The 72,089-nt window shown below is 44.7% G+C and overlaps 3 protein-coding genes across 5 annotated transcripts in view; all 3 read left to right on the forward strand.

Annotated features, from left to right (window-relative positions):
• The first annotated feature begins 7,196 nt into the window (after positions 1 to 7,196).
• LOC115110451 (paralemmin-1-like) lies at positions 7,197 to 37,181 on the forward strand. Of its 2 annotated transcripts, XM_029636121.2 has the most exons (8): positions 7,197 to 7,696; positions 27,634 to 27,685; positions 30,366 to 30,446; positions 32,070 to 32,149; positions 32,394 to 32,472; positions 35,201 to 35,228; positions 35,493 to 35,576; positions 36,199 to 37,181. In XM_029636121.2, exons 2-8 carry the CDS (start codon positions 27,641 to 27,643, stop codon positions 37,152 to 37,154), a joined length of 1,353 nt encoding a protein of 450 aa, XP_029491981.2. In that variant the 5' UTR covers positions 7,197 to 7,696; positions 27,634 to 27,640; the 3' UTR covers positions 37,155 to 37,181. The 2 variants fall into 2 exon arrangements, with proteins under 2 accessions (XP_029491981.2, XP_064866262.1); XM_065010190.1 differs by lacking the exon at positions 27,634 to 27,685.
• Positions 37,182 to 38,403: 1,222 nt separating this feature from the next.
• On the forward strand, positions 38,404 to 44,841 carry LOC115109888 (histone-lysine N-methyltransferase, H3 lysine-79 specific-like). Of its 2 annotated transcripts, XM_065010191.1 has the most exons (4): positions 38,404 to 38,438; positions 40,147 to 42,920; positions 43,819 to 43,907; positions 44,241 to 44,841. In XM_065010191.1, the coding sequence occupies exons 2-4, from the start codon at positions 40,238 to 40,240 to the stop codon at positions 44,337 to 44,339; spliced, it is 2,871 nt and encodes a 956-aa protein (XP_064866263.1). In that variant the 5' UTR covers positions 38,404 to 38,438; positions 40,147 to 40,237; the 3' UTR covers positions 44,340 to 44,841. The 2 variants fall into 2 exon arrangements, with proteins under 2 accessions (XP_064866263.1, XP_029490996.2); XM_029635136.2 differs by lacking the exon at positions 38,404 to 38,438 and having other exon boundaries at positions 40,075 to 42,920.
• A 24,779-nt stretch (positions 44,842 to 69,620) lies between these two features.
• The window catches only part of LOC115110450 (uncharacterized), a 2,780-nt gene continuing 311 nt past the window's right edge, over positions 69,621 to 72,089 (forward strand). The window contains exons 1-2 of the mRNA XM_029636120.2: positions 69,621 to 69,823; positions 71,046 to 72,089. The exon at positions 71,046 to 72,089 is cut by the window's right edge and continues 311 nt beyond it. Of these exons, the coding sequence (XP_029491980.1) occupies positions 71,141 to 72,089 (949 nt within the window). The 5' untranslated portion in view covers positions 69,621 to 69,823; positions 71,046 to 71,140. The remainder of the gene's footprint in view (positions 69,824 to 71,045) is intronic.

Genomic DNA, 72,089 nt, shown 5'->3' on the forward strand with positions numbered 1-72,089 from the left:
ACCACCTAACTGAGGAACTCAATTTAACCTTGCGCAATACCCTAGATGCAGTTGTACCCCTAAAAACTAAAAACATTTCTCATAAGAAACTAGCTCCCTGGTACACAGAAAATACCCGAGTTCTGAAGCAAGCTTCCAGAAAATTGGAACGGAAATGGCGCCACACCAAACTGGAAGTCTTCCGACTAGCTTGGAAAGACAGTACCGTGCAGTACCGAAGAGCCCTTACTGCTGCTCGATCATCCTATTTTTCTAACTTAATTGAGGAAAATAAGAACAATCCGAAATTCCTTTTTGATACTGTCGCAAAGCTGACTAAAAAGCAGCATTCCCCAAGAGAGGATGGCTTTCACTTTAGCAGTGATAAATTCATGAACTTCTTTGAGGAAAAGATCATGATTATTAGAAAGCAAATTACGGACTCCTCTTTAAATCTGCGTATTCCTTCAAAGCTCAGTTGTCCTGAGTCTGCACAACTCTGCCAGGACCTAGGATCAAGAGAGATGCTCAAGTATTTTAGTACTATATCTCTTGACACAATGATGAAAATAATCATGGCCTCTAAACCTTCAAGCTGCATACTGGACCCTATTCCAACTAAACTACTGAAAGAGCTGCTTCCTGTGCTTCCTGTGCTTGGCCCTCCTATGTTGAACATAATAAACGGCTCTCTATCCACGGACTCCTCTTTAAATCTGTGTATTCCTTCAAAGCTCAGTTGTCCTGAGTCTGCACAACTCTGCCAGGACCTAGGATCAAGAGAGATGCTCAAGTATTTTAGTACTATATCTCTTGACACAATGATGAAAATAATCATGGCCTCTAAACCTTCAAGCTGCATACTGGACCCTATTCCAACTAAACTACTGAAAGAGCTGCTTCCTGTGCTTGGCCCTCCTATGTTGAACATAATAAACGGCTCTCTATCCACCGGATGTGTAACAAACTCACTAAAAGTGGCAGTAATAAAGCCTCTCTTGAAAAAGCCAAATCTTGACCCAGAAAATATAAAAAACTATTGGCCTATATCGAATCTTCCATTTCTCTCATAAATTTTAGGAAAGGCTGTTGCGCAGCAACTCACTGCCTTCCTGAAGACAAACAATGTATACGAAATGCTTCAGTCTGGTTTTAGACCCCATCATAGCACTGAGACTGCACTTGTGAAGGTGGTAAATTACCTTTTAATGGCATCAGACCGAGGCTCTGCATCTGTCCTCGTGCTCCTAGACCTTAGTGCTGCTTTTGATACCATCGATCACCACATTCTTTTGGAGAGATTGGAAACCCAAATTGGTCCATACGGACAAGTTCTGGCCTGGTTTAGATCTTATCTGTCGGAAAAATATCAGTTTGTCTCTGTGAATGGTTTGTCCTCTGACAAATCAACTGTAAGTTTCGGTGTTCAATGAAACATGGTGAATCCCCAAAATTGCCCTCGCTAGAAGCATGTGTTTCAGACATAAGGAAGTGGATGGCTGCAAACTTTCTACTTTTAAACTCGGACAAAACAGAGATGCTTGTTCTAGGTCCCAAGAAACAAAGAGATCTTCTGTTGAATTTGATAATTAAACTTAATGGTTGTACAGTCGTCTCAAATAAAACTGTGAAGGACCTCTGCGTTACTCTGAACCCTGATCTCTCTTTTGAAGAACATATCAAGACCATTTCAAGGACAGCTTTTTTCTATCTACGTAACATTGCAAAAACCAGAAACTTTCTGTCCAAAATTGATGCAGAAAAATTAATCCATGCTTTTGTCACTTCTAGGTGTGACGACCCTCCCACTCTGTCTGCCGTATTCTGTCTTTGTTCTTGTTTCCTTATTAGGATGCCGGTGGGCGGAGTTGAGAGGGTCGTCAGCTACATGGGAAACACCTGAGCCAGGTGTCTCCCAGGATAAATAGACCTCTTCCACATTCATGGGGGAGACTCTCTCCATGCAGACACCTTTGTAGATTGTGTTGTGGTTCTTGGTGGCCTTTTGTTTGTTTGCTTTGGCACCTTTCAACACCCTGCATTATCACATTCATGCATGCAAAACACTCACTTACACTACTGATTACTGATTACACACACCATTGTATATTATATTTATTTGCTTTAGTTAATAAATATATATTTTGCTACTCCTTATCTCCACGTTGTCTCCCTTTGTTACGGGCTTTGAGCCGGTTCGTGACATAGGTTAGACTACTGCAATGCTCTACTATCCGGCTACCCGGATAAAGCACTAAATAAACTTCAGTTAGTGCTAAATACGGCTGCTAGAATCCTGACTAGAACCAAAACATTTGATCATATTACTCCAGTGCTAGCCTCCCTACACTGGCTTCCTGTCAAGGCAAGGGCTGATTTCAAGGTTTTACTGCTAACCTACAAAGCATTACATGGGATTGCTCCTATCTATCTCTCTGATATCCCTCTAGTGGTGTGGGGGCTGTGCTTTGGCAAAGTGGGTGGGGTTATATCCTTCCTGTTTGGCCCTGTCTGGGGGTGTCCTCGGATGGGGCCACAGTGTCTCCTGACCCCTCTTGTCTCAGCCTCCAGTATTTATGCTGCAGTAGTTTATGTGTCGGGGGGCTAGGGTCAGTTTGTTATATCTGGAGTACTTCTCCTGTCCTATTCGGTGTCCTGTGTGAATTTAAGTGTGCTCTCTCTAATTCTCTCTTTCTTTCTCTCTCTCGGAGGACCTGAGCCCTAGGACCATGCCTCAGGACTACCTGACATGATGACACCTTGCTGTCACCAGTCCACCTGGCCGTGCTGCTGCTCCAGTTTCAACTGTTCTGCCTTATTATTATTGGACCATGCTGGTCATTTATGAACATTTGAACATCTTGGCCATGTTCTGTTATAATCTCCACCCGGCACAGCCAGAAGAGGACTGGCCACCCCACATAGCCCGGTTCCTCTCTAGGTTTCTTCCTAGGTTTTGGCCTTTCTAGGGAGTTTTTCCTAGCCATCGTGCTTCTACACCTGCATTGCTTGCTGTTTGGGGTTTTAGGCTGGGTTTCTGTACAGCACTTTGAGATATCAGGCTATATAAATACATTTGATTTGATTTGATTTAGTGAGGTGCATTTTTGATTGAACCTTTATTTAACTAGGCAAGTCAGTTAAGAACTAATTCTTATTTACAAATGCAGCCTACCCAAGGCCAAACAGCGCTGGGCCAATTGTGCATTGCCCTATGGAACTCCCAATCATGGCCTGTTGTGATACAGCCTGGAATTGAACCAGGGTCTGTAATGACGCCTCTGGCACTGAGATGCAGTGCCTTAGACCACCGCGCCACTCAGGAGCAGAGGACCTCTAAGTGCTCCCCATTCCACCCTGAGGTGTTAAATGAATCAGCAGGTCAACCACGGGTAACTCCACAATGACTCACTCACCTTCATTAATATAGCATTACCACTGGGAGGCTGATAGGCATTAGCCACATTAGCTAACACACAGTGCTCTCTGTATAGTATCTGACCAATACACATACAGTATATAAATATATACCTACAGCATAAATCAACACAGCCACTGGGTAACCCCTCTAGGCAAGCATAGGGGACTATTATGTGGAGGCTAGGGGTGTACTGCCCTAGCACTAGCACCAGAGGCAGGCCCAGCTCTCCCCTCACTAGCACTTAGGCGCTGAGCATGCATTGCTGTTCTGATTCGGTGGGATTGTCAGAGTGGGGATGAGATATGGCTACGGCATTGTGGAAATGAGGAATCTGCCCATTATTAGGCCGTTATGGTTACAGCAGATTGGATGTCTGTCCCATGGGTCTCCTCCGTACCCCTCCCCCCCCCCCCTCCCCTCCCCTCCCCTCCCCTGCCCTGCCCGGTGAGAACATAACTGAGCTGCCTTACTGACTGATCAATACAGACAGAGGAGGAATGGGGAGAAGAGGAGGGAGGGATAGAGGGCGGCAGAGAGAGCGAGGTGGAGGGGGCCGGGTATTCTCACTGTGGGAGATGTGGATGTGTGGTTACCATGGTAACCATGTCTCTACACTGCACACCGAGACACAAAAAGACAAACCCAACATGGGTGGACTTTATGGGATGTACACATACATTTACACATGCATGCACCTTGCACAAAGATTCACCAAACACCAAATAGAATATTCTTATGTGAATACGTAAGCACCTCCGGTACCTCTGGTTGTACTGCCTAAAACACCTGCATACTGACCAGTTTGAATTATTTAGGTGATTGATTTTGTGAGAGTCTTACATGTGATGGGCATCCATGCAATATAAAGAATGTGATGATCCTGCAGTATTGGGCTGTCAGTCTGATGGGCGGTCAGAGAACTGAACAAATAGCAGTACAAATCCAGAGGTTTGGATTTAATTGCAGAAATGACTGCATATTTCCTTTAACAATGTGATGGCATAACACATGTCCTACATGGACACCCTCCACTAAGGCAGATCAGTCTGCAGAAAGACTGGAAAATAGGACACATGTGCATGCCTACGCATACACACATATGTGCACACACACAATGCCAAGCCAAGGCTCCAGCTGTGGTGCATAGGGGCAACTCATTAATTAGACACACAACAATAGACAACAGATGTAGGATCTTAATGTGATCAGTCTTTTGTTGCTGAGAATCTTCCTGACCGCAGGAAATGCAGATAAGCTTTGTGATTTATATAAATTCACTGAAAACACACAATACACAATATACAATATACAGTATATTAACAGTAATGCACTTTTCATGTAGCCTACTTTTGGCCAGTTAATAGCTTAACCACAGCTCCAGCTACATGATGGACTAAACGTTAAAATCCTGTTGCTGCATGATTATTTTGCTGTGACAATATAGGTCAAATGAAAATCCTACATCTGTACATTCCTCTGCTTGGTCTGCTGTCTATACAGCTTCATACTGTTGGCCTTGGTCTGCCTTGCTCGGCACACTGAGAAACAAAACAATGATCAGTTAGAGTTAACCCTAACCCTAACCAAATGATCAGTTAGAGTTAACCCTAACCCTAACCAAATGATCAGCTAGAGTTAACACTAACCCTAACCAAATGATCAGCTAGAGTTAACCCTAACCCTAACCAAATGATCAGTTAGAGTTAACCCTAACCCTAACCAAATGATCAGCTAGAGTTAACCCTAACCCTAACCAAATGATCAGCTAGAGTTAATCCTAACCCTAACCAAATGATCAGCTAGAGTTAACCCTAACCAAATGATCAGTTAGAGTTAACCCTAACCCTAACCAAATGATTAGTTAGAGTTAACCCTAACCCTAACCAAATGATTAGTTAGAGTTAACCCTAACCCTAACCAAATGATCAGTTAGAGTTAACCCTAACCAATTGATCAGTTAGAGTTAACCCTAACCCTAACCCTAACCCAATGATCAGTTAGAGTTAACCCTAACCCAATGATCAGTTAGAGTTAACCCTAACCAAATCATCAGTTAGAGTTAACTCTAACCAGATGATCAGCTAGAGTTAACCCTAACCCTAACCAGATGATCAGCTAGAGTTAACCCTAACCCTAACCAGATGATCAGCTAGAGTTAACCCTAACCCAATGATCAGTTAGAGTTAACCCTAACCAAATGATCAGTTAGAGTTAACCCTAACCCAATGATCAGTTAGAGTTAACCCTAACCCAATGATCAGTTAGAGTTAACCCTAACCAAATGATCAGCTAGAGTTAACCCTAACCCATTGATCAGCTAGAGTTAACCCTAACCCAATGATCAGTTAGAGTTAACCCGAACCCAACGATCAGTTAGAGTTAACCCTAACCCAATGATCAGTTAGAGTTAACCCTAACCCTAACCAAATGATCAGTTAGAGTTAACCCTAACCCTAACCAGATGATCAGCTAGAGTTAACCCTAACCCAATGATCAGTTAGAGTTAACCCTAACCCTAACCAGATGATCAGCTAGAGTTAACCCTAACCCTAACCAGATGATCAGCTAGAGTTAACCATAACCCATTGATCAGCTAGAGTTAACCCTAACCCAATGATCAGTTAGAGTTAACCCTAACCCAATGATCAGTTAGAGTTAACCCTAACCCTAACCCAATGATCAGCTAGAGTTAACCCTAACCCAATGATCAGTTAGAGTTAACCCTAACCCTAACCGGATGATCAGTTAGAGTTAACCCTAACCCTAACCAGATGATCAGCTAGAGTTAACCCTAACCCATTGATCAGCTAGAGTTAACCCTAACCCAATGAGTGAGAGGAGAGGGTGCTCAGAGCGACACAATGTGCGACACAATGTTCAGTCAGCCACGCAAATGCCTGACTGAACATAACCTTATGCAAATGTCTGCTAGAGTGGTCTCAATGCTTGCGCTCCCGCAGTGCTGGAGCTGTACTGTAGTCTATGCTTTGTGTTGGGCTGCTTCGGGTTTGTGTCATAAATATGGACTGAATGGATACAGTGATTGTGCTGGCCATGCAAGCGACAGGGACTAGGTGAGATGCTTTGATGCTGATTAGAAAATAAAATCACGTGTTTTGTTTTATGCGCTTCAATTATTTTTACAGGTTCTGATGGAGCTTCTTGTTAATGTAAGAGAGACTGCAGAAAAGCCTTCAGGCATGGGGGAAATGATGCATGTTATTGTGAACACTCCAGATGGGGTCCCGATGCACTGAGTACACTGAGGTTTAGGGTGTTAATGAGATGGAAATGTAGGTAGCACAGGGCTCATTTTAATGGATGACGCTGCAAGGTTACGCAGGTTGGAGCAGGCTGGCATCCCACATGACAGGTAGAAAACCTGCATGCAGAAAATATCCCATTTGTCAAATTTGGCTGGGGACACAAGCTCATTATAATGACAAGAAGTGCACCTCCTACAGAGCTGATTATTAATCACCGTCTCGTGTGTACACTATCAAAGGAGCACTCCCATAATGACTCCACTCTGCCTTGGTGATAGACCATGCAGTCAGCCAAGCAGACACTATTAGTGGATTAAATGGTTTCCCTCCTGAATTATCAAGTAATAATCAATGGGTTTTCAATGGTGTAAATATAAAATAATGTATATGTATGCTTATACATATTGAGGCGTTTTCCAGGCATGTGACAATGACGTTTACAATAGAGCACATAACACGGAAGGGTCCCTAACATGTCTACTGTGTGGCATATGGCCCATACGGTATCTGGTATCTGGCCATAGCCTGCACCTTGTTATCTTAACTTAACCGACCCCCATGAAAACTGATGAGATAACCAAGAACAGCCGACCTCAAGTTAACGTTTCACTTTCTTTCTTTTTTAGCTACCTATCCTGGCAGCAAGACATATTCTAAAACTGTTTTTAGAAAGTAAAACGCTAAGACTATTGCGGTAGTTAACGGTCTGGAGCATTCTCCTGGGACATGCTATTTTTCTTCCCTGGTACCTTCCCCGAACGAGAGGCGCGCCGAAGTGTTCATTATGGACTGGTCTACTCTAGCCTCCTATTACGTCTCGCTGAACTTTGTGGTCACTCCCACAAACGAATTCGTGTTTTCTTACTAACTTCCCTGCAGTTTTCATACCCAACGTTACACATCGTAGAAGTGGAAAATACAGTCAAATCTGATTGAAGAGTTCATAACTTTTTCAATCTGAGTCCTGTCCTTGACCATATATTTCTGTGCGCTTGTTCTGCATTCCAACTGGGAGTGAAAGTTACGCAAGGTAAGGCTATTTACCTATTTGTTCAAATGCTTTACACGTAATTTCAGTTGTATGTCAATTCTTGTAGTTCATCATCTCTTTTAAAAGTCCACTCTGCGGGCCAACTTCATATTATCATATCTCATGAAGTTGTACCAAGTTGGATCCCAGTTTGCAATATTATTCAACATTGAGGTTGTGCCACAGATCTTTAAAAAAAACGGGTTTTGTTTTGCAACATTGCTTATTATAACGTTGTAACTGGGCTGGTTCAATATAATGACACATTTTTATGAAAATCATGTGAAATTAATCAATTCAGCTTCATTGTATTCCTGTTCAAAGTGTAAAAACCAAGTACCTGGCATCATTTCACAATAGACTGCCTGATGTTAAATAATAAATGGTCCTCTTTGGGCATTCCTGAACTGAAGAACTTTGTCACCTCACTCTATTGGCAAAGCTTAAGACACAAATCCCTGCCTTTGTTATAGGAGAGATGACTATGACTTGGTGCACGTTAATATAAGGTGTGCATTTAAAATAGCTGCTTTTGTGACCCACTCAATACTGATAAACAACCTGTCAGTCACAGACGACTGACACATCTCTAACAATGAGCGCTTCATTAACTAACCTACTCCATGGCAACATCCCCTAAAATGGCTTCAATGCTTAAGGAGACAAATTGCTTTGGGATTCTCAGCCAGGGCACAATAATGAAATTGAGTCTAATTGGAATGAAGTGCTACTATATTCCAGCCACACCGCACCCTCCCAACACCACCACTCCAGCTCTGGCCTCTATGCTGCAGTACAGAGACAGTCCCTCATTACTCTTGTGACGTCTTCTGCAACAGAGCTTAAACACATATCAGCATCAGGCTGAGGGTCTTTATAGGAGATAACTAGTCTAGAATTGACACAGGCTCCACCTACCAAATATAGAGCTTGTTGTCAGGCAAAATATCACCCATTAACATAATGATAGTCATGTGAATAATGATATTCATGTGAATATGAATATCAAAGAAATGTCTTGTAGTTAATGAGTAAATGGGTAACGATCATAAAGAACATTAGCAGTGATTAGGGCACTAATATTCATATTGATTTCACATCATCAGAGTGGTAGTGTTGGTGCTAGGGTGGACGGCGTCTGAAGTCATCGCTCTGCTCTCTGTAAGAGAGGGAAATAAATTCAGTGTGTAGAGTGTCTGCCAGTGTTATGAGCATCCAGATTGGGCCTGAGGAGGGTGAGTCTCACTTAAAGACACCCACATGCTCCAGCAAAGTGCTTCATTAGGTAGAACACAGAGGGAGGAACACCGTGGGAGGGGGGAGGAGGGAGATGAAGGGATGGTTCTCGTGGCTCCATCTGGTCAGAATCTTGAACTACATTACGCTCCTGTGGAGTCAAGCCTTTACTGCCGGTTCGCAGCCTGACTTCTTGTCGATGTGTAAAATCTCAAGCACTAAGGTCAAAACAGCAATCCAAAATTCCCGTTGAAGAGATTGTGAGAAACCATATGATAGTGCCAAAAGGTTGTGCCCCCTTAAACATTCAGGGTATTGGTTGTTTGGTTAGAACTAATCTTTCGTGGACAGACTACATAAACATAACCAAATTATGTGAGATTTTAGTTCTGGGTTAACCGAGATTAGGTTGGATCTAGGGCTTTGCACCTGTCCAGAGCCAACGATTTTCAGTGGTGGGGTGCACTGCGCTTGGAAAAGCAGGTGAATTTTGCTCTCTTGAATATTTTATGTTTCATATCACGTCAGGTAAGATACTTCAGAAGCTCTTGGTACATGGCTAACTTATTGTCAATCATCTCAAAGAGAAGCAGCGCTGTTTCCTGAAAATATGGCTTTGGTTCATGTTCTTCCGAGCTATTACAGTTAAATGTCAGAGCTTCAGTCACAGGGAGGAAAATGGATTCCAGAGAGAGGAACATTAACCATGCAGTTTGATACTGAATATCTGCTGCTCCGTAACCTCAGGCAGTTCTGGTCTTGATCAGATGTTCTGAGATATGGAGGAATTAGCTTACTGTGCAAAATACACTTTTGTACTGTAGTTTTTATGATTGTTACTGTAGATCGAATGGATGTGGAAATGTACAGTACTGTTCCTTAGATGAGGCAAAACTAAATTCCTGCCCGTGGATTTGGAAATCGAGTGTCAACTCAATTAACACATTTGAGCGCTGCTCTCCGTGATATCTCCTTGGTGATATCAGCAGCACAGTCTCTCACACAATTAGATTGACGGAGAGCTTTGAGCTGTTTGCATTCAGCCATGCCTGCCCTTCTCCCCACAAAATCTCCATCCCGTCATCAGCTTAATGTAGCCCGTGGATACACAAGCTGACAGCTTGAGAAAACCCTGAGGATTCTGGGTTCAGGGATGAGACAATAGGCTGTCACTCCAGAGTCGTGAATCAGACTTACGCCTTGATGGAAAGACACCATTAGACACAAAACCTCTACGGATTTGCCTGACGAAGCTGGGCCTAGAAATGTGATTACAGACAAAGGAATATGGCCGCTGCGGCTAACACCGCCTTGCTTTCCCTTCTCTATTATTTATGGGGTTTCTCTGTCCTGTTCCACAGCCCCCATTACTTTCACGTGACCCACTTTTGAGGGGATGGATTCCACTGCCAGGGAAAGGGCTGGTAGTGGACCATTAATCAACATTTATTGGAACATTTACCATCCAACTCTGACATGACGTCGGCCGTCCTATGTTGGGTGGTGTTCTGTTGAAAGGAACCTCCGCCTAAATGGCACAGCTGAGTGTTATGGATTGAACAACGTGTTGTTACAATGACTATGTAACATCTGAGGACCTCGACTGCCACAAAATTCAAGATGCAATACTTCAGATTTTGAATACATATTTATACTGTACACAAATGCATTCAGTAGTATGCCCAAGGGATATGAGGACAGATGTGTAGGATTTGGATTGACATTTGGAGGCTCATCAGACAATGGTTGTTCATTCTGCCTCAATCGAATCTATTTTTAGTTTTTATTTAACCTTTATTTAACTAGGCAAGTCAGATAAGAACAAATAGTTATTTACAATGGCAGCCTAACAAGAGGCAAAAGGCCTCCTGCGGGGACGGAGGCTGGGATATCATTTTTTTTAGGACAACACACACATCATGACAAGAGAGACAACACTACATAAAGAGAGGCCTAAGACAACAACAGCATAGTAGCACATCATGGTAGCAACACAACAACAACAAGGTAGCAACATGGCAGCAGCACAACAAGATAGCAGCACAAACATGGTACAAACATTGTTAGGCACAGACAACAGCACAAAGGGCAAAAAGGTAGAGGCAACAATACATCACGCGAAGCATCCACAAGTGTCAGTAACAGTGTCCATGATCGAGTCTTTGAGTGTAGAGTGGGAGATAACATGGATCTAATTACCCTGCAATAAGACTATAGTTGGGCCCCTTTCCTTCTAGTGCTGCCTCATAAATAACTTACTATTCCAACAATGCGGTGTTAAAATATAAGCCTGGCAAGTGAGGCTAAGTGCTTGATGAATGCTCTTTCCCGTTATGGAGCCATGAACTCATTAGACTTGCGCTGTACATTGACAAGGCCAATTGTTTTTGTTAAAGTGCTTAAATTGTAATCTCTACCAAGATACATTGAGCTATTTCAGGAAGCTGCATTAGAATGCTCTGGAAACATCTAAAATTGGTTTGAAATACTTTTTCTCCATTGCCGTTTTAATGCTGAATTTGAATCAGTGAAAGTACTTGTCAAGTGAGGTGTAGAAGAAAAATATATGAATTGTGCATTGAATACCCTTTTCCAAAGAGTACATTGAGTGTAAAGTACTTGTGACAGGCTGAACACACTATTTTCCAAAGGGTTTACACATTTGAATGGACAATCTGTTTTTCATAATCCAAGCTGTGTCAAGGAACTGCGGTTGACATCCTCACATGACAAAGCCATGCATACCTTAACACTGAGGTTAACAACATGACCTCATCTCTAATCTGATTTGAAAAGACATCACCATTAATATATTCCGCATATTCCGCCCAAATGATGTCATCGTCCCTCTCTAACGATGTAATGGTGTTAAGGCAGAGGAGAGAGAGGCTGCAGGGTCGATGGCTAAAAACAACGTAGCTAAGGAACAACAACAGCTTATGTCTTCGGTTTGTTTTTCCAACTGGATCAGAGTGCTGTGGAGGAGCACACGATGTGATGAACTGGACGCCATGATTTATCAGATGTGCATGAGCCTTAGCCTACACAGAATAAACTAGGATTAAGTGGAATATAATGTGCATAGATAGAATGAGATACGATTTACAGACTGTTGGAGAGGACAGAATGAGGACATACTAGTGGTGCATAATGTATTTGTATATGTGGACTTGGGAGGAGGTCTTGGATGGGAAGGTATCCTGGACTTGGGAGGAGGTCTTGGATGGGAAAGGATCCTGGACTTGGAAGGAAATCATGGCAGGACAGGATAGCCTTCCTTGGCGGCAGACGCAAAGAGAGAAGGGAAGACAGCGACGACGTTGGGGTTCGCGGCCACAAAGAAAGCCCAAAAAAACAGCCCAAATTTTTTGGGGGGGGTGCACAAGGGGTGGTCGGCGGAGCCGAGGAGTGAACCAGAGCCAGTCTGGGAGAAGAGGGATAAACTGGAGGTGAGTGAAAGGAGAGAGTCAGAGCGTCAGAGAGTGGATGGAGATATTGGAGGAGAGAGAACGGAGAGAGTTGTTGAGTTGGTGGAGGACGCATGACATTTGCGCTAAGGAGCGTGTTGTCAGTTGAATGCCATCTGAGTCAGCTCTCCGTACTCGTCCTAAGGAGTGTGCTATCAGTCTGGTCAAATCTGTGCCGGCTTTACGCACCAGGTCTCCAGTGCGCCTCCACAGCCCAGTACGTCCTGTGCCAGCTCCTCGCACTCACCGTGCGAAGTGTGTCATCGTTCCGGTACAATTGATGCTGGCTATACGCACCAGGTCTCCAGTGCGCCTTTACCGCCCAGTACGTCCTGTGCCAGCTCCTCGCACTTGTCGTGCTAAATGTGTCATCGAACCTGTACAATTGATGCCGGCTCCACGCATCAGGCCTCCAGTGCGCCTCTCCAGTCTGGTACGCCCTGTGCCAGCTCCACGCACTCGCCCTGAAGTGTGTGTCACCAGTCCGGTGCCACCTGTACCGGCTCCACGCACTAGGCCTCCAGTGCGTATTCACAGTCCAGAGCTTCCGCCGATGGTTCACAGTCCAGAGCTTCCGGTGACGGTTTCCAGTCCAGAGCTTCTGACGACGGTCCACAATCCGGAACCTCCTACGACGGTCCACAGTCCGGAACCTCCTACGACGGTCGACGGTCCGGAACCTCCAGCGAAGGGCGACGGTTCGGAGCTTCTAGACACGTCGTCCAGTTCCGCTCCATGGCAGGAGCCTTCCTCTGCGCCGGTGCCCAGCACGGTGTTCAGTCCTGTTCCATGGTCAGAGCCTTATTCTGTGCCGGTGCCCAGTCCAGGTACGGCGTCCAGTCCAGCTTCATGATCGGAGCCTTCCTCTGCGCCGGTGTCCAGTCCAAACACTGCGTCCAGTCCTGCTCCATGGCAGGAGCCTTCCTCTGTACCGATGTCCAGGCCAGGGGTGGTGTCCAGTCCCGCTCCATGGCAGGAGCCTTCCTTGACACCGAGGTCCAGTCCAGGCACAGTGTTCAGCCCGGGTCCATGGCTTGATCCGCGGGATGAGCGGGTTCTTCAGCACGCACCAGAGCCACCACCAAAGCTGGTGGATCCGCAAGCTGAGCGGGTTCTTCATCCCACACCAGAGCTGCCACCGACATCGACACTAATCCCCCGTTTAGCGGCCGGAGTCCGGCCGGGGGGTACTGTCCACGCCCTGACCATAGAGAGCCATTGTTTCTCTATGGTGTAGTAGGTCATGGCGTGCCTAGGGGGTGATCTAGTATATATATGTCTATGTTGTGTTCTAGTTTATTTTTCTATGTTGGTGTTTTGTATGATTCCCAATTAGAGGCAGCTGGTAATCGTTGTCTCTAATTGGGGATCATATTTAAGTAGTTATTTTCCCCACCTGTGTTTGTGGGATCTTGTTTATGTGTAGTTGCCTGTGAGCACTGCATTGTCTTCACGTTTCGTTCATTCTTTATTGTTTTTGTGCGATTCAGTCAATAAACATGTGGAAACCATATCACGCTGCACCTTGGTCCGACAATTCTTACGACGAACATGACACACATGTGTAAATGATTGCATGCATTTGTTTAAATGTAATGTTTAGGCTGGTCTATGTTCAGTTCATACACTATATGTACAAAAGTATGTGGACATCCCTTCAAATTAGTGCATTCGTGTGACTAGTTTGGGCATTCTAGTTTCTTTATTTCTATGTTTTCTATTTCTTTGTGTTGGGTGTGGTTCTCAATCAGAGACAGCTGTCTATCGTTGTCTCTGATTGAGAATCATACTTGGGTGCCCTTTTTTTCCACCTGGCTTTGTGGGAAGTTGACTTTGTTTAGGGCACATAGCCTTTAGCTTCACGGTTTGTTTTGTAGTGTTTATTGTTTTGTTCGGCGTCTTTTCAAATAAAAATAATATGTACGCTCACCACGCTGCACCTTGGTCCTCCTCCTTCAACAGCCGTGACAATTAGGCTATTTCAGCCACACCCGTTGCTGACAGATGTATAAAATTGAGCACATAGCCATGCAGTTTCCATAGACAAACATTGGCAGTACCAGAGAGCTCAGTGACTTTCATTGTGGCACCGTCATAGGATGCCACTTTTCCAACAAGTCAGTTCGTCAAATTTCTGCCCTGCTAGAGTTGCCCTGGTCAACTGTAAGTGCTGTTATTGTGAAGTGGAAATGTCTAGGAGCAACAACGGCTCAGCCACGAAGTGGTAGGCCACACAAGCTCACAGAATGGGACTGCTGATGTTGCAACACTCATTACCGAGTTCCAAACTGCCTCTGGAAGCAACGTCAGCACAATAACTGTTTGCTGAGAGCTTCATGAAATGGGTTTCCATGGCCGAGCAGCCACACACAAGCCTAAGATCACCATGTGCAATGCCAAGCATCGGCTGGAGTGGTGTAAAGCTCACTACCGTTGGACTCTGGAGCAGTGGAAACGCGTCCTCTGGAGTGATGAATCCCGCTTCACCAATTGGTTGTCTGACGGACGAATCTGGGTTTGGTGGATGCCAGGAGAACGCTACCTGCCCGAATGCTTAGTGCCAACTGTAAAGTTTGGTGGAGGATGAATAATGGTCTGGGGCTGTTTTTCATGGTTTGGGCTAGGCCCCTTAGTTCCAGTGAAGGGAAATCTTAACTCTACAGCATACAATGATATTCTAGACGATTTTGTGCTTCCAACTTTGTGGCAACAGTTTGGGGAAGGCCTTTTCCTGTTTCAGCATGACAATGCCCCCATGCACAAAAGCAGGTCCATACTGAAATGGTTTGTCGAGATCGGTGTGGAAGAACTTGCCTGGCCTGCACAGAACCCTGACCTCAACTCCATCGAACACCTTTGAGATGAATTGGAATGCAGGCTGCAAGCTACGCCTAATCACCCAACATCAGTGTACTAATGGTCTTGTGGCTGAATGGAAGCAAGTCCGAGCAGAAATGTTCCAACATCTAGTGGAAAGCCTTCCCAGAAGAGTGGAGGCTGTTATAGCAGCAAAGTGGGGACTAACTCCATATTAATGCACATAATTGTGGAATAATTATTAATTCCCATAATTGCAGCTTGTTTCTATGATGGAGGTGGAAATCATACAGAGGAAATGATAGCAAGACATCATGTGACTTTACTAGGCTAGGAGATTACAGGAGATTACATTGTGTACACTCTGCTCTCTGCAGCCTTCTTACTGTCTCTGTGTGTACAGTAAATGTGATCTCACTGCCTGGAATGTGTGAAGACGAGACGTGAGCAGGCTTTTCAATGACCTTCATCGTGAAAGGGTCAGAGATCAGTGCTGCTGTCAGTTGAATGAAAGAACCAGTCAGAACTGTGACCTATTAACTAGTGTTCAAATACATAGGGGATCTGAGTGTATGGGAATATCAGCTTGTCTGCAAAAAGGCTCATATTTAGGAGTGTGTGTGTGTGGGGGGATATCTTTGGAAAGAGCCTCCCGAGTGGTGCAGCAGTCCAAGGCACTGCAGTGCTAGAGGCGTCACTACAGACCCGGGTTCGATCCTGGCTGTATCACAACCGACCATGATCGGGAGTCCCATAAGGCGGTGCAGAATTGGCCCAGCATCGTCCGTGTTCGGGGATGGTTTGGCCGGGGGACTTTACATGGCTCATTGCCCTCTAGCGACTTCATGTGGCGGGCCGAGCACCTGCAGGCTGACCTCAGTCATCAGTTGAATGGTGTTTTCTCCGACACATTGGTGCGGCTGGCTTCCGGGTTCAGCGGGTGGGTGTTAAGAAGTGCAGTATGGACGCATTACTCGATCATTGCCTCCCGAGCCTGTTGGGCAGTTGCAGCAATGAGTCTGTTTTTATGACATTCGTTAAAATCAATGGAATAGTCTACGAACGTCATAAAAACTGTCTTATTTAATTCTTACAACATTAAGTGAATGTCCTGTGGAACCTCACTTAAATTGTATGAATTTCATCACAACCATGCATATTTTGTGTTTTGGGAACCTATCTCTTGTAATGCACCCACACTGTTCCCAAAACCTAATTATATTTTCTGGGAACCTTTAAAGAACTCAGAAAGGCTGTTCTGTCAACATTGTTACCAACATCAAAGGAATGTTTTGTGCACCCGGATACAAACATTATCTGAATGTCAGCACAAATGGACAGTTTTTGTGTTTTAGGAACCTATCTCTTGTCATATCCCCACAATGTTCCCACAACCTAAAGAAATGTTTTATGAACTTTTAAAGAAACAAAATAATTGTTCTGTGAATGTTATTGCAACATCAGGCAAATGTTGTTTGTTTTGCAACCTAATAGAAACATTTACATAATCATCACAAGTGGACGGTTTTTGTGTTTTGGGAACTCTTATAATGTCCACACAACATCATGAAACATTCTGGGAACAGATTAAATGTGTACTAGAAACATCAGGCAAATGTTTTATACAAACATTCTATAAGCATCACAAAAAGACAGCTTTTGTGTTAAGAGAACATTTGCCACAACCTAACAAATGTACTGGGAACCTTTAAAGAACCAATTTTGGTTTGCTCCACACAAACCTAAACCTGGCCTCCTGTAGGGCACAGGTACTGACAGCTACACCTCAAACTTCCTCAACAAGTACACTTTGGCCTTACATTCTTTTCTTTTTTTGGACATTTTAGCCATTTAGCAGATGCTCTTATACAGAGCGACTTACATTTTCTTGCTGGTGCCCCGTGGGAATCAAACCCACAAACCTGGCATTGCAAGCACCATGCTCTACCAACTGAGCCACATAGGACCCCAGCCTCAGCTCAAAAGTGTGACCTAGCTGTCATTGCAGTGTGACCTAGCTGCCATTTTAAGCAGCAGTAAATGAAAGGTCAGTAGTTATATTGCTCATTACTTATATTGCTAGAGTGTTTATTACTGTATGAGGATTAGGCCTTTCAAATTTGATGTTGCCGGCCAGACAGTAATTGCTGTAATGCCGTAATGTTGATTGGTCATTGTGGGTAGTTTCATTCTGATCATGGACTAGAACGGCTGAATCACTGAAGGTAAGGTTCACCAGCTTTAACTCATTGTCTTATGGCTTTTCTCTCCATAGTGATGACAACTCAGCTGTTAATGGAACTGCATAACGTGATGATAATGGTCAACAGTGTAAAGGATGAGGTGTTGTGTGTGTTGGGTAGAGGTAGAGAGAAGTCTATGTGAGCAGAGCAGGTTCAGAGCAGGTTCATGTCAAAGTTAACCAGGCATGCTTATAGGCCACATACTCCAGGCCAGAGCCATAGTTATTAAGTGCTAAGCATCCCAGAAAAGCACAATTCCACCTCCCGGAATGCATGTTTTGTAGAGCACAGGTTAACCAATTCTTTTAAAAGCCCAGCTTTTTAACTATTTATGAGATGAGAACTTTTCCTGAGTCAACATTGTGTATTCTCGGCCCTCATTGTGCAGAATATTCCATTCATACAATGTGCTGCTGCAGAGACTACGGTAACACTTCATGCAATCTAGAGCACATTGTTTCTGCCTGCTTGTTTATGCAGCCAAGTGTGCATGTGTCCCATGTGTATCCATGTGTATCGACAGTATATCAGTGGAGGATGGGGGTGGGGTGCAAGCATTGGCTGCATCTGATCATTTTGTACCCTGGTCTGTTCCCATTAACTATAGCTAGGCTCAGTCACCTCCTCATGGTATTGCTTTGATTTGGCACGGTAGGTACCGCAGGGAAGAGGATGCAGCCTGACATACTGTACATACACAGCAGTTGGGACAGCGTTTCCTAAACTAGGGGTCACCTGGTCTGAAAATGAGGTCGAGAGAGTAAATTGGTTCATAGAACTGGGGTTATGCCAGTACCCTGAAACATGTATGTGTCTTCTGAAACATGTACTGTATGTGTCTTCTGAAACATGTACTGTATGTGTCTTCTGAAACATGTACTGTATGTGTCTTCTGAAACATGTACTGTATGTGTCTTCTGAAACATGTACTGTATGTGTCTTCTGAAACATGTACTGTATGTGTCTTCTGAAACATGTACTGTATGTGTCTTCTGTTTCCTTCTACCTTGCCCACAATACACGCAGGACTCATTAAAACAGAGTAGACTAGACCAGGCCCTGATCTATTGAACTTCCCAATACCTTTCTGATGCATTTCATTTACTTCAAACCATACTCCCTTCAGATTGAAATACTGGCAAAAGTACCGGCAGACTGATTTGTAATAAACTGTCATAGCCCCAATAATAAAAAGAATACAATGGGTCACAAAACATTTTTATATCAAAATGGGGTCACGGGTCAAAAAGTTTTGGGAACACCTGAGTTTGGATCACGTATTAACTGAATACTTGAACAGTTTATGCTCAACACAACCACAATGTCACGTCTCATGGTCCCACCCTATTTTATCCAATGACAATAGGACAGGCATTTATACTGAACAAAAATATTAACACAACATGCAACAATTTCAAAGACTTTATCAACTTACAGTTCATATAAGGAAATCAGTCAATTTAAATAAATAAATTAGGCCCTAATCTATGAATTTCACATGCCTGGGAATATAGATATGCACCTGTTAGTGTAACAGTATAACTTTAGACCGTCCCCTCGCCCATACCCGGGCGCGAACCAGGGACCCTCTGCACACATCAACAACAGTCACCCACGAAACGTCGTTACCCATCGCTCCACAAAAGCTGCGGCCCTTGCAGAGCAAGGGGAACAATTACTTCAAGGTCTCAGAGCAAGTGACGTCACAAATTGAAACGCTAGTTTGCCCGCACCACCGCTAACTAAGCTAGCGTTTCACATCCGTTACACTAGTCACAAATACCTTTAAAAAAAGTGGGTTGTGGATCAGAAAAATCAGTATAATTTGCCTCATGCAGCGTGACACTTTGCATCTCCTTTGCATACAGTTGATCAGGCTGTTGATTGTGTCCTGTGGAATGTTATCCCACAACTCTTAAATAGCTGTTTGAAGTTACTAGATATTGACAGGAACTGGAACACTTTGTTGTACACGTTGATCCAGAGCATCCCAAACTTGCTCAATGGGTGACGTGTCTGGTTTGCAGGCCATGAAAGAACTGGGAAATGTTCAGCTTCCAGGAATTGTGTACAGATCCTTGTGACATGGGGCTGTGCATTATCATGGTGAAACATGACTTAATGGCGGCGGATGAATGGCACGACAATGGGCCCCAGGATCTTGTCACGGTATCTCTGTTCATTCAAATTGCCATCGATAAAATGCAATTGTGTTTGTTGTCAGTAGCTTATGCCTGCCCATACCATAACCTCACCGCCACAATGGGGCACTCTGTTCACAAACCGCTCGCCCACACAACACCATACACACGGTCTGCGGTTGTGAGGTCAGTTGGACATACTGCCAAAGTCTCTGAAATGGCTTTGGAGTCGGCTTATGGTAGAGAAATTAACATTAAATTAACAGCTCTGGTGGACATTTCTGCAGTCAGCATACCAATTGCACGCTCCCTCAAAACTTCTACACAGGTGAACCATCTGTGGAAGGTTCACCTGTGTAATGATCATGCTGTTTAATCAGCCTTTTGATATGCCACACCTGTCAGGTGGATGGATTATCTTGGCAAGGGATATAAACAAATTTGTGCACCACATTTTTTATTTTTTATTTTTTTATTTATTTCACCTTTATTTAACCAGGTAAGCTAGTTGAGAACAAGTTCTCATTTGCAACTGCGACCTGGCCAAGATAAAGCATAGCAGTGTGAACAGACAACACAGAGTTACACATGGAGTAAACAATTAACAAGTCAATAACACAGTAGAACAAAGGGGGGGAGTCTATATACAATGTGTGCAAAAGGCATGAGGAGGTAGGCGAATAATTACAATTTTGCAGATTAACACTGGAGTGATAAATGATCAGATGGTCATGTACAGGTAGAGATATTGGTGTGCAAAAGAGCAGAAAAGTAAATAAATAAAAACAGTATGGGGATGAGGTAGGTGAAAATGGGTGGGCTATTTACCAATAGACTATGTACAGCTGCAGCGATCGGTTAGCTTCTCAGATAGCTGATGTTTGAAGTTGGTGAGGGAGATAAAAGTCTCCAACTTCAGCGATTTTTGCAATTCGTTCCAGTCACAGGCAGCAGAGTACTGGAACGAAAGGCGGCCAAATTAGGTGTTGGCTTTAGGGATGATCAGTGAGATACACCTGCTGGAGCGCGTGCTACGGAGAGAAATAAGGTTTTTGTGCATATGGAGAACATTTTATTTCAACTCATGAAACATGGGACCAACACTTTACAAGTTGCGTTTATATTTTTGTTCAGTATAAACGGCACACATTTAAACGGCACACAGTTCAGTACTCTTTCTAGGAAAACTGTTACGAAGTGAGAGAGCATTTCCATCCAAGTGTGTTTGCCAGGGAAAGTTGGTGAAGTGTGTGTGTTAGTGAGTGTGGGTGTGGGTGTGTGTTCGTGAGTGTGGGTGTGGGTGTGTGTTCGTGAGTGTGGGTGTGGGTGTGTGTTAGTGAGTGTGGGTGTGGGTGTGTGTTCGTGAGTGTGGGTGTGGGTGTGTGTTCGTGAGTGTGGGTGTGGGTGTGTGTTAGTGGGTGTGGGTGTGTGTTCGTGCGCATGCACCTTTGAACGTCGGTGTGTGTGTATGTGCACGTGATAGGCGGAGCTCCTGTGTGAGCTCTTGTGAAGTTAAATTGAGTGTATTGCTGCATCTTACTTCCTGTTGGGAAACAGCATACTGTTTCTCCTTATTCTAATTAGAGACGTTGACAGAGAGGCTCAGACAAACAAACAGAGCACACAGGAGCCATCTGTGCCCCCAAGCACAGCTCTGATGGTGATTGAACCCAATGATGAAGTAACCCACAATGACAATGCAAACGCTTGGTAGGCAACAGACACATGCCCTGCAATCTGGGCCTCAACATGGCAGGAGTGTGTGTGTGTGTGTGTGTGTGTGTGTGTGTGTGTGTGTGTGTGTGTGTGTGTGTGTGTGTGTGTGTGTGTGTGTGTGTGTGTGTGTGTGTGTGTGTGTGTGTGTGTGTGTGTGTGTGTATGTGTGTGTGTGTGTGTGTGTGTGTGTGCGCGCGTGTGCGTGCGTGTGTGTGTGTGTGCGCGTGTGTGTGTGGCCCAGGTGGAAGTCCCTGATAGAGAGACCATTAATGTGAGTCTGTCTCCCCTGCTAAGCTGTGTGCTTTCAGTTGAGTAAAGCCTACCAGTCCTGGAAGTCCTGGCTCCTAGCAGCCCATCCTGTGCCAGGCTGAGGAGGGTTGGGGCTCTCCTGTCCTGACTCAGCCTAGTACACTACCACAGTCTACTGTATGTCTGGACAACAATGATTCCGATGGAACGTGCTGTATTCTCTAGTTGACTTCATTGTACTGGAATGTTAGCTGCACCTCTGTTCCTGGAAATGGTGGCGTTGGTTACAGAGTTCAGGACATCCCATAGTTACTGGTGTATGAATATTGTTGCTGGGTGAACAATTTTGTTGCTAAAGCCCAATTATCTCCCTGATCGCTGCCTTACATCCCATTTAGAGATGTTTTGGATGTGAATAAAACTACAGCTGTGACCTTGCAGGAGAGATGTGTGGCTTCCTGATAACCTCCAGAATCTCACTGGGAGCTTATACTGTTCTCACATCTCCAGAGTTCCCACTGTCACATCAGTCACAGAGCTGTGAGCTTCCTCCTCCAGACCTGCTTTTGCTTTTGAGGAAGAATGTTCTGTGAGTTATAATTCTGTGGCATTCAAATCAAATATTTCTGATTCCACTCATATTCTGTCACTTTTACGGATCCCTATACTTTCAGCACTCAATCTACCAAACACATGTACACAGATTCACACAAACAAACAAATGCATGCAGACATGCACACCCACAACGACTTAAAGCACTTGCACTTTATTAAAAACCAAAAGTATATACAATTGAATCCATGCTTTCAGCAACAGGAAGTAGAGGACTTGGAAAACAACACAGAGAGTAACTTTAAAAACCTAGTCGATTCCGGAGAACAGATAGAATTCCTTCCTAGTGCTGAATTATACATTAGGGAGCGGAGCAGCGTAACTTTTGTACATGACTGTTTTCTGGGACAGAGAATCACTTTCTCTCTGGACTGGCTGACTCTCACCCCAATGTAGAATATGGCTAAGTGGCAGGGTCTGAGTTTGTCTCACTCTGTGGACTGGATGTGCCATGAAGACCAGTGGCCAGACCAGATTGGACATTTCTTGTTTTTACACGATTGCGATTACGATGCATTTAGGGCCAGGAGTTATTTCCAGATCATGGGACCTGGCCAGAAAAAATCTGGGCCCTAGTTATAGTCATAACTAAGGCCAAGTCTTTTCTGGTCAGATCACACAGCCAGGAAAAACTCCTGGCACTCAACTTAATGTATACCAGAAATCTTGGAGAACATTTTACCTCCATCCCTGGGGATGGTGCCTTTTCCCCTACGTTTCCACCCACCATTCCAATATTATGGGCAATGCTCCTCTTGAGTATTGTTCATACAGCATAGTGATTACAGTAATACATCATTTAACATTTAAGTCATTTAGCAGACGCTCTTATCCAGAGCGACTTACAAATTGGTGCATTCACCTTATGACATCCAGTGGAACAGTAGTGCATCTAAATCTTTTAAGGGGGGGTGAGAGGGATTACTTTATCCTATCCTAGGTATTCCTTAAAGAGGTGGTGTTTCAGGTGTCTCCGGAAGGTGGTGATTGACTCCGCTGTCCTGGCGTCGTGAGGGAGTTTGTTCCACCATTGGGGGGCCAGAGCAGCGAACAGTTTTGACTGGGCTGAGCGGGAACTGTACTTCCTCAGTGGTAGGGAGGCGAGCAGGCCAGAGGTGGATGAACGCAGTGCCCTTGTTTGGGTGTAGGGCCTGATCAGAGCCTGGAGGTACTGAGGTGCCGTTCCCCTCACAGCTCCGTAGGCAAGCACCATGGTCTTGTAGCGGATGCGAGCTTCAACTGGAAGCCAGTGGAGAGAGCGGAGGAGCGGGGTGACGTGAGAGAACTTGGGAAGGTTGAACACCAGACGGGCTGCGGCGTTCTGGATGAGTTGTAGGGGTTTAATGGCACAGGCAGGGAGCCCAGCCAGCAGCGAGTTGCAGTAATCCAGACGGGAGATGACAAGTGCCTGGATTAGGACCTGCGCCGCTTCCTGTGTGAGGCAGGGTCGTACTCAGCCTCTACTGAATGTGTAAAGCCTTTCTTTCTTGTACACAACTAATTCTGTATGTATCAGTAATGCATACTGTACTGTATGAGGCTACAGAATATGCCTCCTGCTGTGCTACTGGTGTAAATATCTCCCCCCCCCCCCCCCCCCCCCCCGCTGACTGTCGTCTAGTAGTTGTTTGTGGCTGAGAAACACAGGTCAGATCTATCTCTCTCCCACACACTCATCACCCACCCATTTACACCCCCACCTTCCTGTACATACTATCTGTGTCCCCCTGTGAAACACTCAATGTGACACACACACAACACACTCACTCCGTCCCTGGATCTCACCCAGAGCTGGAGAGAAATCAGTTCAGCCTGAGTGGGCACTCCATGTTCCGTGAGAGCACTTCTCTCTCTGCTGACGGATGAGAGAGAGAGAGAGAGAGAGAGAGAGAGAGAGAGAGAGAGATGGCTCAGTGACAGGGTGGGGACAGGTGAGGGACACCCAAACACCAGCCTCAGTATCTGTGCTTACATTCCATTTTGGTCCCGTTCCAAGACTCCACTCAGTGGAAAAGGGTTGCAGGGACTCTGGCTTAAGTGCTCGATTTGTAGCTGTTGGAAGTACATTGTGTTTTCCCCTCAGTCCAGGTCAGGTCACAGAGGACCCAGATGTCTCTCTTTCCTCTATCTCTCTCTTTCAGGTCAGGGTCTCTCAAGAGGCTGAGTTACAGTACAGTGTATAGGGACATTTAATGCATGGAAAGTTTCTGTCCCTTTGGCCCTAGTCATTTCTCCTCGGAAGTTACATTTAAGTTAAGCAGAAACCCTGGGAAGCTCCCTGGAAGGTCCGGTCCCCTCTCTCCCTCTCTCTGTCTCTGTCTCTGTCTGTCTCTGTCTCTCTCTCTCTCTCTCTCTCTCTCTCTCTCTCTCTCTCTCTCTCTCTCTCTCTCTCTCTCTCTCTCTCTCTAAGGAGTGTGGACTCATATGATAAGCATCACACATCACATTTGCTGATTCCCAGGAGAATACCATGTGACAAATGGTGTCAAGAAACAGCAGCTCGACTGCCAAAGCAACCCCCCCCCGACTGTACAAACAAAGTGGTATACTCTCTCCAGGGTAGCAGCAGCAGCCAGTCATACACAGACAGACACAGAAGGACTGGGGTGTCCAAGTGAGTGGGGGGGCTCTGGGCTGGCTGGCGGTTGGCAATGTGTAAGGCGTCCATCATCTGGACAAGGAGAGTCCCCCGGGTTGGCAGCGCTCTAATGAACCTCTGCCTGTGGCACTCCATCACCGTGACAATGCTCACTAATGACCCCCGTGTTGGGTGTGAGACATCACAGCCCCTCCCTCTCCATCACAGCCCTGCCATCAATACAACACCCCCTCTACCTCTAGAGCCGTCTGTCACCCTCACTACAATGCCCGCCTGGGACTAACAGCCCTCAGACACCATACAACCATCCTAAATCTCTAACCACTTATGCTATATAGTATCAATCTGAGTTGGACAGAACGGTACTTAAAATATAGTCACCCGTGCCTCGAGTACCATTCTCCATAGTAGGCTAGTCATACCAATCATGAATATCATGTGAATAGAATATTTATTAATTTACAGATATAAGGTAAATATCTGAGGTTGAATTATAACCTGTATAGTTATAATACTGTATAATTATATTATCTTCTGCTCTCATGAAATGGCTGTCATTGGCTGTGAATCATTATAGATCTCTTATTGCTTAACACATCTGCAACTTCAATCAAGCAGCCATCTCCCAGAGTGAGCTTTGATTTGAGGTGTGTGTGTGTGTGTGTGTGTGTGTGTGTGTGTGTGTGTGTGTGTGTGTGTGTGTGTGTAGCCCTTCTGACAGTTGTTGGAGTTTGACTCAATCGGCATCTTCCAGCTCTTCTTATGTCAACACTTCTAAGTGTGTTTAAATAGATTGACAGGATGAGATACTGTAGTGCACTATGTAGGAATACGCTGTAGTGTAGTACACACTGCAGTAATACGCTGTACTGTAGTACACTATGTAGTAATACGCAATAGTGTGGTACACTGTAGTAATACGCTGTAGTGTAGTGCACGCTGTAGTAATACGCTGTAGTGTAGGACACTCTGTAGTAATACACTGTAGTGTAGTACACTCTGTAGTACACTATGTAGTGTAGTACACTCTATAGTGTAGTACACTCTGTTGTACACTGTTTTTTGTAGTACACTCTGTAGTAATACTCTGTAGTGTAGTACATTCTAATACGCTGTAGTGTAGTACACTCTGTAGTACGTACTGTAGTACACTCTGTAGTAATACTCTGTAGTGTAGTACACTCTATAGTGTAGTACACTCTGTTGTACACTGTGTTTTGTGGTACACTCTGTAGGAATACTCTGTAGTGTAGTACATTCTAATACGCTGTAGTGTAGTACACTCTGTAGTAATACTCTGTAGTGTAGTACACTCTGTATTGTAGTTAGTACACTCTAATACACTCTGTACTGTAGTACACTCTGTAGTACACTATGTACACTGTAGTACATTCTGTGGTACACTCTGTAGTACACTCTGTGCTGTCGTACACTCTGTAGTACACTCTGTACTGTAGTACAAGCTGTACTGTAGTACACTGTAGTACACTCTGTAGTGTAGTACATTCTAATACACTGTAGTGTAGTACACTCTGTAGTACGTACTGTATTACTCTCTGTAGTAATTCTTTGTAGTGTAGTACACTCTGTAGTGTAGTACACTCTATAGTGTAGTACAATATGTTGAACACTGTGTTTTGTAGTATACTCTGTAGTAATACTCTGTAGGGTAGTACATTCTAATACGCTGTAGTGTAGTACACTCTGTAGTAATAATCTGTAGTGTAGTACACTCTGTACTGTAGTTAGTACACCCTGTACTGTAGTACACTCTGTAGTAAACTCTGTACTGTAGTACAGGCTGTACTGTAGTACACTGTAGTACACTCTGTAGTGTAGTACACTCTAGTGTTGTACAATCTGTACAGTAGTACACTGTACTGGAGTACACACTGTCGTACACTATGTACAGTAGTACACTCTGTACTGTAGAACACTCTGTGGTACACTCTGTAGTACATTCTGTTGTGTAGTACACTGTGTCGTACACTCTACTGTAGTACACTCTAGTATACTCTGTACTGTAGTACACTCTGTAGTACACTATGTACACTGTAGTACATTCTGTGGTACACTCTGGACTAGTGGCATTGTCATGTCAGTGATCAAAGCTGCGACAGGTTGGTTTATAGCATTTTATTTACAGTTAATGATAACATAGGAATGGAGTGAACCTAATATATCTTCTGAGAGCAGCTCTCCCCTCCCACTCTTACTGTAAGCCAAACTGATCCATAGTCCTCTCCACAGCCTCTGTTTTATTCCCTCTCCTCATACACACAGGGATAAAGTGTGAGGTTGCTGCTCCAGGAATCAATCATTCCTTTAATTTCAGTCAGACTTATTACTGTTGGGAGCTCAGCAACTCAGCATCAAGTGCTGCTATGTGCTCTCTCTTCTCCCAGTTCCTCTCTGCTCTCTCATTTAGGGTTTAAATAATTATATAAGAATTATGTAGTAATCATCTCTAGTGCAGATATTGCTAACAGGCAGTTTTCCAGTCACCTCTGTGGAAAGTGTATAATAATATGAATATGTAGTTGGTGGTTTGAAGGATGACAAGACAACACCCAAAGGACCCAGTACATGACAGAATACAGTAGTGTAGCAGTTTCTCCATGATAAGCCTCTGCACTGCTTTGATATATGACTGATCTAGGATCTGGCATCACATCATCACACTCTCTCATCCACTGTCCCACAGCGAAGGGAATTGAAAATCAGTTATGCGCTTTTGCCAGATATGTGTGGAATAACTTTTAATAATTGAGTTTCATTTAAATGATGAACAGTTTTCTGGACTGCTACAGTAGGAGTAAAGTAACTATAACTCTCCTCTGTGTTCTTGTGTTGTAGACCCAACATGGACGAGGCAGAGAAGTACCAACAGAGAGTGCAGGCTATAGAGGTGAGTCTCTGTCACGGCCGTTAAAGGAAGAGGACCAAGGTGCAGCGTGGTTAGCGTACATTTTCTCTTTATTTGGAAAATGACACCAAACAAAATAATAAACACTACAAAAACAAACCGTGAAGCTAAAGGCTATGTGCCCTAAACAAAGTCAACTTCCCACAAAGACAGGTGGAAAAAGGGCTACCTAAGTATGGTTCTCAATCAGAGACAATGATAGACAGCTGTCCCTGATTGAGAACCCTACCCGGCCAAAACATAGAAATACAAATAATAGAGTATAGAATACCCACCCCAACTCACACCCTGACCAAACCAAAATAGAGACATAAACAGGATCTCTAAGGTCAGGGTGTGACAGTACCATCATCACTGGAGGCTTCGGGCCATGGATCATCACTGGAGGCTTCGGGCCATGGATCACCATTGGAGGCTTCGGGCCATGGATCATCCCTGGAGGCTTCGTGCCATGGATCATCATTAAAGGCTTCGTGCCATGGATCATCACTGGAGGCTTCGGGCCATGGATCATCACTGGAGGCTTCGGGCCATGGATCACCATTGGAGGCTTTGGGCTATGGATCATTCCTGGAGGCTTCGTGCCATGGATCATCACTGCAGGCTTCGTGCCATGGTTCATCACTGGAGGCATCGGGCCCTGGATCATTGCTGGAGGCCGGATGCGTAGAGCTGGCACAGGACGCACCGGGCTGGAGAGACGCACTGGAGGCCTGGTGCGTGGAGCCGGCACAGGATATACTGGGCCGTGGAGACGCACCGGAGGTCTGGAGCGCAGAGCTGGCACAACGCGTCCTGGCTGGATGCTCACCCTAGCCCGGCAACTGCGGGGCGCTGGCACAGGACGCACTGGGCTGTGAAGGAGCACCGGAGACACAGTGCGCAGAGCCGGCGCAGGATATACTGGGCCGAAGAGTCGCACCGGAGACCAGGAGCTCTGAGCCGGCACAATCCGTCCTGGGTGAATGCCCACTCTAGCACGGCAAATGCGGGGAGCTGGCACAGAGTGCACCGGGCTGTGGATGCGTACCGGCGACACAGTACGTGTAACCGCAAAGCATGGTGCCTGAAGGATCACACACTCCTTAAAGCGAGTGCGGGGAGTTTGCTCTGGTCTGCAACCTGGCCAACCACCCAATGTTCCCCCCCCCTGCCTCTCGTGTTTGCGTCGAGGTCGCGAACCCCGGTGTCATCGTTGTTCTTCCCTCGCTGCCTCCGTCTGCTCCCATGGAAGGCGATCCATTCCAGCCTGGATCTCCTCTGGGATCCTTTACCGTCTAATTTATCCTCCCATGTCCAGGATGTCCTCCACTCACTTTTCTCCCGGGCCCAGGATCCCTGCTCCTCCTGGCCACGCTGCTTGGTCCTTTGGTGGTGGGATCTTCTGTTACGTCCATCGTTAGAAGGAGACCAAGACGCAGCGTGGTAGGCGTACCTTTTACTTCATTTTCAAATGACACCAAAAAACAACAAAATACAAAAGAACGTAAAGTTCTGCAGGCTCCACAGCAAATATGCAAAACAAAATCCCACAAACTAGGGTGGAAAACAGGCTGCCTAAGTATGATTCCCAATCAGAGACAACGATAGACAGCTGCCTCTGATTGGGAACCATACCCGGCCAACAAAGAAATAGAAAACTAGAATGCCCACCCAAATCACACCCTGACCTAACCAAATAGAGAAATAAAAAGGCTCTCTAAGGTCAGGGCGTGACAGCTCTCCCCCGGTCTGTCCATGTTTGAATAATTCAATTGGGTTGCATGGCGTTTGCTTCAGGGCCACTACTGACCTCATCAGCAGGGTTAAACACTACAGGGACCTTGAGCATTAAGAGACAGTAGAAATACACACACACACACACACACACACACACACACACACACACACACACACACACACACAATGCTCATGCCTTCCCTCCATGCTTTATCCTGTCTTTCTTTGATGCATTGGGGTCTAGCCAACTCCCACATGTTATGCCCCAACACAGTTCTTACTGAATTAGGTTAGACCAAAATCGTTAATTAAATTCTGATCTAAATTAGCCCTTCTGTTTAGCGTAATCTAATTGCAGTTGCTTTTGAAAGGAGGGATGTTGGGGAAACTATGAGAAGTCCAAAGGGATAGCAGTCTCAGGCCTGGATTGGTGCTAATGTATGGGAGTGAACCGCTCCTCCTAACAGAACATGAATGTGCAGTATGTGTGATATGTGTGTTACTGTCAGACTAGCTGATGAAGATGGAGTGCTGGCATGCCCACGTGCTCCTAGCCTTGCCTCCGCTTCATCTCCGTTTCTCTGCACTTTGACCTTTAAGAACCAGCTGTTCCACCGGTCAACAGCATATATGTCTATGGGGCTTGTCACTGTGATCTACTGTCACCGCTTTTCAGTTATACTGTAATATGATATACAGTACTGTAGTTGTGCTGTTATCTTCTCCTTCACTAGCATCATTCAAATGACAACTATGACTATCTCAGTAGAGCTTGAAAGCAGTGTGAGCTGTGGGACTCTGTCTCTGTGGTGACACACGTCTGAGATGCTTAATTACAGGAAGTGCTCCTCATTAGGTTCAGAAACATAAGTATATCTCTACCTCCACTCAACCCTAAATCTCTCTTTTTGTTGTTCTCTTTCTCTTCTTCTCCCATCACCAGGACAAGCGACGTAAGCAGCAGGACGACGAGAAAGCAAGGAGGGAGATGGAGGAGGAGTGGCTGACGCAGGCCCAGCTCAAGGTCTGTCTGGATCTGTCTGTCTGTCCTTCCCTGTTGTCCTGTTGCAGGGAGCCACATGTCTGGCAGCTGGTTCACATGCCCAGGGTTGAGCCCTCCTGTGTGATGATAAACTCAATTAGCTCCATAACACCAGACAACATCCCCAACACCATGAGGTGTCCTGAGGCATTCTCTATTCCTCTGTATAACAGTCTTTTTTCCCCTCCTTCCTGTTCAACTCTCTTCTGCTCATCATCTTACCATGACCTCTGCTACCATGACCTCTGCTACCATGATCTCTGTAACAGAGAGAGAAATCACATGAAAGAGAGGAACTGAAATGATGAGGTGGTTGTAGAGAAATAGGAAGAGAGTGAGTCAGAGTGAGAGAGAGAGAGAGCTGTGCATTGTGTTGATCTTTGTCAGTAACTCTCTCCTCCACTGGGACCACCAGCACTGATCCCTGTTGGACCCCATTAACTCCTTCACGTCAGATCAGCGGTGGAGTGGCTAGAACCGCTCCATCAACACATATGACTCAGGCAGCCTCCCACACAAACAGTCTACTCTACATTACGGGTTTGCCTGAGGATGTGTGCTGTGCTGGCGGCACCAGCCTTACACATGGCAGAGGAAAGAGAAGTTGTCCTTCTTCTTCCTCAGTGTGAAGTGTGAGAACAGTCTCGTGTTCCCAGTCAGCCCAGAAGTTAGAGCATCTCTGTAAGCACAGCTCACTTCCCCTCCTGTCTTACATTTCTTTTCTGACTCTGAGCACAGTAAGAGACTGGTCCACATGGAGCGGTCACATACGTTCCAACCAGAAGGTTGTCTTGGCAAATAGTTGTGAACAAGGCCCACTTAGTGTCACCACCACTCCAATATAATGTTGTGTCATTGTCACCACCGTCTGTCTGTTGTTGTTGCTTAGCTTGCTATCACACTCCCCACATTGTCGTATGACTAATTGATGAGGCTTGGAGCCAGGTAGGACTATGTTCACCCCTCGGCTTGGTGTTGTCATACCTGAGTTAGAATGAAAGGAGGACCCCTCCTTTACTATACCTCTGGGCTCTGGAAGGTTTCTGCTTCAAAGGTTGAAAGGGAACTAACTGAGTCGCAGCCAATGTAGGTTGGTCCATTTACAAACACTCTCTAAATAAACATGGTCAGGTTTATTATTGTCAGTCTCAATCAGACCCCTTGTGACCAAGCCTAGGACGTGTGGCTCTCTGAGCCCTCCCTGTGAGGGATCCAGAGTTGGGGGCAGTTTCTCCCTCACAGACAACACCAGGCTCTTGGCCTCACTCATCCTGCTGGAGATCCAAAATGGCAACCAGAGCTCTGTGTCTAGGGGCTGTTTGTTTTGGTTACTGCATACTGGATAACCGTTTCAGTATTCATAGAGACAGAAGGCTTTTGTTTTTGTTAGCTTCTTTTGCTATGGGGATTTTGAGAGAATAGGCTTGTTTTGAACTGATGAGCTGGCAGGTGGGGAAGCTGCATGCTGTGAGAGATGGCTCAGAGCATAGGCCATTTCATGCATATGCTAACTGCACAGGACATAGCAGACCCTAGTCATAGTCACCAACCCTGTTTCTCTCTCTCTCCATCCCTCTCTCTCCCTCTCCAAATCTCTCCTCACAGCGGAAGTCCTTGAGGGACCAGTGGCTGAGCGAGAACCCCCAGCCTGTCCCTGGGCGCAGCGCTGAGAACTACACAGAGGAGTGAGACACCCACGGCGCACACACACACAATCTATCACTCCCCATGCCTGTTGGCTGAGGGAGTTGATCTGCTCAGATGTTTTTATATCTCTTACATAAAGCACTTGATACTGACCCTCCCCTGAACTGTAGTCATGCCTCTGCATGTATGTATTGTATTTGTGAATGGCTTTGTATGTTAATGTGTTGGTTTCATGTGTCATGGGGTGTTACGGTCATCATTGTGTGAATGTGTGTGTATTAGGTTGCCAACTGAAGAGGATATAGTGGAGGTCATTGAATCCACAAGCTACACAGTCACCAATGCCCAGAACCACAGCCAGGCAAGTGGAAAAAGCAGAGACATTCCGAGAACCTGAGTTTCAATATGATTTTGAATATACTCAATCAACTAGAATACCTCTGTGCCATATTAAATATCTTAGCAGATTTTCCCCATTATACACTGAACAAAATTATTAACGCAATATGGAAAGTAAGCATTTCTCCTTTTCCAAGATAATCCATCCACCTGACAGGTGTGGCATATCAAAAAGCATGATCATTACACAGGTGCACCTTGTGCTGGGGACAAGAAAATGCCACTAAATTGTGCAATTTTGTCACACAATGCCACAAGTTTTGAGAAAGCATGCAATTGGCATGCTGACTGCAGGAATGTCCACCAGCGCTGTTACCTTAAGTCGCCTTCAACATCGTTTTAAAGAATTTGGCAGTACATCCAACAGGCCTCACAACTGCTGACGTAACCACGCCAGTCCAGGACCTCCACATCCGGCTTCTTCACCTGCGGGACCATCTGAGGAGGGGGCCGCTGAGGAGTTTTTATGTCTGTAATAAAGCCCTTTTGTGAGGAAAAACTCATTCAGATTTTTTAAATTAACTAGGCAAGTCAGTTAAGAACAAATTCTTATTTTCAATGACGGCCTAGGAACAGTGGGTTAACTGCCTGTTCAGGGGCAGAATGACAGATATGTATCTTGTCAGCTTGGTGATTTGAACTTGCAACCTTTCGGTTACTAGTCCAACGCTCTAACCACTAGGTCGCCCCACCCCAGTGGGTGAACCTGGCTCCGACTTGCGTGTGCCTATGCCCTCCCAGGCCCATGCATGGCGGTACCACTGCCCAGTCATGTGAAATCCATCGATTAGAGCTTAATTTATTTATTTCAATTGACAGATTTCCTTCTATGAACTGTAACTCAGTAAAATCATTGAAATTGTTGCATGTTGCGTTTATATTTATGTCCGGTATACTTTTTTACCCCAATGGTCTGTTTTACTCAATAGTCTCAATGTTTTTACATCAATAACAGCTGATTCAGTTTGGAACTGTGTAATATAAATAGCTACGACATTTCACAACTACAGCAGTTGAAGATCTTTTCCCTCACTAAGCCTTTGATCCTACAGATTGATGTTCAGCAGAAACCACTCCTCTCTATAGTAAAGTATCCCTTTGTTCATGCAGTTATGACCTTTTCAACAGATTGGTTTTTGCCTCCCTTTGGAAATCAAACCACAGTACATTGCAAAGTGCCGATCCCCTGTTTTAAAGTAGGAGTGTATGTATGCTACCCAATGGAAAACTGACTCTGACATTTAGTGACATTATAGCCCTACACATTGGGGGAGCCCTAAAGGGTGTCTGGCTATTGACTGACAGGACTTTGACCCTGTACCAACTTTGAACTCTACAGGGGAACATACACTGAGTGTATAAACATTAGGAACACCTTCTTAATATTGAGTTGCACCTCCTTTTCCCCTCAGAACAGCCTCAATTATTTGGGGCATGGACTACAAGGTGTTGAAAGCATTGCACCAGTAGCAATCACTGGGGAAGCCAAGGCAGAAAAAAGTGACAATTGCGTTGTTTGCTCTATAACCTGTTAGTTCATATGCCTTGCCACTGTGATATATAGGCCTAAGGCAGAGACAATAAGAAGATACAGTGGCAGAATAATTAAACCACACCTTTTTATCATCACAAAACGGAGAGCAAGATCTGTCCGGTGAAGTCCACAAAGCATATTGAATGTAACAAACAGTTACATGACCTACAGCATGGACTACTAAACAACGGTTGATTTAGAACCATGTAGAGTTACCGCAAGTCACAAAGAAAACAGGAGCCGCCTCCACTATTCCGGCACCATTTCATCTTCAACATCATCAAATCACCTCTGCGTAGTCTAATACAGTGACAGCTAAAATATACCAAGAACTATTTAGTCCAATCAACATAAGCTAAATATGATGTGGCTGTCCATGTGAGTGAGCTTTGATGTGAGATGTGTGTGTGTGTGTGGGTGTGTGCACAAAAGTGGAAAAAACATGTTGACTCACCCTACCTGTAGAGAAACACCAATGTCATCCTGCTCTCTTTCCTGTTGACGAAACGATCTATGACTCTGTCATACAGTACACACTTGTATTTTTTGTTGCCTTAGGCTACCTGGCTAAAATGCTTCCCGTCATGGGCAACGATTAGCTAGTTAACATTAGCCTTCTACATCTAGCTACATATTGAACTTCCATCCTCTCAGTCCAGGGGCACAAAGTATGAATTTATGGTTGGATCAGAATCTCCGTTATAATCATTGTCCAGCATGGGAATTAAGTAAAACCACAAGTCCAAATCCTTATCTCCATCCATGGCTAATTTAGGAAAGGTAACATCAAGAAGGGATCATAACTTTTACCTGGATTCACCTAGTCAGTCTATGTCATGGAAAAAGCAGGTGTGTTTGGCACACTCAGTGTATATAATATACTGGCCATTACTTGAACTTTTACATTCAGGTTCATGTCTGGTCCATATTTAGCTCACACTAACACTTGGTAAGGAAGTTCAGTGTGTATTCATCTCTAACACGAAGCTGAGCCCAGCGCCACACTGCTCTAATGGTTACTGTGACATATTTATGGCAGTGCGCAGGGCCTGAGAGAGATAAGGGATGAAGAGGAAAGTGTTTGGGGGAGACAGTGACTGTAGGACCAATTGGACCAGGGGTTCCACTTAAAATTGTCTCCTCTGTTTCCCCATAGGCTGACATTGAAGAGGGTGGGATACAAGGTAAGCTTCACCTACATGGTCATTTAGCTCTAGGCCTGGATATCTCGTTTGTTCACACTTTCTCTTAGACCATCCTGCATGTGACTGTTCTTTCATCTCTTTCTGACTGACACTAATGTAATCAGGGTGACAGAATGAAGCCACAGCTGTGATTGTTTTATAGTTGCTATGATATAACTCAAATGCATGATTGTCGCGCAGCACATTAGCATTTGTATATGGAAAGTACAATGGTTTTGTATTAGCTGTATCTTTATCTTTTAGTCATCGTCAGAGCTGCTGGGGGTCAGCTCCCTGGGCCAGTAATGGAGAGGGTTCTCCATGAGAATGGACTGGAAGGTCGATCAGGTACTGTTTGGGGAGGATTCCACCACAGAAATGTGATAGTGCTCATCATCCTCCACACCATTGATTTGGGACGGGCCCAGCCACAGTGAAGATCTATACATACCTTCACTATGAGGGAAACCATATTTCTCACCATATTTTTCTCTGTATCTGTTCCTGTGGCTGGGTTTTGCCTCCAGGGTACGGCTTAACGATGTGGCTGGCTGGATTGAAGGGCTGGAGCAGAATGCAGGCGATAGTTATATTTAGCCCACTTTGTTTCTCTTGGTACATTTCTTATGCATGCTGGGGGCTATGGAGAGTGGAAAGGGTACTGGGTTGTGCACTGTGAGCCTGCACATTGACCTTGTGTTGTTTACTCATGTTGTGCAGGCTGACATTAGCAAAGAGGGCTCTGACATATGCCACAAAAATGTGCCTCCTCGCCCATCACCTACTGGTAATGTAGGCCTTCCTTTAGGGGAAAGGCTATATTGATAGTATTTGAGTGGTGGTATGGGTAGAATATAACATTCATATTTTATGTTTCTATAGCCCAGGTAATCCATGCTCTGACCATGATTCCAAATATAGTGACTTGACTGTTATATTGCCCAGTATAATTTCTCCCTCTGTGTTGCAGTGCTGGGGATGGTTGCAGTGCAGGTGGAGAGGGATTCAAAGACAGGGGTCACCAAGATCAGGTCTGTGGTGCCTGTGTCTGGAGCACCAAGGGCCTTGGGGGAGACGGTGTTCAATGACAGCAGGAAGAGCGTCCACCATGTCGGTGGGGCAGAGGGGCAGCCTTCTGCTGAGGAGCTGGGACAGCTCCTTAGTGTCATCAACGATGTCGGGATGCAAGTGCTGCTGGATGAGATCCCAGTTGTACCACAACAGAAGGCAGAGGAGAAGATAGAGGTTGGTGGTGGGATGGAAGAGGAGGTGGACAATGTGGAGGACCCTGCCACACCTACATCCCTGGGCTACACTGGGGAAGAGGTTGAGGTTGTGGAGCATGAGGATGATGAGATGGACGAGGAGGTAGAAATAGGAGTGGTGGAAATTGTGGAGGGCCCTACCCGACTGACCGACCTGGGCTACGCTGAGGAAAAGGTTGAGGATCTGGGCTGTGAAGATGATGAGATGGACAAGGAGACAGGAGTAGGTCAGGTAGACTTTGTGGAGGGCACTGTCACACTGACCTTCCTGGGCTACACTGAGGTAAAGTCAGAGAGGGAGGGTCTGGGCCATGAGGATGATAGAGAGTTGGTGGAGGTGGAGCGGGTGATCATTTCTGACTCGGGTGAGGAGGAGATTGTTTTCCAGTCTCCTGTTCTTGGATCTGAGACTGAACCCTTTCTGGGCTACACTGAGCAAAAGATTGAGGCTGTGGGGCATGAGGATGATGAGGAGGACGTGAGTGGATTGGTTGTCTTTGTGGAGGGCCCTGTCCCACCTGTCATCCTGGGCTACACTCAGGAAGAGGTTGAGGATCTGGGACATGAGGATGATCCTCCCAGACCAACCCCACGCTACAGAGCCGAGGAAACAGGAAAGAGGGCATCCATACACAATACCAAGTGCTGCTCTATCATGTGATTCTGCACATGATAGAGCATCACTCCCCCCCCATTTCTCTTAGCTATGCCACTCATGATGAATGGGCTGTATGCTTGGCCTAAATCTACAACATTGTCTAAATTGCACAGGATGTGCTCCAGCGTGCCTTTGCTCCTCATCTAAAATGTCACTGGTATCCTCTGAGACTACAGTCCCACATGGCTTGTGTCAAGGAGTGTTTATTGTTATCCTCCTCTCTTCAAACAGCTGTGTGAACAGACTCCAGTGTGACTGTTACAAAGCCCTTCTGCCTCCTGCTGGACACAGTTCAGTAATGCAACTAGGTTTTACTGCCAGAATCCCAGCAGCACTCATCTCACACTCCTCTGGATTGGTTGTATCAGCCCAAAAAAAGTACTCAGCACTATGTCCTCTAGGAATGAAGACTATGAAGAATAGATGAAGAATACAACAACCACTGATCTGTTTCTTTTTGGAAATAGATTTTTAAATATTAATCTTAGAAATGCTTGATGTGCCTTTTTCAATGGAAACTCTTTTGTTCAAATCAAATGTATTTATATAGCCCTTCGTACATCAGCTGATATCTCAAAGTGCTGTACAGAAACCCAGCCTAAAACCCCAAACAGCAAGCAATGCAGGTGTAGAAGCACTTTTAGAGTGTCCTCATCAGTAATCCAAATGTTATGGTTATGAATATGATACTGTATTCCGTCAGTGACCAAAACAGTCTGTTAAAGAAGGGTTGGTTGCCATTACATCTATTCAGTGCGATTTGTATGTGTAAGTGTGTTTGGTAGTTGAATTTTGATTTAGCCATGTCTGTTAATGAAGGTGGATAAAAAACTGGAATGTGTGTGTGATTATCAAAACAAAATATATTTTGGTCTTTCCTTTTGATCAGCAGTAGCAACGTTCCTGTCAGGACGTTCATGTATAAGACTCTTTATTGCAAATGAGCTGTGACATACCATTAAAGACACGCTACGGAACTTTGGCGACTACAAAGTGTTTTTTTCCCCTCTCGCTTTGGGCTGGATGTGTCAATGTGCAGAATTACCACAATTAGCCATGAAATCCCTAGTTTAAAAGAGATACTATTTTTCTGGAAGATGTCCTATGCCATTTTCCCTAAGATTTTCCCCACGTGGGCCAGCCCTGTAGCAATTCGATGTGTAGTCAATGAGCTTCAGCCCCTTCGCCGTTTGAGTGACAGGCAGTCTCACCTCTCACGGGTCTCAGCAGCAGCCTAGCAGCATCATTCAGACTGAAGCCTGGACACAGCCACGACACTGCAAACAGGTGGGTCTCTTTCTTATTATTCATTTTACAGTACCTTGCCGTATTCTGATATTATACTGTTAGTTACCAACGTTTTGTCATTAGTAGCACTCACAGATGCATATGATTCATTTACATTTCATTTCCATAACCCATTTAGTTTTCATAAACTAATAATAATGGTTTTGAACAGTATGGCTGTTATTATTGATCACAAAGTAACAACTCTTGAAACAAACGTCTAGCTTTACTTTAATATAGATATATACAGCCTACAGTTTATTCCCACGAAAAGGCTTTAAATATTTGAGATTTCAGGATATTTGATATGTCATGAGGTAATATGTATAATTCATTGTGGTTTTCAAGGAAGAGCTTGTATTTGTATCACTGAGAAATGTTTGGTTGACTTCCCCTTAATGGAGGAGATAAGGTCATTAAATATCATTCAAATGTGTTGCGATGCAATCACTTCATACATAGTGTGGCTGGCTTTTTGCTAATCCAGGGCAGGAGTATGGCTATAAGCCTGAGGGTAAATATAGACATATAAATCTCACCTGCACCTGAGGTGACTACAGGTGTAGGAATTTCATTGCATCACTCTTTTGTTGCTGAGAATTTTCCTGCACGGCAGGAAACGCAAACTTGTAGTGTTTTTAAAAGGCTTCTAAAGTTGGTAATTTCCACTTTGAAATTTCAGACTTGATTTGCCCTAACAAAAAATGTATCAACCCCTGTAAAAATGGCCATTAACTATAATCCTGACAATAATTCCCATTTTCTGTTGCTGCATGATTATTTTCCTGCTGTCTTAAAATGAAGAACATGCATCTGTAGATTACATGGGAGCATTGGTAATTAGACATGATGACAGACAGAACTGCACAACCTCAATGACAATGATGGTTCTGATCAGTTTGCCATTATGCATCGTAAAAAAATCTGGAGTCATTTTAACAGGTGTGGTGTAGACATGGAGGCATTCATGCAAATGACATACAGTAAACATTAATTTTCATAATGTGGTTAACTGGTTCTCACAGATACAGCTCTCTAAATTGGCTGGAATTTAAATTAGTATGTTGTCATGAAGTCAATGTTTTGAGCTTAAGGCTGAAAGTGATATGGCTCTGGAGGAGAAAGCTGTGAAGGAGGCTCCTGTAGCAGATGCATAGTGGATGTGCCAGACAGTGAAAAGCTGATTACTTTTCTCCCTAGTAAGCAGAACTCTGCTCAGGTCAACTGCATCACCATTGTAGTGTCAGCTAGTAAATATGTCAGGTGAGAGAGAACAGAATGCACTACAACTTTAAGATCATTTCCTTCATTTTAAAGCTTAAAAGGTGAAGTTGCAATTTTTTTGTACATATTTTTTAAATCCAAGTTCCATGTTTTAGTGACATGACATGTTTTAGTGACATCACATTATGCCAGGCCAAAGCTGGCATAATGACCGTCATCCTTTCTTTCAACTTTCAGCATTCCTCAAAAGAAACTTGGACAACAGCAGATTCACAAACATTTACTTTATTGTCCTATTTCTGCTGGTATTACCTGACATCTATGACATTGTTATAAAAATTTCCATTTTTAGTACACACTTTAAAGACATTTCGTAATTATTTGGTTTACTGAACGGTAGACCACCTAAGACTAGTGGTGCATGTTTTTGAAGGGGCTCAAATAACATGCCTCTAATTGCAAAGTCATTAACATTATTTTTCAGATTGTGAGACTGAAACCAAAGGCAGTGAAAGGAGAACAAATAAAATATTTAAAGGTGTGAAGTTCAAATTACAGAATTATACCCCATCACTATGGAAACAGAGCCCATGGTCAGCCCCCAATCTCCTAAGGGTCCAGTGTCCCAGGAGGATTGTGGTCTCTGGATGGAGGTTGGCTGTAAACCGACAGAGGACACAGATATGGCCAAAGACAACTCCTCCCTGACTTCTGGGGAAAAGCCCTGTGAGGCCTGGCAGGCTGTCATACCACCTCCCCCTTTGGTCAGTGCAAGCCACCCCGATAGGATGGAAGAGGATGACGACGTCTTCATCCTTTCCCCACCATGCAAAGACCCCTCTTGTCCAGAAGAGGGCAGCACTACAGAGCCCAATGTAAAAGTCTCAGTTGGGGCCATAAGCGTCACGGAGGCTAAAGACAATCCCAGGAGCTTAGATGGAGTTCAATCTGAGCAGCCTAGCAGCACTCCAGTCATGGACAAGGCTACAGTAACAGTGGAAGAGGAGCAGCAGACTGAACTGAAGAAGGGAGGATCTGTGGATATCACAGTGCTGACTGAAAGACCTGGCTCTGTCACGCCACCACCAACAGACGGATATAAAGCAGTGGGTGCCAGTAGCCCTGAGCAGCCACATCCGAACATGGAAACCAGCATTCTGAAAGAGACAGATTCTGTCCCATCATCACAGACAAGGGAGTCTGAGCCAGAGCGCAGCCTTGACAACAATAGTCATCCAACCCATGAAGGGACCATCATAGAGCCAGAACATACAGACGAGAGTAACAATGATGTTGAGGACATGGTCGATGGTAGATCACTAGACTACAACATGACCAAAGACGAGTGGGTCAGGAGAGACAGTGCTAGCAGTGACGTCCAGTGCCTCCAGCCTCACCTATCTATTTCAAGAGGCTTATCCAGAGAACAAGTATTAGTGCCCTCGCCTCAGTCACCTGCCTCTGAGCAGCAGGAGCAGCAGGAGGTTAGCAGCCTGACAGTAGCTGAAGACATCCAGCAGGGGGAGCAGCTGCTGCATCGCCTGCATCTGGTACAACAGAGACAGGACGGACAACAGGTGCCACAGGAGCCTCCGCCCGCACACCAGGTAGCCATGAAGACAACCAATCAGGATACAGGCTACCAGGAGGTAGAGCAAATCGAGTGTAGGAATGAAGAGGAAGAAGAAGAGGAAGGAGGGAGTGAGGGAAGCGGTGAAGAGAGAGAGCAGGGAGAGAGAGTACAGACTGTCGAGGTGGAAGAGAGAGAGCAGGGAGAGAGAATACAGACTGTCGAGGTGGAAGAGAGAGAGCAGGGAGAGAGAGTACAGACTGTCGAGGTGGAAGAGAGAGAGCAGGGAGAGAGAGTACAGACTGTCGAGGTGGAAGAGAGAGAGCAGGGAGAGAGAGTACAGACTGTCGAGGTGGAAGAGAGAGAGCAGGGAGAGAGAGTACAGACTGTCGAGGTGGAAGAGAAAGAGCAGGGAGAGAGAGTACAGACTGTCGAGGTGGAAGAGAGGGCAGCGGTAAGTGAGGAAGACACAGAGATTCCAGAGAAAGAACATTTTGAAACAGTGGCAGGAGAGAAAGCGGAGGAGGTCCAGTCTCATCCTTCTGCCCAGCTCAGTGTCCAACCTATGGTCAGGATTGAGATGGAATGCAGTGACGATGACCAGAGTGACAGCGGGGTGTCCACTGACTTCTCCCCTGTCGGCACACACGACATCCACACGACCACAGCCCCCATCATGGACAACAAGGCTCCCCCACCCCAGAAGGAGACTCCCATCGAGAGGGAGATCCGGCGATCTGCTGAAAGGGAGCAGAGCCTGCGTCGGTCCAGGTGCATGTCAAACACCCAGGAAGGTCAGGAGGTGGTAGACATCCCCCTGATGAAGACTCCGCTGCTGGCTAAGACACTGTCCTCTAAGGCAGGGCCGGGGCAGGGCGCTGACTGGCAGTTCTCAGAGAAGAAGATGCAGAAGGAGATCAGCCAGGAGATCCATAGGGAGCTTGTCCTGGTGAACATGGGGAAGATCCCTGGAGTCTACAGCAAGGGAACAGTACGCCAGATGAGGGAGAGGAAGCTGCTGTTTGAAGCCTTCCAACAAGGCAATGCAGAAGGACCCACCAGGCACAGGAGACCCCTCACCACAGCAGGCCTGGGGATGAGAGGTCATGTCTACCCCTCTGTGCTGGAGAGGACGCGTAGCATGGAGCTTGTCTCTTTTAAAGGCTGCCCTCTCTCAAGAGCCCACTCCCACCAGCTGTTTGACTTAAAGGCCCAAAAGGAGGCTAGCTCAGGCCAAAACCCAAGTGCAGAGAACCAACCCGCCGCTAAAGGAGCAGCGAGGAAGGTGGTTATTCTGGAAAGTGACGACACAATCATAGCCCACTATCCAAACCGAGACAGAGGAGCTCAGCGCCTCTACAGAAGCCTAGACTGCCTAAGTATAGGGGGTACTGTCTCTACAGAGGAGGAGCACACGGATGAGGTGAGGGTAGAACAGCCAGCGGATGAGGACGACATCCTCAGGGAGAACCCCTTCTTTAAGCTGCGTCCCTCACTGGCCATGAAGCCGGAGGTGGAGAGGGACATCCGGGAAGCCAGGGAGAGGGAGGAGGAGCTGCGCAGGCAGAGGTGTAGTCTGTACGGAGAGGCAGGAGTCGGTGGGGGCAGGCCAGACAGCACAGAGGACCCCAGCCCAGACTCACCTACCACACGCATTCCCTCATCCACCTCCTCTTTCACAGCATCAGGTCAGTGGACATGTCCTGTATTACATGTAGAATTCCTTTGTGTTTGAATTGGGGCAAAGTGAGGGGGAGCATAGTAGAATTTTTGCAAAAAGTATTTGTTTGTGCCATCATGAAATAGTGTTGCGTCAACATATGATAAACACACCTAGCTGAGGGAAAGTGGATAAGCCAGTTATAGCCTCATTCATTCCACAGCACACATTCATCTCAGCCCAAGCACTTTAATGTCTGCCTATTTGCATTAGCATCAGATAATGTTATTATGGGCACAGTATTGTCGTCAACTTAGTGTCATCCCTGTCACCAGGGGTTAGGGCAAGATCCCTCTGGCTGAACACTTATCTGAATCAGCAGCACATGCCACAGGGGGACTTTGTAGGATGTAACCAAAGTTACCACGGCAGTACAATGACCAGAAAGATCAGATCAAGGGTGTTCTGGGCATCTGCATGTTTGAGATGACAGATATGTCTTGGGGAACAGCAAGGGGTTCTGTGAGCACAGTGCAGTCACAGCTTATTCCTGTCATGTAATGTAGAATCATATGAGTGTGTATATTCTAGATTGATAAACTTGTGGGCATGGGGATATATATATATATATATATATATATGGCTGTGACCTGTGACCATTGATATTAGAGGTCTGGGGGGGACAGACGGAAGAAGATAATTTCCTTGACTTCTAGCATGATTCAAATAAAATGAACTAGTTCCAAAAATAGCCATCGAAGGAATTACAATATGAATTATTGTAACTGCAATGGATACATCTTCAAATGGTACGGAGTCTAGAAGGAGTTTGTATTTTTACTTAGCAGTGTTTTGGAGCCTGCTAGATCAGTCTGTAAATCCTTTCCTTATCCCATTTCATTATTCCTTATCCTGCCTCTCTGCAGTTGATGGCCGACAATCCAAGGGGAAGTTGGATCGGACCTGGCCTCCTCCCAATCCTAAGAGTGCTAGGGTGAACCCTGGACAAACACAGGTACAGCTTTGCTTTCCTAGAAGTTTCCTCCCTGTGACAGGAACACAACATGTCATTCACTCACAAGCTTCGATTGCAATTATACTGTATGTCTGTCTCTGCTAGCAATGTAACAGTAGTTCTGTTGAGAAGCGGTGTATTTACATTGGCAAAGCTGACCTCAACATTTATTTTCAGAAGTAACTGCGCTATAATATTTGACATCTGACAAGGGATGTGTTTATATTCAAGTTCTGTGTGTGGCTAAATGGAGATTGACTGAAATGTAAGAAAACCTCAACTGCTAATCAGACTAGCTAAATCCATTTCCTGTGTCCTGCATTATCTCTCCAGGAGCCCAAGGTTTACAAGGCAGGCGGCCAGAAAACTCCTCTGTGGCAGCGTTGGGAGGCAGGTATGGTGAACAGGCCACTGCCACGGGAACAGGACTGATACTGGAGGTCATCAATACCAGGACTTCTATAAGATTAGCGTTTCAAATGTATAATTAAGGAACTGGGATGGTAGAACTGCATAATTCACTACGACGGCAGAAACTTGAATTAGTGTTAGCTTGAACATTCCATGCTTTGTAAGACTAAAATCTGTTTTGTATATAACATTACAATTTCATTACAAATATTCACAATGTACAAAAGACGTCCTCTCTCATTTAACTGCTCTGCTTGTAAAGGTTTAACTCCTGTTCAGTGTTCGATCAAAATGACAAATATCATACACAATTCAGAGAAATGTCATTATCAAGGACTGCATAAATGTGAAGGTAATCAAAACTACTATAAATGTTTCAATAAACGTACAAATGCCGTAATCATATCTCAGCCCGTACATATCTCCGTTTTGTCCCATCAGGCTTATCAGTATTGTACAGTTTGTTATTACAATCCAGTGAGGAGAAATTAAGCGCATACATTAAATATCCTTTTCAAATCAACTCTGTCTAATTTATCTTGCTACAGGAAAGTTCCTGTCCTTCATGTTATAGTCACGTGTGACAGTGAACAAACAAGGACCTACAGTAATTGGCATTTACATTTTCTTTGTTATATGCTTAGACCCAGATGCATTTTGAAAGCCAGATGACTATTATCCTGGGTGCAACCATGTTTGACTCAGCAAGCATAGTTAGCTGACCATAACCCACCCAGTGTACATGAGCTCGGGCCTCTGTGGCTAAAGCTAAGGTTTCACTGGGGGTCTCTCTATCTGTCATGAGTCAGAAGTTAGAGGTGAGACAGACAGCTTTCTGGCCTCTCAATGATTGGCTGGGATCAGCCCTTCCCATCTCAGATATTGTACCACTGACAGTTCATAATGAACATTATTGTCCTTAATGACATGGAATAACCAAAGTTCAGTCCACCCACAAATAAAACACTGTCATGATGTGACTCAGATGAATAGTGGAAACAGGGTTCTGTTTTAACACCAGAAATGTTTGAGCTACAGGTGGGTGATGCTATGGTGACCAGCAAGCTGAGATGAGGGGACTTTACCTAGCAGGGTCTTGTAGATGACCTGGAGCCAGTGGGTTTGGCGACGAGTATGAGCGGGCCAGCCAGCGAGACGTACAGGTCGCAGTGGTGGGTAGTATATGGGGCTTTGGTGACAAAACAGATGGCACTGTGATGGGCATCCAATTTATTGAGTAGGGTATTGGAGGCTATTTTGTAAATGACATCGCCGAAGTCGAGGATGTTAGGAGGGTCAGTTTTACGGGTATGTTTGGCAGTATGAGTGAAGGATGCTTTGTTGCGAAATAGGAAGCCAATTCTAGATTTGGATTGGAGATGTTTGATGTGAGTCTGGAAGGAGAGTTTACAGTCTAACCAGACACCTAGGTATTTGTAGTTGTCCACATATTCTAAGTCAGAACCGCCCAGAGTAGTGATGCTGGACGGAAGGGCAGGTGGAAGAGCATGCATTTAGTTTTACTTGTATTTAAAGAGCAGTTGGAGGCCCACGGAAGGAGAGTTGTATGGCATTGAAGCTCGTCTGGAGTTGAATTAACACAGTGTCCAAAGAAGGACCAGTATACAGAATGGTGTCGTGCGTCAAGGTGTATCAGAGAGATTCACCAGCAGCAAGAGCGACATAATTGATGTATACAGAGAAAGAATCGGCCCAAGGTGAACCCTGTGGCACCCCATAGAGACTGCCAGAGGCCCTCTGATTTGACACACTGAACTCTATCAGAGAAGTAATTTGTGAACCAGGCGGGCAATCATTTGAGAAACCAAGGCTATTGAGTCTGCCGATGAGGATGTGGTGATTGACAGAGTCGAATGCCTTGTAGGTCAGTGAATACGGCTGCACAGTATTGCTTCTTATCGATGGCGGTTAAATGCGTTTAGGAACTTGAGGCGTGGCTGAGGTGCACCCATGACCAGCTCTGAAACCAGATTGCATAGCGGAGAAGGTGCGGTGGGATTCAAAATGGTCAGTATCTGTTTGTTGACTTGGCTTTCGAAGACCTTAGAAAGGCACTGTAGGATATATATACAGTAGGTCTGTAGCAGTTTGGGTCAAGAGTGTCCCCCTTTGAAGAGGGGGATGACCGCAGCTGCTGTCTTTGGGAATCTCAGATGACACGAAAGTAATAGGGGTTGCAACAATTTCGGCAGATTATTTTAGAAAGAAAGGGTCCAGATTGTCTAGCCCAGCTGATTTGTGGGGTCCAGATTTTGCCGCTATTTCAGAACATCAGCTGACTGGATTTGGGAGAAGGAGAAATGGGGGAAGGGTTGGGTGAGTTGCTGTGCGGGATGCAGTGCTGTTGATCGGGGTAGGGGTAGCCAGGTGGAAAGTATGGCCAGCCGTGAAAAATGCTTATTGAAATTCTCAATTATAGTGGATTTATCGATGCTGACAGAGTTTCCTATCCTCAGTGCAGTGGGCAGCTGGGAGGAGATGCTCTTATTCTCCATGGACTTTACAGTGTCCCATAACTTTTTTGTGTTTGTGTTGCAGGAAGCAAATTTCTGCTTGAAAAAGATAGCCTTATTTTTCTAACTGCCTGTATATTGGTTTCTAACTTCCCTGAAAGTTACATATCACGGGGCTGTTCGATGCTAATGCAGAATGCCACAGGATTTTTTTGTGTTGGTTAAGGGCAGTCAGGACTGGAGAGAACCAAGGGCTATATCTGTTCCTGGTTCAACATTTCTTTGATGAAATGGTGAGGAAGGCATTTAAATTTAAAAAACAGACATTCTCTACTGACGGGAGGAGGTCAATATCCTTCCAGGATACCCGGGCCAGGTCAATTAGAAAGGCCTGCTCGCTGAAGTGTTTCAGGGAGCGTTTGACAGTGATGAGTGGAGGTTGTTTGACCGCTGACCCATTACGGATGCAGGCAATGAGGCAGTGATCACTGAGATCTTGGTTGAAAACAGCAGAGGTGTGTTTAGAGGGCATGTTGGTTAGGATGATATCAATGAGGGTGCCCGTGTTTACGGCTTTGGGGTGGTACCTGGTGGGTTCATTGATAATTTGTGTGAGATTGAGGGCATCAAACTTAGATTGTAGGATGGCTGTAGGACTATATATGACTATAGATAGACTATAGATGAGTAATGTAGGGTATGTAATCATTATATAAAGTGGCATTGTTTAAAGTGCCAAGTGATACATTTATTGCATCCCATTTTTAATTACTAAAGTGGCTAGAGATGAGTCAGTATGTTGGCAGCAGCCACTCAATGTTAGTGATGCTGTTTAACAGTCTGATGGGCCTTGAGATAGAAGCTGTTTTCAGTCTCTCGGTCCCAGCTTTGATGCACCTGTACTGACCTCGCCTTCTGGATGATAAAGGGGTGAACAGGCAGTGGCTCAGGTGGTTGTTGTCCTTGATGATCTTTTTGGCCTTCCTGTGATATCGGGTGCTGTAGGTGTCCCGGAGGGTAGTTTACTGCCCCGGTGATGCGCTGTGCAGCACCTCTGGAAGCCTTATGGTTTTGGGCGGGCCGTTTAGGCCAAAGTCTGGAACCACAATAACTTTCACATTACATTATTTTTTAAGTTATATCTTATTAAAATGTAGAAGAAAGAACCCAGGAGACTACCTGCTATGTCTGAGTTGCAATTTAGAAAGCAATAGCAATGTTTGAAGAATCAAAGGCTAGCAGCACCCTCTTATGGCACTGGAAGGCCTGGGTGTAAGTCCATAAACACTGTAAAATGCCACTGTAATCTAGTAATGTGCAGTGTCTTTATTAATGCAGATACATATTTGATACATACTGTAGCTCGGTCATCTGTTTACCAAACATATATCCAGTCTCAAAAAGCTGATCATTAAAACAGGACTTTCTCCTACTAGGACTTTCTCCAGTCTGTGATCGGTGGAGAGTGTCTAATCTGTGAGGTCACAGACATGACCACTGAGTTTAGCCTTGCTTAGTACCATCTGTCAGTCCCACTGCCAGGGCGGAAGGACTCCAGTCATAGTGTTAATTGTCTGACTGTTATCACCATTCAACGTAGGCCAAAAGTCTGGGCATAGCCTACAGTAGATGGGACAACGGTTAAGAATGATCCTCTAAAGATCCCAGATATAGATGTGTGAGCTTGATTTGTTTGAGAAAGCTTTCTGTACTCTAATGCCAAAGTTGATAGATTCTGTAAAAGAAAAATGATACCCCTACACACACGCACAAACAGCACACCTACAGTATGTCATTCCTCACTCCTCACTTTATTTGCAGGACACAATGATCCTTCCACAAAGCCTAAAGCTGAGTGGCTGCTGCATCTCTACAGTATGTGAGAGTGCTGCTGATGGTGCTGGTGGCGATGGAGCCTGTGGAGGTGGGGTTGGCGAGTCTCAGGCCGCTCTGCCTTTCTGCCAACAAACCAGGCCAGGTGGAGGAGCAGGAAGGTGACCGCCCCTCTCAGGCTCAGCAGCGACAGCTGCAGCAGGACGAAGGCCCTGAGCATTTCCCACCCAGTATAACTCAGGAAGAGAAGCCTGAACTCAGAGGACCACAGCAGGAGGGAGTTGAGCAGGACAGCCAGGGCCTCAAAGCCACAGAAGACCCGCTGCCACAAAGCGTTACCCCCGGGGATGTTCTGGGGAAGGGGCGGCGTGCACCTGAACACAGGTGCCACAAGTCCATGCAGGATTTAGCTATATGATGGTCAACAGGCACCAGAGGGCACACTGGGGGTAGATGCCTGAGAAGAACATGACGTGGCAGTAGGAGATGAGGAGCTCCAGGTAGCTCCAGGTCTGGGTGTCACACAGTGGTCTGTTGCTCTGCTCTGTGATCTGTCTAAGGACGGAGACTGATGTTCCTGGTGGGCGCGGCCAGGGGCATCCTCATCCTCCTCAGGCGGCGCAATAGCGTGGCGGACAGCAGCTTAATGACCAGGTGGGTGGCCAGCTGCACAGATAGGTGGAAGCGCACCATGGTGAGGTCATACAGGACCAGAGCCCTGTAGAGGTGGATGGAAAAGTGGTTGAAGAGGCAGGAGAGGATAACCTCAGGGAGCAGGGGCTGTTGCCTTGGTGACTGATGCCCTGGCGGCTCGGGATCAGGGCTGAGGCCGTGGGACAGTTGGAATGCAACACAGTCCATCCCTGCCATGGCAACCGTGAGGGCGATTTTGGGGAGGTAGACAAGGATGTTGTGAAAGAGGAAACTTGAGCTCTTCTCTCAGGAGGAAGTCCCCACTAGTCCATCTAGGTGTAAATACATCAGGATTGGGATGGAGGAGAGGCAGAGGGTGCAGGTTAGGAAGGCAACAGAGTGTTGCAGTCTCCTCAAGCTCATCTTTCCAAAAGGGTGGGCATCGATCTGGGGCTGTGGTGGTGCTGTGCCCTGTGCCACCCCTGGGCACCGCTGCTGCTGTTGATGAGTGACTGTGTGACGGATGAGTGACCACAGTCCCAGTCCCTCTGCAGGGCTTTGCTCTTCTCCCTCCAGCCCTGCAGGAACAGCTCTGACCACACACTGGAGAGGGTGAAAAGACCAGGTTGTTCCCCAGCCTGAGGGGTAGAAGGAGAGAAACATGGACAACGTGGATTTCAGGAGGAGAGCATTGACCAGCGAACCCTCAAACCCAAAGTAGAGGGCCACCGCCTCCCCGAAATAAGCCCTGATATCTTCCAGCAGCTGCCAATGCTCTCTCTGGCTGAAGGGTTTGAGGCCACACCAGCCAGCCCACCACCTCCCCTGGAGGCTCTTAAGCAGTGGGGCTTCATGTAGGGGGTAGATGCTAGTTAGGACTCTTAAGCGGGACAGACTGGCCATCACTGGTTCTCCTGGAAGGAGGGGAATCCGCTGGAGCACCTGAATTTCCTCCCCCTCCCCCACTCTCAGCCTGTCTAGGATCCTCTGCACCAGGGTCACACACTCAGCCGATGACAGCATCCCATACACCCCCTCTGTGGGGCGCGTCCCCCCCAGGTCCCCCACCTCCCGTGCCTGACCTCCTATAGTGCAGCAGGGCTTGTGTCTGAACAGAAGGTCCTCGTCAGCCTCCAGGAGCAGCCGCTCTGGCGTGGCCCCACCACCATGATGACACCCCGGCCCTGGTCTGGCTGATCACTCTGGCCAAGAGGTCTAGTCCCCCAGTGGCTCAGGTGTAAGGATCTTCCCTAGGAGCCAGTCCACAGTGTCAGCCTCCACCTCAGGGTGGAACTCCAGCAGAATCAGAGAGGTGATCTCATTAAGGTGCTGCACAGGAGCATGAAGGCTGCCATGGTGATGTTGGTGAGTTCTTTCCTCCGTGTGTTCCCTCCTCCTAATAACATGCTGTCCCGAAGGGCGGTCATGGTTCCTTCTTCCTGGTGTTGACAGGGGTTCTGCATAGGTTTCGCCAGCCCCCTGCTTCCTCTCTTCTCTTCACAGGGTACAGGGACAGGGCTTGATGGACAAGATTGTCTCAGCACACAGTGCCACAGGGATTTATGATGACACTAGCTGTAGCTGTGAGAATGTCTGACAGCGGGGCAGCACAGTGCAGTTGCATTGTGACATCAGCACGTTGTCATAGAATAATTTTTGTCACTAGTTAGCACAAACACAAAGTCAGAATTAGCCTTTTGGTTTTAATTTAGGGTTAGGGTTAGGCATAAGGTTAGCAATGTGGTTAGGGACAAGGTTAGGTAAAAAAATATATATTTTAAGAAGATGAATTGTAGAAATAGGTGGGGTTTAGCCATAATTCTGACTCTGTGGCTGTGGTAACTAGTGACAACCTAGAAGAATGTCCTGTTTTCTCATACACTGAGCTATAATGAAATTAGCATTCATCTAATTCTGGGCACTGAGGTGGTGGCATTGAGACTGCTGGAAAACATTTTGCATACCTTTTTATAAAACTTTTTTTTTAAGTCTACAACCTTGGATTTCTTCACAATTTATTGTGTTACAAAGTGGGATTGAAATGGATTTAATTGTCTTTTTTCCCCAACAATTCACACAAAATACTCTGTTATGTCAAAATGGAAGAAAATATAAAAAATACAAAATACAAAATAAAACATTAATATACCTTGATTAGATAAGTATTCAACCCTCATCCAATACATGTTAGAAAAACGTTGGCAGTTATTGCAGATGTGAGTCTTCTTGGGTAAGTCTCTAAGAGTTTTGCACACCTGTATTGTGCAATATTGGCCCATTATTCTTTTCAAAATTCTTCAAGCTCTGTCAAGGTGTAGGGAATCATGGCTCGAGAGACATTTTCAAGCAGATTTAAGTCAAAACTGTAACTTGGCCGCTCAGGAACATTGACTGTCTTCTTAGTAAGCAACTCCAGTGTAGATTAGGCTTTATGTTGAAGGTTATTGTCCTGCTGAAAGATCAATTGCTGTGGTTTTCCTCTATGAATTTGGCTGTGAATCTTTGCCATTGTCAAGCATTTTTATTTTATTTTATTTAACTAGGCAAGTCAGTTAAGAGCATCTTATTTACAATGACAGCCTAAAGGGGAACAGTGGGTTAACTGCCTTGTTCAGGGGAAGAACAACAGATTTGGACCTTGTCAGCTCAGGGATTCAATCCAGCAACCTTTTGGTTACTGGCCCGACGCTCTAACCACTAGGCTACCCGCATACCATGATGCATCAGCCACCATGCTTGAAAATAAGAAGGCAGCTATTCAGTGATGTGTTGTGTTAGACTTTCCCTAAACATAAGGCTTTGCATTCAGGCCAGAAAGAGTATTCCTTTGCCATGTTTTTTTCCCCTTTTCACTATTATTTCACACATACACATGCATGTTAAAACAAAACAAAAAAACATCTTCATATTTTTATTCTTCTTATCACTCTGTCATGTAAGTAATTATTGTGGAGTCACTACAATGTTGCTGATCCCTCCTCAGTTTTCGCGTCACAGACATTGAACTGTGTCGCCCAATGGCCTCATGGTGACGTCCCTAAGCAGTTTCCTTCCTTTCCTGCAGCTCAGTTCAGAAGGACGACTGCATCTTTGATGTGTCTGGGTGGTTTAGTACATCAACCGCAGCATAATTATTAACTTGACCATGCTTAAAGATATATACAATTCCTGATGTGTTATTGTTAACCATCTACCAATTACTGCCCTTCTTTAAGAGGCTTTCGAAAAACTCCCAGGTCTTTATAGTTGAATCTGTGCTTGAAATTCAACACTTGACTGAGGGACCTTACAGATGTTGTGTGTACAGTATGGGGGTCATAGGAAAGGTTGGTCCTTTAAAAATCATGTCAACCCCTATTATTTCACACAGAGTCCATATAACTTATTATGTGATTTGTTAAGCAAACATTTTACTTCAGAAATAATTTAGGCTTGCCTAAGCAAAGGGGGTGAATACTTATGCATCGAATATATTTTAGTTATAGATTTTTTATTAAGTTGTAAAAATGTGTAGAATTTTCTTTTCACTTTGATATTATGGAGTATTTTGCGTCTAATTAATGGCAAAAAAAACGTACAATTTACATCTATTTCAATCCCACTTTGTAACACAACTAAATGTGAAAAGGTTCAAGGGGGTGTAAACTTTCTATAGGCAATGTAGCGTTCATACTCTCATAATCAAAACATACAATATCATTAATTTACTAACCTGAAAATGAGTGGTCAATTCCTCTTCAAAAAAGTAAAAATAGTTGATCCAATTAACAGTAATATGTAGGTCTATTTAAATTAGCACAGCAAAGAGGCTCTGTGGGTGGATTCAGACATGTGATACGATCTTTTACCAGAAGATGGTGATATCACCCTTACAAATAGGGAGAAAGCATTTCCTATACAGTACGGTAGTTCCACAAAGTCACTACAAGGGTAATATGAATCAGGTGTTGCTGACGACTGAAAATAATTTATGCAACTTGTGTGACTAATCCAGCTATGAGTCACTAATATCCTACTTAGTGATAGAACACTGCTACCGGTGATGTGCACCAGTTAACACCAAGCAAAAATAACACCTCAACAACACCGCCTGCTAAACTGATTTCGTTTTCTATTTCTGAAATACCATTGAAATATGAGTCTCTGACTCATAGGCTTGTATACAAAGCCTGCAGTGTAGTGTTTATTATGCAATTGATACAGTTGAGTCTAACAAAAGCCATTGGAGTGATGCCAAGCCTCACACAGCGTTCCAGCATTTCTTGGAAACCAATTGGCTGACTTTCGTAATTTCTTCCGGGAAAATGAATACGCATACCTCCAGCCAGAAAACAGCAGAGAAAACAGGGGAGTGGGGAAGGAGAGGGGTGAGAGAGGAGGGTAAGATGCAGGAGTGAAAGAGAGAGACAGTACGGTCCATTCATTCCAGTCTCACTCTCCCAGTGTTCGTCAATAAGAGGAGCAGTCTGTGTGGCCTCAGGCAGAGTGTAGCTGTGACAGCTCTGACATCACCACTCCTTCAAATACCCTGAGATGAGATGGGGGCCCAACAAACTGCCAGCAGAGACAAGCCTAGAGGATGACTCACCCACCTCACCCCCATCATACAGAGTCCATCAGGAAGCTCACAAGTGGCTCTGCCCGTCTGCCAGATAGATGTGTACAAGTTTTCTTCCACGGAACAGATATACATCAATGAATACTTCATGACCACTAAAAGCCTGTTTTTCTTCTTTCAATCTAATGTAACTGACATCTATGGGGTCCTTTGAGGTGGATAAAAAGAAGAAAGGTTGATGAGGGAATAAATCACTTTTGCATAGGTAATGAATGAGTCAAGGTTTATGTTTGGGAAACAGTTTTAGTGCATTTGCATCTCAAAGAAGAAAATATTCTGTAAAACTTTAAATGTAAATTAATGGAAGCACAAATATTTGACCTTACTTCCAGGAGGGCAGACCGTTTGGTTCTACACATAAGATATATATAACACCTGTTTACAGGAGATTCTGACTTGCCTGTTCTGCCATCTGAATAAATTAATTGAAATGAATAAACCAACATTGGAAGAGGGTCCATGGTGTAATAACAACAAACAGTCCTCAAATGGCCCAACTATGGTATGCCATTGTCCCTCACTATACCCTGCTCTCTCCCTTCGTCCTTCTTTACCCCCTAAAAAAAAAAAAAACAATTGTCTAATTCAATAAGACAACATTACAAGGGCCAACAACAAAGACAAGGTTGTCACAATTAGATGATGAATAGTTGGACTCTAGCCTTGCTGTCACAACTCCTACCGAAGGTGGCTCCCCTTCCTGTTCGGGTGGTGCTCGGCGGTCGTCGTCACCGGTCTACTAGCTGCCACCGATCCTTTTCCCTTTTCTGTTGGTTTGGTCTGATTTGTTTCACCTGTTTCTTGTTTAGACTTTTAGTTTGGCTATTTAAGTTTGGCCCGCCTGCTCTTCGTGTGCTTGGCTATTTAAGTCGGTAGGCCCGCCTGCTCTTCGTGTGCTTGGCTATTTAAGTCGGTAGGCCCGCCTGCTCTTCGTGTGCTTGGCTATTTAAGTCGGTAGGCCGGCCTGCTCTTCGTGTGCTTGGCTATTTAAGTGGTAGGGCCCGCCTGCTCTTTGTGTGCTTGGCTATTTAAGTCGGTAGGCCCGCCTGCTCTTCGTGTGCTTGGCTATTTAAGCCGTTAGGCCCGCCCCTGCTCTTCGTGTGCTTGGCTATTTAAGTCGCTCTTCGTAGGTGCCTGTTTTGGTTCCTGTTTTGGGAATTTGTTTTATGACGATCAGTTTCGTTTTATATACGATTTTGCCCGGTGCTGAATAAAGCGCTATTCAGAACTTTCTGCCTCCTGCACCTGACTCCTCACCCACTACGCCTAATTTAATCTCTAAAAATGTACCTAATTAATTGCACCCAAATTTGCCATTTTAATTTATAGGATTTATATAATATAGAATAAATATAGTAGCTAACATCTGATTCTAACAATGAGTTAGTCTTGAGTAATTAAAGAAATGGTCAAAAACAATCCACGGACCCCCACATCCCGACCCCCACAATCCACGGACCCCCACATCCCACGGACCCCCCCACATCCCACGGCCCCCCACATCCCACGGCCCCCCACATCCCACGACCCCCACATCCCACGGACCCCCACATCCCCTTGACCCCCCACATCCCACGGACCCCCACATCCCACGACCCCCCACAATCCACGGACCCCCACATCCCACGACCCCCACATCCCACCCCCACATCCCACGGACCCCCCACATCCCACGGACCCCCGACATCCCACGACCCCCACATCCCACAGACCCCACATCCCACGGACCCTCCATCGTGAGCATTCCAAACTTGCTCAATGGGTGACATGTCTAGTAAGTATGCAGGCCATGGGACAAGAACTGGGACATTTTCAGCTTCCAGGAGTTGTGTACAGATCCTTGTGACATGGGGCCGTGAATTATCATGCTGAAACATGAGGTGATGGTGGTGGATGAATGGCACGACAATGGGCCTCAGGATCTCGTCACAGTATCTCTGTGCATTCAAATTGCCATCGATAAAATGCAGTTGTGTTCGTTGTCCGTAGCTTATGCCTGCCAATACCATAACCCCACCATGGATCACTCTGTTCACAATGTTGACCTCCGCAAACCACTCACCCACACAACACCATACAGGTGGTCAGCTGTTGTGAGGCTGGTTGAATGTACTGCCAAATTCTCTAAAATGACGTAGGAGGCGGCTTATGGTAGAGATATGAACATTAAATTCTCTAGCAACAGCTTTGGTGGACAACCCTGCAGCCAGCATGCCAATTGCACACTCCCTCAAAACTTGAGACATCTGTGGCATTGTGTTGTGTGACAAAACTTGCACACATTTCAGAGTGGCCTTTATTGTCCCCAGCACAAGATGCACCTGTGTAATGATCATGCCGTTTAATCAGCTTCTTGATATGCCACACCTGTCAGGTGGATGGATTATCTTGGCAAATGAGAAATGCAGGGATGTAACCAAATTTGTGCACAACATTTGAGAGAAATAAGCTTTTTGTGCGTATGGACATTTCTGGATCTTTTATTTCAGCCATGAAACCAACACTGTAGATGTTGAGTTTATATTTTTTTGTTCAGTGTAGTATGTTCAGAGAAATGTGTCATTGAATTTGTTGGGTGTATGTCTCATTCTGACCACTAGATCGTGGGAAAACAGGGGGTACACACCAAATTTACTGAGAATACATTACATAGGATAAAGATTCAAACTCTGAGCCACAGCTCCATACTACTTGTCCATCATAGAGAACTGACACTATATACTTGTTGTTGGGGTGGGATTGGCGTGGGGTTTGACTAATTATTTGGATTCCTCATGTCTTACTCATTGTTAGAAAAAAGTTTGGTCCAAATTGGCTGTTAGGTACTATAACTATTGATTATATGAATCCTATATATTAAAATTGCCAATTTTGGTGCAGTCAATCAACTTAATTCCTCAAAGATCAAATGATATTTTAACACAATAATGCTTATGGAATGCTTATCTTATCTGCTTCTTACTACAGAAATGATTTCATAACAATCTGAGATGGTGGGTGTCATGGCTTGCTGAAATGACATGGAACGACCCATGACTGGTTCGCTACAGTGGTAAATCAGTCTGGTATATTACAAGCTAGTTAGACTCCACCAGCTGTGAATCTTTTCTCTGTGGTGATTCAACACCAGTATGCATTATTGTACACTTCCACAATAAATCCTTTATCAATTGTCAAAGTAGCAGCATGGAGCAATTTGAAAACCCCAGGGTTTCTCAATCCAGGAAAGGAATGATAGCAAGTGAGGCTCAGCCCAACCTATTGTCCCCATGTCACAATTACATAGCCTATATCTGATGACAGTAGATGACAGTTCCCATCACTGACCAATCCAAATGTGTTATTAGCCTTGGCGGCTAGCTCTGGCATGGGGTTTGTTCAGAGGATCAGGGGCTGAAGTAACTTTGGGTTAAGCTCTTACAGCCAACTGTTCAAAGCCTTTTTTCACTGTTCTTCCTCTGTACTGCCATTACTCTATTTATGGAGTTAGTGGAAAGACCGTACTTGCAGTACCTTTACTTGAGAAAGCCTTTGGATCTTTTTCTGGAACACCAACAGACATGACATAAACCTCAACATCACATCATGGGCAAAACATTAGTCCAACAAGGAGTATCCATCACTGAAGCTGTGAATACTAATTCTGCTAACTAACTCTGAAAATGAATTGGTGTAATTACAGTGATGGAAAGACCCCTGTCTATCTGAGCATGTGCCTGGCAGTGTTGATCCAACATGTTACATTAGAGGTGTTATGAAGTGTACTTAGTGGTCTCTGGCAACAGAATAAGTGAGTATGATGGAGGAAGTCCTCTCTGATAACGACACTAACCTCGTTCCTTTGTTTGAGTGGATTCACTCTGACACTGCAGCACTAATCTGGATAGTACAACATGTTTCAAATTCAAATGAATGAGAGGGAGGCGGTTATCTGAGGATGATGCAACAACTATTTTGAACATAGGCCAACTGATATTGATTGACAGGTCATTTAACGGTTTCGCAGTACACAGAGTTACACTGAGCCAGGCTGTGCTGATATGGTCATGTTGGCAATGGGGAGAAAGGAGAGTTTTGTTTTAGCTTTGGTAGTGTGGTGGAATCAGTATTGGAACTGGTCATAACCTCAGCAATGTTGGTGGAAGAGCAGAGGTGACACGAGTAGAGGGACATTCCAAAATGTCTCGAGCATGGCATACTGGAAGAGTCTGGAGCTGTGAAAGTATAAATAGAGTAATGACAGGGTGGCTCTTGCATGCACACTTGGAAAATAATCTGTTTGACATGGCTCAGGGCCTTGCAATGTGTTAGGCTTTCATGTGTCATGTCATGTCTAAAGGCTGTCAACTACAGGAGGGATTAGCGAACCAAAAAAGTAAGTCTATCAGCCTCACACCAAAACATCTGTGGCCATATTTGTCTCAACATTTTTATTGCAAATGCATTTTTGTCTTCCTTAGACACATATCACATATCACATATCTGACATATAACAATCTGAAAAACTATACATATGCTGAACAATCCCAAGCCTTTTCCCTCTGCAACCAGCAGTGAAATTAGTGTTCAGGACACTGTGCCCACTGGTATGCTGGCAGGCACAAGGTGGAAACTGGGCCATATATATCTGTCCTTGAGGCTGATTATGAATGTATTATGTAAGTGCACAGCATGGGTTACATAACCCTAGTCATGCACTCACTCTCTACCCCCACCCCTCTGTGCTATAGATTGTTCAACAACACCAACCCACCAGTAAGAATAATACAACTAAGACCCCCACACACACACACACACAACTCCCTCCGTCACAAGCTCTGAGGATTTATATCTTATTTCATGACAACTTAACAATGCGTTTGACTTCATGACAGATGTCATAGTAGAGTAGTTGCACAACAAATATACAGTGAGACAACAAAGTATTTAGTCAGCCACCAATTGTGCAAGTTCTCCCACTTAAAAAGATGAGAGAGGCCTGTTTTCATCATAGGTACACTTCAATTATGACAGACAAAATGAGGAAAAAAAATCCAGAAAATCACATTGTAGAATTTTTAATGAATTTATTTGCAAATTATGGTGGAAAATAAGTATTTGGTCAATAACAAAAGTTTATCTCAATACTTTGTTATATACCCTTTGTTGGCAATGACAGAGGTCAAACGTTTTCTGTAAGTCTTCACAAAGTTTTCACACACTGTTGCTGGTATTTTGGCCCATTCCTCCTTGCAGATATCCTCTAGAGCAGTGATGTTTTGGGGCTGTTGCTGGGCAACGCGGACTTTCAACTCCCTCCAAAGATTTTCTATGGGGTTGAGATCTGGAGACTAGCTTGGCCACTCCAGGACCTTGAAATGCTTCTCACGAAGCCACTCCTTCGTTGCCCGGGCGGTGTGTTTGGGATCATTGTCATGCTGAAAGACCCAGCCACGTTTCATCTTCAATGCCCTTGCTGATGGAAGGAGGTTTTCACTCAAAATCTCACGATACATGACCCCATTCATTCTTTCCTTTACACGGATCAGTCGTCCTGGTCCCTTTGCAGAAAAACAGCCCCAAAGCATGATGTTTCCACTCCCATGCTTCACAGTAGATATGGTGTTCTTTGGATGCAACTCAGCATTATTTGTCCTCCAAACACGACAAGTTGAGTTTTTACCAAAAAGTTATATTTTGGTTTCATCTGACCATATGACATTCTCCCAATCTTCTTCTGGATCATCCAAATGCTCTCTAGCAAACTTCAGACGGGCCTGGACATGTACTGGCTTAAGCAGGGGGACACGTCTGGCACTGCAGGATTTGAGTCCCTGGCGGCGTAGTGTGTTACTGATGGTAGGCTTTGTTACTTTGGTCCTAGCTCTCTGCAGGTCACTCACTAGGTCCCCTGTGTGGTTCTGGGATTTTTGCTCACCGTTCTTGTGATCATTTTGACCCCACGGGGTGAGATCTTGCGTGGAGCCTCAGATCGAGGAGATTCAGTGGTCTTGTATGTCTTCCATTTCCTAATAATTGCTCCCACAGTTGATTTCTTCAAACCAAGCTGCTTACCTATTGCAGATCCAGTCTTCCCAGCCTGGTGCAGGTCTACAATTTTGTTTCTGGTGTCCTTTGGCAGCTCTTTGGTCTTGGCCATAGTGGAGTTTGGAGTGTGACTGTTTGAGGTTGTGGACATGTGTCTTTTATACTGATAACAAGTTCAAACAGGTGCCATTAATACAGGTAACGAGTGGAGGACAGAGGAGAGTCTTAAAGAAGAAGTTACAGGTCTGTGAGAGACAGAAATCTTGCTTGTTTGTAGGTGACCAAATACTTATACTTATACTTACCTACAATGTGATTTTCTGGATTTTTTTCCCTCATTTTGTCTGTCATAGTTGAAGTGTACCTATGATGAAAATTACAGGCCTCTCTCATCTTTAAGTGGGAGAACTTGCACAATTGGTAGCTGACAAAATACTTTTTGCCCCACTGTAAATACATTCAGTTCCTTGTTAATTTGTATTTAAATAGAGTGGAAGAAGGCAATAACATCCTGTATTGCATTATAGGCTATATTCCATATGCTTTAATGCTCTTTGAAAACCAATACAAGTGTTTATCAGAGGCTATGTTCAAAGAAAAAAGGACTTCTTTCAATGAGCACTGCCTCTTACAATTGCACACTAGACAGCTGTCACATCCGCTCTGCAGCTAGCCAGGATTGTAGGTCAAAGTGTGCCCATTGTACAACACATGGATTGGTGACACATTGAGTCACATAATGGCATTAGGTGACAAGGTCATTACCTCCCAGTTACAGGAAATAATGCAGATTGGGCTCCTTCCTGGAGCCAACCTGGCACTGAGCTAGAGAACTGCTTACAGAGCTCAACCTAAAATAAGAACGGCTAGACATGGCTTTCATACTCTGTCTGCACATGCATCATTAACATTTGTGCTTTTCAACATATTGTGAAGAAAATAACTTTAGGCTGAAAGTATTTTTCTGGTTTATTGATCTGATCTGGATGTGAAAACATGATTTTCCATTTGTTACCTGACCATTTTATGATTATTTCATCACATCCCTCCTCTCTGCAACCAGCAGTGGTTGCTGTGGCAACTGTGTGACGTATTTTAGAATCCAGGAATAGAAGCATGTGGAAGGAAGGGCTTGTGTTCCTCGTCACAATGCTCTGTTTTTCTCATGTTTTTCTCATGTGTGTGTCAGAGGTTAATACTGAAACGCATGTGGTTTTGCCTCAAGGCAAAATGTTAACACAGAGTAAGTTCTGTGTGTTCATTGAGTGTTCATTGTGAGTTAGTGCATGTGCTTTGGATGTAGTAGATGGAGAGTGATAGACACAGTATAGAGTTAAAGGGGCAATCTGCAGTTCAAACTATAACAACGCTGCTGCTGTTCTGGTAAACAGCTGAGGATGGGAGCTGGGGAAATGTAACTCACTCTAAAATCAATAGACAAAGCTATGGATGCAAGGACTGACCATCCATGATGTCAAAATGATAGTTTTAACCATGTTTTGAGGCTATACAGTGTTAGTTTACAATTGCACTGTTTACAAACAATGGAGTAAAATAAGCTTATATTTATGGTTCTGATGGGGCATGGCAGTTAAAATATGCTCATAAGGCATTTATAAGAATCAATGGGTATATATAATTAATTTGTAAAAAAATGTTATGTAGCAATAGCATATTGCCCATTTAAGAAGGGGACTAAGTCCCCCTGTTATGAAACAGACCCCAAGTTACACAAAATGAGTCATGTTCTATTTTTAGGAGCCGCAATACAACTCATATGATTCTGATTATGAAGCAGTGGTGTGTATAGATGATTCGATGGGAGTTACATGAATGTGTTTCTGAGTGGAACTCTCAGAGGAGCATTGATTCAGAGCTTGAAGTTCATTCTAAATCCAGGAAAACTAAATGTTGCAAGATTGTGGAATTCTATATAGAATTAAACTAGCATTTTACAGCACAGTGCACGTGTGACTCTGTATGGAGGGGATAGTGGAGGGATAGATGGTGCTGAGCCTATAAAGGAGGGTCAAATGTGGACATGACAGTTTTATTTCAGGTTGGGGTGTCTTCAACGGCAATAACTGATATGCTGTAGTTTTACTAGACACTACAGCGTGTCAATGAGTGCAGGGCAGATAAGGATGCAACGTGTCAACGTGTTACAGCCCATTATCTAAACTGAGACACAATAAACATCTTCTGGAATGAGGCTGTGATATGATCCAAGACAGGCCAACAGGGTTGAAAGAGTTTGACGAGAAATAGTGGCTGCGAGGGGGGGGAGGCACAACGAAGAGAGAGAAAGAAAGAAAGAAAGAAAGAAAGAAAGAAAGAAAGAAAGAAAGAAAAAAAAGAGAGAGAAACTTTGACAAGGTGTGGTCCAGGTGAGCAGGAAGTGTTGTGAAATCTTTTCCTGCAGTAATCCAGCCTGGTCTCATAGACTAGACGTAGCATAGTAAATTTAAATCTGGTATTAGTGTGAAATGTTATGTTTTGTATGGTTACATAAGATATATGGTTACTAAGGCTAAGGTGGTTGGTTGTAGTGGATGAGTGGGAGTACAACGCGAACATCTAGGTTTCGAGTTTGAATCTCATCACGGACAACTATATCATTTAAGCTAATTAGCAACTTTTCAACTACTTAACGTAACCTAGGTAATATTAGCCAGCTAGCTAACGTTAGCCACCTAACTAGAATTCCTAACATATTGTAAGTTTTGCAAATTTGTAACATATTTACATTTACATTTACATTTAAGTCATTTAGCAGACGCTCTTATCCAGAGCGACTTACAAATTGGTGCGTTCACCTTAAGACATCCAGTGGAACAGCCACTTTACAATAGTGCATCTAAATCTTTTTATGGGGGGTGAGAAGGATTACTTTATCCTATCCTAGGTATTCCTGAAAGAGGTGGGTTTCAGGTGTCTCCGGAAGGTGGTGATTGACTCCGCTGTCCTGGCGTCGTGAGGGGAGTTTGTTCCACCATTGGGGCCAGAGCAGCGAACAGTTTTGACTGGGCTGCGCGGGAAAATTTATTTGTAAGTCGCTCTGGATAAGAGCGTCTGCTAAATGACTTAAATGTAAATGTAATATTGTACGATTTGCAAATTCATAACATATAATACAAATTGTAATTCGTAACATATCATACGAAATGGGTGATGGACATCCACAAATGAATACATACCATACGAAACGTAGAATATCATACTAAATGGAGTGTCCCGATTTACATACAGAATCATATGAAATGCTCTGAGACCAGGTTACAGCAATCATTCATGTGTGTCAATAGAACAGAATGTACAGTACAGTATAGTATAGAGATCATGGCCTTTGTTCTCCTCAGTGGACTCCTCATGTTGGTATTTTAGGCACGATCCCAGTGTGTCCCAGAGGACGTTATACAACATCACTGTACCACCATCTTTCACTAAAACCTCCCTGTCCTTTCCCAGTGGTCAATTCTGTCGATCAGTCTTGCTGGGATTAACAGCCTGAACTGTGAGTCCCTCTGTGCCACTGTGTACCACCCACTTAGCAGGTAGGACAGAGATATTTATATTTATAGAGATCACTATATGATGAGAGTGTATAATGCCTCAGTGAATGTGTATTTCAGGCAAATAAGGCAAAACAAGCAGGCTGTGTTACAGTGTAGTTACAGTTACATCAAAGTGTTCCTTTAACTCAATTGAAGACACTGATATTGAGTACCATTACACCTACCCCACCCCAGCTTGCAGTAAGATAGATAGATATACTAGTGCCTGGCCCCATGATGTTTGATCTCCTTTGGCCTGTGATAGCCATGGCAAACACAGTGAGGAGGACAGTGACCTCACCATGTACATTGAGTTCTGTACAGAAGAACACTGGAGAAAATGGGTTATCCAACTAATCCCTGACCCCATACGGGTTGGGTAGGTTACTTTCTAAATGTAATTCGTTAAGTTACTAGTTACCTGTCCAAAGTAATGTACATTTTGGATTACCCAAACTCAGTAACGTAATCTGATTACATTTAGTTACTTTTAGATTACTTCCCCCTTAAGATGCATTAGAAGAAGACAAAAATGTATGTTACCAATTGAACAACTTAAATCAATGTTAAAGTTTACATAGCTGGCCACATATGGATATTACATTTTTCTTCATCTAACCTATTTCTGTCTACTACATATAATAATACAATTAAATTATATCCTTATATTACTATAAATGATTTATAAGTCCAAAATGGATGTAGCAACTACAGACTTCCCATTTAAGTCTATCAAAAGGTGTGAGTTTGAGCATGTGTCCATTAGGCCTATGGATTTTTTATCTGCATGAATTAGATAAATGCCCCACTTTATTCCATATGCTGTTGCAAGAGCTCATTTTTTCACTGACTGTCCACTGATTTCAAGAACAATGATTGATTTACAACTTAAACTTCTTGAATTCAACCATTATTGGGTTCAAATACACATTTCAATTTGTGGACAGCCATCCACAACAACCACAATCCACACGGCGCAAATAGCTAAATGAGAGAGCAGCAGTGTGACACATCAATGCACTATGTAGAATAAGTGGATGTATATATCGCCGTAGACTACACCACTGCTGTCATCCTTACCTCCAAGCGTTTATTCAAGTTGGATAATCTTTTATATGCCGACAGCAGTTGTACCATTGAAAGACATACAGTAGCTGGGACTATAGCCTACAAAACACTATTCCTGCTCTTTTCCACGATCCATCGAACACATTTGATGTGTCATCATAGTGGTGGTCTCTGATTTGTGGTCAGACTCGCTCAGATGAAACAAACTTCAACTCGTGCGTTTTTAAAATTTGATTTGAAAGTCATTGAGAAAACAGAGAAGTTGTCCCAAAAAATGTTTTCGCAAATATTCTTCAAAATTTAAAAGTAACCTCGAAGTAATCAGTTTTTTGAAAAGTATCTCTAATCTGATTACAATATTTTTGCCGGTAATGTAACGAATTACAGTTACATGTTTGTAATCCCTTACATGTAACAGATTACATGTAATCCATTACTCCTCAACCCTGCCCCAATAGAATTAGAACCTTCACAGCACAGTGTAGTACAGTTTAAAGGAGCAAAATCCTGATGTAACTTTGTAATGTGTTAGTTAATGAGAGACCTGCATTTTGTAACTATTACAACCTAATAGAAAATACATTGAGAAGAGACTAGTTTGTACTGCATCCCAAACATAGGCTACTGCATGCACAACAGTAGTATTACTGATTGTGCTCTCCCTGCAAAAAACAAGACTTTGTGCCATTTGCTGGACCAGATGGGCTGGAATTCATCCTGACCCAGAACAACCACCTCATTAGCCACTAATGACACACTGGCGGTTTAGTAACGTCAGAGGAGAGGGCCTCAGACCACCGCCACTAAAGAAGGATTCACGTGATCTTTTGTTTGTTTATATCTTTGCTTTGCATCAAACACAAATGATCAATTCTGCAACCAAGACCCACGCAAACAGCAAGCACTCACGCAGGCTTTGTTGAAGGGATTGTTGAGTGGAGAGGACCAAGGCAGGCACTGTGCCAGCTGTGGTGGGTGCGTAGTGGTTGCATAGTTAGTGGAGAGGGCCGGAGGAACGCCTGTGGTCATACCAAATGGACAGAGAGGGTGATAATTGGGAAATGACATCACTAGCACCTTGCAGCGCCTGGCTGTAGGCCGAGTGGTCAATGGACATCACACTGTATAAAACAGATGAACATCAAAGGTACATGATGAGTTAATATTAATTTAATCATTGTAATTAATTTCATCTTGTTTTGCCTAAGAACAGATATGATATATTATGACGTCAGCAACCAGTTCATTGAGTATTATACACAGAGCGTACAAAACATAATAATAATAATAATAACAACACTCTTTCCATCACATAGACTTGCCAGGTGAATTAAGGTGAAAGCTATGATCCCTTATTGATGTCACTTGTTAAATCCACTTCAAATTGGTGTAGATGAAGGGGAAGAGACAGGTTAAAGAAGGATTTTTACACCTTGAGACAATTGAGACATGGATTGTGTATTCTGCCCCTGAACAGGCAGTTAACCCACTGTTCCTAGGCCGTCATTTAAAATAAGAATTTGTTCTTTAACTGACTTGCCTAGTTAAATAAAGGAAAAACAAAAACAATAAAAAAAAGAGGGTGAATGGCCAAGACTAGATAATTAAGTACCCCTTTTAAACAGGGTATGGTACTGGGTGCCAGGCGACCGGTTTGTCAAGAACTGCAACGCTGCTGGATTTTTCATGCTCAACAGTTTTCTGTGTGTATCAAGAATGGTCCACCACCCAAAGGACATCTGGACAATTTGACACAACTATGGGAAGCATTGAGCCTACATGGGCCAGCATCCCTGTGGAACGCTTTCCACACCTTGTATACTCCTTGCCCGATGAATTGAGGTTGTTCTGAGGGCAAAAGGGAGGGGTGCAACTAAATACTAAGAAGATTTTCCTAATGTTTGGTATACTCCGTGTATGTGTGTAGTTTAACCAATTTAGATTTGAAAAATGTGTATTTATCTATTTCCAGAGTAAAATTCCATAGATGGAAGAAAATGGTTTAAAAATCTATTAATCCTATAGGAATACGACTGACAGCGAGGGAAAGAATTTCCCAAAGTCTCAAGCTGTTGCCTATGGTCTGGATTTGAAACTAATTCAAGAGAGTATTTTTTAAACCCAGGATTTATTTTTCATAAGATGCTTGGTGGTCATTCGACTGATGCATACAGTATGTTCCACTCTAAAAGCTCATGTGACTGCTGAATTCTGCTGTTTTCATGGAACCCCTATGGTTGCAACCTGGTCTCAGAGCATTTTGTATTATTCTGTAAGTAAATCCAAAACACTTCTTTAGTATGTTCCATTATGTTATGTAATAGGCCTATACTGTGTTTTTCTGAGATTCTGAGAATATTTCACAAGGCTGGGTCAATCTCTTGGCTTATGTTAAGGAGTTCATTGACACTGTGAAAGATGGATCATTGCATAAGAAGCAATATGGAAAACAGAAAGTATTTCCCCTGAACGCTGAGGTCTGTCCAACGCTGGTCAGACCAAGCTGACTCCACACTCCAAGACTGCTTCCATCACGTGGACTGGGACATGTTTCATATTGCGTCAGATGGAAATATTGACGAATACGCTGATTCGGTGTGCGAGTTCATTAGAACGCGGCGTCGAAGATGTCGTTCCCATAGCAACGATAAAACATTCCCAAACCAGAAAACCGTGGATTGATGGCAGCATTCGCGTGAAACTGAAAGCGCGAACCACTGCTTTTAATCAGGGCAAGGTGTCTGGTAATATGTCCGAATATAAAACAATGCAGCTATTCCCTCCAAGGCTATTAAACAAGCTAAGCGTCAGTACAGAGACAAAGTGGAATCTCAATTCAATGGCTCAGACACAAGAGGCATGTGGCAGGGTCTACAGTCAATCACGGACTACAACAAGAAAACCCAGCCCAGTCACGGACCAGGATGTCTTGCTCCCAGGCAGACTAAATAACTTTTGCCCGCTTTGAGGACAATACATTTGCCACTGACACGGCCTGCAACGAAAACATGCGGTCTCTCCTTCACTGCAGCCGAGGTGAGTAAGACATTTAAACGTGTTAATCCTCGCAAGGCTGCAGGCCCAGACGGCATCCCAGCCGCGCCCTCAGAGCATGCGCAGACCAGCTGGCCGGTGTGTTTTACGGACATATTCAATCAATCCCTATACCAGTCTGCTGTTCCCACATGCTTCAAGAGGGCCACCATTGTTCCTGTTCCCAAGAAAGCTAAGGTAACTGAGCTAAACGACTACCGCCCGTAGCACTCACTTCCGTCATCATGAAGTGCTTTGAGAGACTAGTCAAGGACCATATCACCTCCACCCTACCTGACACCCTAGACCCACTCCAATTTGCTTACCGCCCAAATAGGTCCACAGACGATGCAATCTCAACCACACTGCACTGCCCTAACCACCTGGACAAGAGGAATACCTATGTGAGAATGCTGTTCATCGACTACAGCTCGGCATTCAACACCATAGTACCCTCCAAGCTCACATCAAGCTCGAGACCCTGGGTCTCGACCCGCCCTGTGCAACTGGGTTCTGACTTCCTGACGGGCCGCCCAGGTGGTGAGGGTAGGCAACAACATCTCCTCCCCGCTGATCCTCAACACGGGGGGCCCCACAAGGGTGCGTTCTGAGCCCTCTCCTGTACTCCCTGTTCACGCACGCCTCCAACTCAATCATCAAGTTTGCGGACGACACAACAGTGGTAGGCTTGATTACCAACAACGACGAGACGGCCTACAGGGAGGAGGTGAGGGCCCTCGGAGTGTGGTGTCAGGAAAATAACCTCACACTCAACGTCAACAAAACTAAGGAGATGATTGTGGACTTCAGGAAACAGCAGAGGGAACACCTATCCACATCGATGGATCAGTAGTGGAGAGGGTAGCAAGTTTTAAGTTCCTCGGCATACACATCACAGACAAACTGAATTGGTCCACTCACACTGACAACGTCGTGAAGAAGGCGCAGCAGCGCCTCTTCAACCTCAGGAGGCTGAAGAAATTCGGCTTGTCACCAAAAGCACTCACAAACTTCTACAGATGCACAATCGAGAGCATCCTGGCGGGCTGTATCACCGCCTGGTACGGCAACTGCTCCGCCTCAACCGTAAGGCTCTCCAGAGGGTAGTGAGGTCTGCACAACGCATCACCGGGGCAAACTACCTGCCCTCCAGGACACCTACACCACCCGATGTTACAGGAAGGCCATAAAGATCATCAAGGACATCAACCACCCGAACCACTGCCTGTTCACCCCGCTATCATCCAGAAGGCGAGGTCAGTACAGGTGCATCAAAGCTGGGACCGAGAGACTGAAGAACAGCTTCTATCTCAAGGCCATCAGACTGTTAAACAGCCACCACTAACATTGAGTGGTTGCTGCCAACACACTGTCATTGACACTGACCCAACTCCAGCCACTTTAATAATGGGAAATGATGTAAATATATCACTAGCCACTTTAAACAATGCTACCTTATATAATGTTACTTACCCTACATTATTCATCTCTATATGCATATGTATATACTGTACTCTAGATCATCGACTGCATTCTTATGTCACTAGCCACTTTTAACTATGCCACTTTGTTTACTTTATCTACATACTCATCTCATATAGAATGGATTCAGTGGAGATCACCATATTCTGAAAAACTGTGAAGTGCTTACATAATGACTACTGGCATTTTCTTTCTCAATTCTATTCCAACAACTCTGATCTGTCACTCACTTTGACGTGATACCGAGCATGCCGTCCATAAAGCTGATGTTTGGTTGAAGAGCATAGGTCTATTGGAAATCTGCAGGGGGAGTGAGAGGGAGCCAGAGCTGGCAATATTACTTAATTGTTACGAAAGGATGGGCTAGCGAGTTCAGTTGATGATGCATGAGCAGGATAACGTTATGTGAGCTGTCCCTTGCGGGGTGGGTCTTGGCATGGAGAGAGGCGGTCTCAGTGAGCGCACCACACATACGCGGCCCATTGGTTCAAGTGAGGATAGGAAACGTCCTCGGCTGAACTTCACCGGGAAAGAAACAAATAGGGGCTGCAGCAATCCAAGTGGAGCAGAAACGCGAGACACAAGGTGTCAGAGAGACTAGTAGCCTAATATTGAATAGGCTAACAGTAACCTACTCCGTGCAGGAAACAAAGTATTCTGTGTATTCGATGACCCAGTGCTGAATCGAAGCTGCTGAATTATTATGATGCTCTGTTACATTGTGACATGTTTCTTTCATTGAAAGATCGGTGCTTTTCTGAGACAACGAGACTCCAACTCAAGGTAATTTCACAATTTTCACTCATGCGGTGTATTTCAACAGTGCCTTCATTATACTACAGAGAATAGGCAATCGCATAAGGAGCAGAAATGTGACAATGTTGCCTACAACAGAAGCCAATCAATTATGAAGGCTACGATGATTTGAGGTTAAATAATATAAAATATACCAAGTTAAGAAAACTATGGCCAACTTTCGAATCAGCTTTAGATAAAATAAATGTAAATATATATATATAATATATATGTATATATTTATCACACACAACTACTCCACACATGTCATTATTAGGCTTCGCCAGTGATCTATTCAGTAGATCACTTTACAGTCACAGAATTATGAAGATTTAAGATTATCTGAATAGATTTAGTGGAACAGGTATGTAATTATGCTTAACAGGACCTTCATTGCAATAGTTTGTTGAAACTTTCATTGCTGTTTAAATACGTTATTTCGTTCCCTTTGTATATCTGACTGAAATGTAGAATGACATCCACTAAAATGTTTAGAGAAGAACCAGTTCAGCCTTCGTTTAGGGGTGTACTGCAGCTAGGTTAATTAACAGTTCGATCTATACAGCGAACCAATTGTAAATGAACGGAGGGAATAGCAGTAGGGCGCGGACTATTATTAACTTGCAAACTAGGCTTGTGCTCTTATAAATGTCCTTGGGGCAATTCGATTCCTGAAAGATATAACGTCTGGTCGTTAACTGAAAATGTTAAGCCGTTTTGTTTTAGTCAAATCAAAAATAAACAAAGCAATCAATACAGGTCATTGCGGGGATTTTTCTAGATATTGATACGGTGTGTTATATAACACTATGTTAACCTACATGTAGGCTAACACTGATTTAGTCTGATGAAGCGACTCCAGTTCCAGTCATTGGGTCAGGACAGGGATAATTAATAAATATAAGGCTAAAATGTTATTGTTTTTATTTAAGAAATACGAATATAGATCTTATAATTAACCATTTAACCTTTAGACTGACAGGAGCCCACTTTGATTATTATATTGTAAACATTTTCAAAAGAGAACCGACATGTCTGTCTAGCACTTAGTACATCATGGTTCTTATTCAAGAGTCATGTGGGGTTGTTGTGCAAGTAGCTCCAGTTTAACTGGAAAAATGTAATGGGGTTACATAACATTGTGTTGTAACTGGTCTTGCATAACAATTAAATTCCCCCCTCCATTTCTTCTTCCTCTTTTGAACGCTAGGTGGGGCTATTGAAACAATTTACCGCCATACCATTCCACGACACTGGATTTTGAGACACTATCTGAAGAACCGTAAATCTCAACACAGCAAAACCATGAGTGTGACCAGTGAGATGTTTGAAGAAGATTCTCAAGACATGAGGGAGCAGAGCGGTGGAGAGTCCAGTGCTACACCTGGTGGGACCCTGTCCTTCACAGACGAGGCCGTGTCCATCCTGACCTCCAGCAGCCTGCTGGCCCGCTCTCTGCTCGGACGCACCTCTGCTCTGAAGCGCCCCAATGACCCGCCCGCCTCTGGGAACCCCCTCAGACGGAAGCGTGAGTTCATACCCAGTGAGAAGAAGGATGACGGCTATTGGGACAAGCGCAAGAAGAACAACGAGGCGGCCAAGCGCTCCAGGGAGAAGCGCCGCGTCAACGACATGGTGGTGGAGAATCGCGTGCTGGCGCTGCTGGAGGAGAATGCACGTCTCAGGGCCGAGCTCTTGGCTCTCAAGTTCCGCTTCGGCCTGGTCAAAGATCCCTCCAACACACCCATCCTGCCCCTCCCTGCAGCCCCCTGTGCTCCACAGACCTTGGCTCCACACTACTATCTGAACAGTGGACCAGGGAGCCACCCTGTTGCCCCCGGGGGCCAGTTCAGCATGCAAGGCTCCAGGGACGCTGGCAGCATGTCAGAGGACTCTGGGTTCTCCACCCCTGGCAGCTCCAGTTTAGGGAGCCCCCTCTCCTTTGAGGACCGACTGAGTGATCATGGCAAACTGTCCCCACACAGAGCAGAGGAGCTGGGCTACGAGCTCCACCACTCCCCTGCAGAGGCGCAGGTGCACCACAGTGGACACTTCCCTGGGGAGCTCTCCAGGGTGATGATGGGGAAAGTGGAGTCTGGGGAGGGCATAAAGAACTTTCCTCACAAAATGCGCTTCAAGATCCTCAGCAGTGGAGAGGACAACAGGCACAGCCCCATACAGTCAATGGGAGCAAGAGACGGTCCCCGGGAGGCAGTCAACGGACACATCATGTTGGGTGGAGCTGAGGGGGCAG

Source organism: Oncorhynchus nerka, linkage group LG26, assembly GCF_034236695.1.
Source record: "Oncorhynchus nerka isolate Pitt River linkage group LG26, Oner_Uvic_2.0, whole genome shotgun sequence".
In the NCBI taxonomy this organism is placed as follows: domain Eukaryota; kingdom Metazoa; phylum Chordata; class Actinopteri; order Salmoniformes; family Salmonidae; genus Oncorhynchus; species Oncorhynchus nerka.

What these genes read in the sequence shown, in the direction of transcription:
- LOC115110451 (XM_029636121.2), top strand. Translation starts at nt 27,641, where the DNA reads ATGGACGAGGCAGAGAAGTACCAACAGAGAGTGCAGGCTATAGAG. An exon ending in AGAGAGTGCAGGCTATAGAG is followed by an intron (nt 27,686 to 30,365) that starts GTGAGTCTCTGT and finishes TCCCATCACCAG; the next exon opens with GACAAGCGACGTAAGCAGCA. An exon ending in TGGACTGGAAGGTCGATCAG is followed by an intron (nt 35,577 to 36,198) that starts GTACTGTTTGGG and finishes TCTGTGTTGCAG; the next exon opens with TGCTGGGGATGGTTGCAGTG.
- LOC115109888 (XM_065010191.1), top strand. Translation starts at nt 40,238, where the DNA reads ATGGAAACAGAGCCCATGGTCAGCCCCCAATCTCCTAAGGGTCCAGTG. An exon ending in CTCCTCTTTCACAGCATCAG is followed by an intron (nt 42,921 to 43,818) that starts GTCAGTGGACAT and finishes GCCTCTCTGCAG; the next exon opens with TTGATGGCCGACAATCCAAG. An exon ending in TGAACCCTGGACAAACACAG is followed by an intron (nt 43,908 to 44,240) that starts GTACAGCTTTGC and finishes TTATCTCTCCAG; the next exon opens with GAGCCCAAGGTTTACAAGGC.